Here is a 68,515-nt window from a genome sequence, read left to right as displayed (position 1 = left end):
AAAGGTAGGGAGAAAAATGGACCGAGGAGAAAAGGCTCATGGAAAAGTGCATAAAACAGCAGGAAATACTGCCCACATTTACTTCTGAGCTCAAGACTGAACACCAGGAGCAGGGTTGCTGGCACAAGCCTACAGCCGCAGCTTTAGTTCCCCCCGGATCCCACCTTCTCTACCACTGAAGTAGGGAAACACAGGTGTGCTGTGTCAATGGGTTGCTCTGCAGGACAAGCCAAGCTTCTCTGCAATGGAAGGCACTTCTTTATTAGTTCAAAAAGCAAGCCCGACACAGCCTGAGCTGGATCGCAACAGAGTGGTACAACACTTGGCTCCTAACACTAATGCAGTTGTGGGTCCTTCTGCTGTGTAAGGACCTTTGTGTCCTACAGGTCTGTTTCCTCTTCTGTATAGGAAGGGGACGCAACTACTTAAATCTCTTCTTAAAACCTTCTGGCATTTGACAAATCTTCTACACTATTCAGGCAGAAAGCTGTCCCCAGATATAACAGACCCATCTTGAGTGCTCTAAAGTCTAGATTTCGTTTAGGGCAATACTAATGTCAACTGCATCCCATCTAAGAGGAGACAGGCTACTTGTTTCCTATTTCCTAAGATGGCCTAACTACTTCCTTCCCAACCTCAGCCTGTATACTTCAATGTGTCCCCTGGCTGTGATCTGGCAATCTCACATCACAGGGCTGCCTGTGTTTTCAAGGCAGTAATCAGTCATGTGAGGTGCAGCTATCCACAGAGGACTCAATTGAGAGAACAATACATTATTGGGTTCTAAATACTTTCTATACAGAGTTTAAACATGTTTAATATGTCAGCAATGTGACCATATCATAAAGATCAAAAATCATGACTTGTAAAAGAATGATTGAAATAACTAAAGATATTTAATCTAGAGAAAAAAATGACTTGGGAAACACATGATAGCTACTGTGAAGTACTAAAAAGGGCAGCCGCAGGGAAGAACGACTATTTCCTAACACCCATCAGTTAAAATTAATAGAGGTATACTCTGACTTGATATAAAGGAAGATCTTTTTTTTTCTTTTTTCTTTTCTTTTCTTTTTTTTTTTTTTTAACTTTTTGGTTTTATGAGATAGCCCAGACTGAACGCAAACTTGTGATCCTCCTGTCTTGGCCTCCCACGAGCTGGGATTACAGGTATGCACCACTATACCCAGCTTCAAGAATTTTAAAAACACTATCTAGGAGTGTTCAAGTAGTGTCCCATGTCAGTGATTGGGAACAAGTTAAGAGCTAGCTGCTGTCCTACTGGCAGGTGCTTATGGTCTCCTCGGTTACAGTTAAGTTATGAGCAGCTTCAGTCCAATAAATTACTGTCCCCACCACTGGGCCTGTGTGTTGGTTATTCTAAAGAGGAAGATTGGAAGGCAATAATATCAAATCCTGGAAATAGACAGGAGCCTTCATGAAGATGTCCTTTCCGACTCTCCAAACACCCACTCACAAGTGCTCTCAAAAACACCCAGTGCCTTTACTTAGCTTTACCTCCTTCACATATGCTCAATATGAGCAATTTGACTCCCAAGCCTAGGTTTGGCCTGAGTGTTTCTTGTGAGCCACGGTTTTAGGCATAGGAATTGTTGTGGAGGGGGAGCCCCCCTACCTGCAGGGAGCTATGACTATAAGTCTGTAGAAGGAGAGGGATTTAAGGAGTTTGGGGCATGTAGGCCTCAAGATGTAGGCCTGGCACCATCACTGTCCAGGAAGGGCCCAGGTCCTATGCTCTGTGCATAGGGGCCATTTGTTCTTGGCAGACTTCAATCCAAGAGTTTGTGTGGACCAGACTAGGGATTAGGGAGAAGGCAATGGCTGCTTGGAGAGAAACCAGGCCCTTCAGTTGGAAAGGATGGTTGGAACATAGCATTGAAGTTGGCTCGGCTTTCAAGCTGTACACGGTGGGCCAGCGGGGAGGTGAGTCCACGGACAAAATGGATCCGAACCAGCCCTGACTGCCCCCCAGATACCAGCCATCCATAGGAGTCCAGGTTTGGGCTGAAACGTACCTGTGAAGAGAAGAGAAAACCGTAAGAACCTCAGGGGTTGTGTCTTTGGGCAAACCCCTGCCTGCATGAGCTTTAAAAACAGATCACTGCACCTTTAACTTCAGCCCTCAGAAGGCAGAAGCAAGCAGATCTCCGTGAGTTTGAGGCCAACCTAGTCTACGAGGTGACCAGGATAGCCACTGACCCTGTATCAAAACCACCCAACCACCCAACCACCCAACCAAATAAAGTCACAATCAGGATAACTGGACCATGTGAGACAGTCAGTGAATGAGGTCTGTATACCATGACCCAGGAGAGAGACTCAAGGCTGCTTCCCCTCCCGCCATCTCCACTGCCTTTGAACCTCTCATTTCACTGATCACAGACAGAGTGGGGGAGGAGAGATGGAAGACAAGCTCTCACCTTGTGAATAGCTTCAAGTTGCAGCCTGTCCAGGCAAAGCTGAGAATGCCCTTCTCCTTCCTGCATGCGAAGCATCGGTTCTCTACGAAGCAGATTGTGGAAGGAGCTCTGGGAAACATAGGTGGAGTTTCTTAGGACTCCCTGTTACCTAAGGTTTCTATCTCTCCTAATGTCACAATGACTTGTAGTCATGACTTACCAGATCTGTGTCTTGAAAGAGCAGGTAGTGGTGGTTGATGGTCTCAGTGTAGGTTCTCGCCTTGGGAGGGTTGGGGGTCTCAGAGGAGGTCGAGGAATAGTCTTGGTCTTCGGGGCTGTCCTGGTATGGTATCAGATCTGCTTTATATATAGGCTAAAGAGAAAACCGTAAGGTTAGCATCTGAAATTTTTTTTATTTATAACTGCATGCACTCGCACATACTATGGGATGCATGGGAGTCAATTCTTTCTTCTATCCTGAGGACCCTGGGGAACAAACTCAGCTCAGAGAGGCTTAGCAGCTGGTGTCTCTACATGCTAAGCCAACTCTCAAAACAGACTTTAAATACTCAACACAAAAGCAGGAAGGAAACCGGCTCACTGTGGCCAAGTCTCAAGAACAGAAAGAACACCCTGAGGCTGGCACAGGGCTGTGAGCCTGATGACCTGAGGCAGAGACAGAGAACGGACTCTCCAAGGTCACCCTCTGGCTACACCAAACCTCATACACATGAAATAAGTATAATGACAGTAACAATTTTTAGGAAACATGCTCAGTTCTAACAGGGTAGAGGAGGTTATACATAAGTCCTCGCTACAACAGGACAGTGTCAGAGGCTGGCACGAGCACTAGCTTGTACTCTACCTTGAGCTGGCCAGACTATGATCTAATAGACAAATGTTCATAGACTTACAAATCTTCTTTCTGCAGGTTTCTTGACATTGATTGGGTTTGACGCCATGTCAGGTAAAATAGCTGCAATGAGCTCCCCAGATATATCTCCTGCAGCTACTGTCCCAAGCCAGTCTGAACCTGAAAGACTCTAATAGGAAGAGACATATTGATTTCACCCATCCACTCATTCACTCCTGTGATAATGACTAAATAGTCTGAGGTTGAGGTGAGACACACACAAAAAAACACTCTTGTCCCTAACCACACAGTTACCATACACCTGCTCCTCCTGTGCCCTGAATGGTGTCCTGTTACTGTCTGCTCCTCACTACAGTGAGCAAATGACCATTTCCTGCTACTGAAACTTGGAAAAAGGAGAGGCTCACCCAGACAGTGCCTTTCCGTGGAGCAGTAAAGTAGGCCTTAAAACCAAGGTAACCCGCATCAATGTAATGAATTCCACAGAGCCCGTAACTAGAAGAGAAAGAAAATAAACCTTCCTTTTTCTAAGAGCATTGTTTCTTCCAGAATTCTGATACCTCAGCCAACAAACTCAACCCTCCTTGTCCCACAATCTGACATGCTCCGCGCCCCAACCCGCAGGGCCTGTCCCCAGAACTCATATCTTCATCTTGTCGTACGAGGCATAACAGTTGTCTTGAGCCACTGTGACACCATTGTAGGGGAGCAGCCAGGAAAGCTCTGTACTCAAGAAGCGCTTGATACAATTTATTGGTTCATAAGGTCGTCGAAGATCCCAGAACTTGATTTTCCGGTCACTCCCTGCAGACACCAGGAAATGACTGAAAAAATGGGAGGTGAGATCAGAGCCTGTATGGAAGAGTGGGCCTGCTACAGTTCCCCGCTCCACAGCCCTCGTACTCTGTACCTGTTAGCTTTGCACCACTGAATTGTACGAACAGCCTGGTCATGGGCTAGGAAACACTGGAAGGGGTACAGCTTTAAGGAGCCATCAGAGAGTCGTATCCTTTGGAGGGGCGAGTTAGTAGGAAGATTCCAGAAAACTACCATGCCTAAAGTAGAGATAGAATGTGGAGACATCAGAGCAGCAGTTCTTGACCCATGGGTTATCTATCTCCAAAAGAATTTACATTACAATTCATAACTGTAGCAAAATTAGTTTCGAAGTGGCAACGAAATGTCATGGCTGGGGTCAGACCACGTGAGGGACTGCACTAAAGCACCCTGACACTAGGAGGGTTGAGTTCTGCTACACTAGGAAGGCTCTTGGTTCTGTGGTCTTATTTCTTCCTTTGAGATCCCAGACTGCCTCCTACTCTCAAATCCACACTGCAGTGAAAGCGCAGGACAATGATGACGGGCTCAGTTCTCCCTCCCAGCTCAGCTCAAATACCCAACCTGACACTAACTAAAAAATGGCGGTGGAATCCTAGACCCACATTTGAAAGGTTTCACTCTGAGTGTATCTGATGGCTGCTACATAGAGATTTTTTTAAATTATGTGTGGGAGTATGTACATATGTAAATGTAGGTACAGATGGATGCCAGAAGGTGGCTCTGGATCTCCTAGAGCAGGATTTTAAAACAGTGCATATCTGCTGATATGGGGGGACATATTTATAATCTCCGAATTTGGGCTGAGGCAGGAGGATCTGCCTGGGGCACTCTGAAGCCAAACCTCAACAAAACAAAACAGAACTCCTTTAGAATAGCAGCTGTCAAACTATAACCAACAAATCAGACAGATAGAGTACTGCCTTCTTTATTTAGTACTCATGCATGCCAGGCAAGTGCTCCATTTCACAGGGATGGAGTTAGACCCTCACTGCATAATGCTCCTTTGAGCCAGCTTCTGAGTATGCAGGCTGGTCTCAAACTCACCGCATGCTTCTGCTCTGCCCCCACTGTGTTGGGATGATAATTATAAGCCCCAAAACTTGGCTTAGGTGCCTGCCTCAGTAAATTCCACTGAAACAAACAATCACACTTACTCAGTCAGGGTTGACTGCATATCCAAATAGCAGAATTTAATACCAACAATGGCAAAATAGCTCATAAAGTCTAAAATCCTTTCTATTTGGTGCATTATCTAATTCTTCTGTACAAGAATAATAAAAGTAACAAAGTATAGAGGAAAAGACAACAAATGGCAAACAAAAAAATTTGATTGACAAGGCTGGCAAAGGAGAGGTGCTCAAATGTAATTCAGATAAAAATAAAGGATAAAGGATATTAAAAATCTTATAATAAGGGGTTGGGGATTTAGCTCAGTGGTAGAGTGCTTGCCTAGCAAGCACAAGGTCCTGGGTTCGGTCCCCAGCTCAAAAAATAGAAAAAAAAAAAAAATCTTATAATAAAAAAAATCCATAATAGGAACATATCTGTAGCTAAAACCCCTTGTATACATAAACTTAGGGAGTGAAGCATTTATAAATCTTTCTTGGAAAACAAAACCAAAAAAGAATATAGTGACTTGTAGGTAAGCAATGAAAACAACCCAGCAACGAGCCAAAGGGGCCTGGGGAAGAGAATCATCAGAGCACTTAAAACCACAGCAATTATCTCACACAGGACTGAGTTCCATCACCAGTCCTGGGAGGATGTAAAGACAGAAGAAGCATGTATCCTGACCAGGAAATACCACCAAGAATAACAGAAGACACAAGTGTGATAGAGGAAGGTTAAAAAGGTGCTAATGGCCTGAACTTTCTGACAGAAAGTCTACTGTTATGATAATTATGAAACCGTCACTTAAAAACAATAAAGGCAGGGCTGGTGAGACGGCTCAGCAGTAAAGGCACTTGTTGCCAAACTTGGCAACCCGAGTTTGAACACTAGGGGTTAGCTACATGGTAAAAAAAAGAACCAACTTCCACAAGTAATCTTCAAAACTCCACCCATCACCCTCCCCCCAAATAAATGTAAAAGATATGTAATTAAATATCTTTAAATTATACTTATTTGAGGAACTGGGAGATTATACCCAGGACCTTATGAATATTACAAAGCACTTGCTAACCTTTTACTTTTGAGATATGGTCTAAGATGCCTGGGCATTCCTTGAACTTGGTGCTCCTGCCTCAGGCTTCACAGCAGATGAGATTATAGTCCTGCACCACTAGGCCCCAACACTTTTTTTTTTTTTTTTTTTCCGGAGCTGGGACCGAACCCAGGGCCTTGCGCCTTTGGGCCAGGCAAGCGCCTACCACTGAGCTAAATCCCCAACCCCCCCCAACACCTTTAGAGAGCACTGATCCCTAGCACTGGAGTCACCATGTGAGCTGCCATGTGGATGCTGGGACTCAAACCCACGTCCTCTGAAAGAGCTGCCAGTGTTCTTAACTGCTAAGCTATTTCTCCAGCTCTCTACACTTTTAAACAGCTTATATAGTATGATCTGTTTTCTATAAACTTGTCTTTCTTTAAACTCCTGTGTGCTTATTTTCAGAGAATTTTTCTCTTTTCTATTTTATAATGGAAGCATTTATCTGAAGCATATTAATTTCAAGCACACAATTCCATGAGTTTGCTAGCTACTTGTATAGTGAGATAACCCCACCAACAAGAACCCAAGTGTTTCCATAAATGTTAACATTCCTATGACTCTTTGCATCTATTTTGAGCGAGACAAACAACTTTCTAAATACCATACCAGTAATCAGCAGGCATTGTGACTGTAGGTAGTTTCTTCCAGTGATTGTCTTAGATGTTTCCATGTGTCAGGAGATGTGTCAGGAGACCATCACTTTTTTATTGCTGAATAGTCTGTTGTATTTATCAGTTTTGTCCATCTATCTTTCAAACTTCCTGTCTCAGTTAGGGTTCTATCACTGCGAAGAGACACCATGACCAAGGCAACTCTTATAAAGGCAAATAAAGGCACACTTGGTGCTGGAAGAGCTGAGAGTTCTACATCTTGATCTGAAGGCAGCCAAGACTGTTCCACACTGAGTGGAGTATAGGAAACCTCAATATCTACTCACAGTAACACACTTCCTCCAATAAGGCCACACCTCCTCCAATAATGCCACACCTCCTCCAATAATGCCACACCTAATAGTGCCGCTCCATATGGCCAAGCATTCAAACACATGAATCTATGGGGGCCAAACCTATTCAAACCACATTCCACTCCCTGGCCTCTGCAGGCTTTTAGCTATAACATAATGCTAAATGCATTTAGTCCAACTTTGAAAGTCCCCATAATCTATCACAATATTTAAAATTCCAAAGTTCAAAGTCTCTTCCGAGCGTCATGCAGTCTCTTAACTATAATCCTCTACAAAGTCAAAAATCAAAAAGCAGATCGTGTATCTCCAACATCACAGGATATACATTACCATTCCAAAATGTCAGAGTGAGGAAGTAATGGACCAAAGCCAAGACCAAAACCAGCCGGGCAAACTCCAAACTCTGCATCTCATGTCTGATGACCAACTCCTTTTCAGGTTTGTTGACTACAATTCTTTCTCTTGGCTGGTCAACTCCATTAGTAGCTTTCCCCAGCAGGTGGCCCCCCGGCTCTGGCATCTCTAATATCTTGGGGTCGCCAAGGCAACTTTAATTTTATAGCTCTTGTTCCAATGTCTGGGATCCACATGATATTCTAGGCTCCTCCAAAGGGCTTGCATCACTTCTCCAGCTCTGCCCTCTGTAGCACTCCAGGGTCTGGTTGACCCCACTCTACTGCTGCTGCTGTTCTTGCTGGTAATCTCATAGTACTGCACCCCCAAATTTTACACTGGGGTCTTCCACTACAACTAGGGTGCACTTTCACAATCCCTCATAGGTTCTCTTCATGGCGCTCAGCTTCAACTTCTCTGCATGACAGGGCCTTCAACTGCCACTGAGACTGCACATTTACCAATGACCTTTCTTGGCCTCTCACAGTGCCAAAACTCAGCTACTTGTCATGACCCCTCATGCTTTCAAAACCAGTACCACCTGGGTGATTCTTATACATCAAGTTCAACTGCCACCATGATTTCTATCTCTGGACCAGAGCTTCTTTGTGCTCTGAGAACACATCACAGATTCCACCTCAGTAACGCTATCTTCTTAATCACTTCTAATTTCTTAGCTCCAGCAAACCAGCATCAATTGTCTCAGTAACCCTGTCTACTATTGACTCTAAAGCCAGAACCCTGGCAGAAGCTGTCGATTTCTGTTGCTTTGCTGGGACTGGTACATGGTCCTCTTGTTCAATTACATCTTCACCAGCTTTCTGTTCAATGATTTTCCTTCACTGCCTAAACTTGGTTCTCCTGAAACTTGTTCTGTAGACTAACCTTGACCTCAAGAGAGCTGCATGCCTCTGTCTCATGAGTGCTGGGATTATGCCTGGTCCTAGGCTTTTCTGTAATTCCTTTTCACAAGAGACATGACTACTATGCCTCAAGATCTGGATCACAAGCCTGTATCTCCCAGCATTAAGATCTGGATCATATGTATGCCCTCCACTCTGGGTTGTAGTTTGTTCCAGATAGTCAAGCTGAGAACTGAGACTAGCCCTCATAATCCACCCCTTGTCAACCAGACTCACAATCACATCTCCTTCTGACTGAATGAAAACAATAACCAGGTAATAACAATGCCTAACATGATAAAACTCTCCCTTGTTAACTGCAAACTTATAAACAATAAGCTTAGCTGGGTGGGATCTTGCCCTGAGGTCACCACTTCCTTAATTCCATTTAATATTTGAATACAGGATTTAGCTCCATTCTACTTCCTGGTGCCCTTTTAATCTTTAAAGCATATACACTGTGTATTTTTCCTTTCTCAGTTTTCTATGTCTGATCAAAAGGTTCTCCACAGAGTGACCCACAGGACAAAGTCTATGCGAGGCTATTCTGAGATTCCCTTTGTCAATGCAATTAATCTAAATCTCTTCACTTTAGCCTCAGGCAGACTCTTCAGACAAGGGCAAAAAGCAACTACATTCTTCACCAAAATATCAAAAGAATAGTCTCTAGGACACAAACTAAAATTTTCTTCTGAAATCTCTTCAGTCAACCTCCCACAGTTCCAATCACCCTCAACACCACTGTCTTCCATGCTTCTGCTAGTATGGCCCACTAAACCCCACTTAAAGCATTTCACTGCTTTCCAAAAAGTCCCTAAATCCACATTTCTCCCAACAAAAGCATGGTTAGGCCTATCACAAGAATACTCTAGTCCCTGGTACCAACTATTGCTGTGCAGAGACACCATGACCACAGCAACTCGAACCATGGCTGGTTTACAGTCCGTTATCATCATGGTGGGAAGCGTATGTAGCACTGTGCATGCAGACATGGTGCTGGTGGAGCCCAGAGCTCTACATCTTGATCTGAACTGTTCCACACTGGGTGGAGTTTGAGCACAGGAAACCTCAAAGCCCACCCAGAGTGACTGCACTTTTTCCAACAAGGACACACCTTCTAGTCATGCCATTATCTGTGGCCAAGCATTCCAACATAGGAATCTACAAGGGGCCGAACCTATTCAAACGACCACAATTACATTTATTTATTTTGTATGTGTGTAGTGTAGCCTGTGTACGAAGAAGTACATCTTGACTTGAAGGAATTAGTTCTCCTCTTTGACCATGTGGGTCTTAAGAATTGAACTCAGGTTTTCAGGCTTGACAGCAAGTACCAATATATTCTGGACTATTTATTTAGCCATCCAACTCTTTAAAAAAGTGTGTGTGTGTGTGTGTGTGTGTGTGTGTGTGTGTGTGTGTGTGGCTTGTTTGCTTATTTGCAAGACAGGGTTTCTCTGTATAATCCTGACTGTTGCTAGAACTTGCTCTGTAAACCAAGTTGGCCACCAACTCAGAGAACCATCTGCCTGTGCCTCTCAAGTGCTGGGATTAAAGGTGTGTGTCACTGTCAGCCAGTTTAAAAAAAGAAACAAAAATGTTAAATGTGTATGTCATGGGTGCCCTGACCTGGAGCTGGAGTTACAAGAGAGTGAGCTGCCTGACACTGGTGCTATGGTCCTCTGACAGAGCATATACTCTTAACCACTGAGCTCTCTTCACATTCCCTGCTTAATTTTATTAATTAATAAAATCATACTTATTTTGTGTGTCTGTGATATGTATGGTACATGCATGTCCTAGCTGGCATGTGGAGGTCAGAGGACACCTAGGAGTTGCTTCTCTCCCTTCTATGTGGGATCAGGGATCACTCTCAGGTCAGCGCCTCAATGGCAGACATCTTCATCTGTGCCATCCATCTTGCCAGCACCTCCATTTAATTCTGAGTTGACTTTCTTTAAACTAGCAAATATTCAGTTATCTCATCTTCATAAAGGACTGCACTAAATTATGTTCACATCACTCTTTCCTTTTCTTTGAGAAGAAGTCAAAGATAGCTGGCCTAAAATAGCTATTTTCAAGGATGACCACCAAATGCTCCACTACGTAGCTATACCCTCAACTATGAACTTCTGCTCATCCTGCCTCTACCTCCCAAGAATGAAGACTCCAGGCATGTAACACTATGCCTAATTCACGTAGTGCTAGGGACTGAACATGAAAAGGCTTAAGCCATGCAAAGTAAGCACCATCCAAACCCAAGCACATGTAACGCTTAAAGAGCAACAGGTCTTCGTTCTGTTTTTACCATTATAGTATCCAGCAGCCAGGTGGTGGTGAGGCCTGGTAGGCATCCAAGCCAGGCTAAGGCACTGACCACACTCAGAGGGGTCTGAAGCTTGTACAGACCCCACCTGAAGAGTTGCCAAACACTGGACCTGCAAGGACAGAAGAGATAACTTTAGGGTTAAGAAGTCCTTATTGTTTGAAATAAAACTTTAATCAGTTTGTTTTTGTTTTTTGTTTTATTTTGTTTTAGACAGGGTTTCTGTTCCTTCATGTAGCCTTAGTGGTCCTGGAACTCTGTAGACCAGGCTGGCCTTGAACTCAGAGATCCACTTGTCTCTGCCTCCACCCCACCCAGTTTCCAATCAGTTCTTAATCCAAAAAGGGACCCATTCCAAAGGGAAAGACTCACTGTAGAATCTGTAAAAAGAGGCTCTTGGAGGACGGTGCCTCAAGTATGGTAACAGGTTCCTCACTCACCTTGTAGATGGCAGGTTTCATAGCATCTGTAGGGAAGGAAGATCGGCGGTAAACATGATGCTCTGCATCCAGAGGGCTGAGCTCTTACTCAGGCCTTGCTTTGAGTTCAGGATCTCATGTTTGAGCAATGACTTCTTCATCCTTTTTCTCAGCATATAATTTCTGACCCTATCTCTTCCTGCCTTCACCTTCTTCCCCAACACTAGCTTTCCTTCTGTGGGAACTGCTGCCTCCTCCACCCTGATATCTTCTTTCTTTGTCTCTACAACTTTGCTCATTTACCTAAAACTTTGGTTTTGGTTTTTTGGTTTTTTGCATTCTCTACTTGTTCTTTCCTTATTGACTTGATCCTGCATTCCTATGTAAACATGCCCTATTGCCTCCTCTATGGGATTAAATACATAAAGTCAGGGGTAGCAACCCCAGAACATGGGAGATGAAAAGAGGAGACGTTCAAAATCATTCTCAGCTGCAGGGCAAGTTCAAAGCCAGCCTGGGCAACATGAGACCCTGCCTCAAAACACAATAAAAGAAATACACAAGTACCTCCCTTTGGCCCACATCTACCAGGTCACCTCCCTTTATAATCAACCTTTTTTCTTTTTATGTTTTTGAGACAGGGTCTACCTACATAGCCTTGAACTTACAGAGCTCTGCCTGCCTGCCTCCTAAGTGATCTGCTATAACTAAACTTTCTAAAGAAGTTATCTAAGGTATATCCAGTCCCTACGCCACATGCAGTCAAGAACAGCTAAGAATGTGTCTCAACACATTAGCGGATTGTTCTTTTTCTTTTTCTTTTGGTATTTAACTGTGAGGTTCCTGGGACTGAACTTTGTAGATGACATCATACATAATGTCAAAGGGCTGGTCATGCCTGATTTCCTGTTTCCACCTCAACCTAGTCCTTTGGTCAGACCACCAAATACAAAACCTCCTAGGGCTTATACCCAGATGCCCTCTTCTTAAATACTCAGTACTGGGGAGGCGAGGGCGGACAGGGGTGGGGGATGGGACAGAATCTACCTTTCTTGACTCTTCCTAAAAGATATTGTATGGGGGAGGACATAGATCTCTGGGGGGTCCTGAAATCAGCACTGGGGAAAAAAAAAACCAGCTAGAGGTAAGTACCACCTGTCAGCCTCAACCCTTAGCAATGCTTTACAGTCAATTTCCAAGGGCACAGAATATGGAAGAGGGAGAAATGACTGGTAAAATGCTGAAAGGGTGCAGTTAGTCTGCAAAAGAGAGAGAATTTGAACTCAAAAATGACCAATGGAAGTCATAGTCTTATCATAAAGGCTTAACTGAACATGCTTTCATGCTAGAGACTACACTAGTGGAGGTCACGGGAGGCAGACAGGCCTGTGAGCTCTGGCTACTACCATGGCAGCTATGCAACTTGCCTGGGGGCTGCTGAGCCAGGAGGGCCTCAGGATGCGGCAGACTGAACAGCAGTACCTTCCCATCAGAGCAGGCCAGAGCCAAGAGACCCAGGCGAGGCAGGAGAGGAGCCTGGGGGGTGAGAGCAGATCTGTGCTGAGGCTTGCTGCTTTCAGGTGCCTCTCAGAAAAAAGGCTCTGGTCCCTTAAAACATGACATGGGGTTGCTGGAAAAACCCACCCGCCACACTCTAACCTTCCTTCCTCCAACCCTAAGAACTCCCAAGGCTAGCTCAGTCAATTAGAAGTACCTTCCGAAGGGTTTCTGGATGTTCCCATGCCCCGCTGGGGCAGAACTTGAGGTCCCAGATACAGCCACTGTCACAAGCAATCCCATAGACAAAGTGGGCCCTGTTGCCAGGACTGGAGAAAGAAACACAGGGAGACAGTGGGTAGGAAGAGCTTATAACTAATGGAGCTCCACTTCCTTGTCTTGTCTCAGCCCAATACAAGCCCTGCCCGTTTCTCCCTCACCCACCTGCCTGTGGCAGTGTCCCAGCCCCACCTCACCAGCTTTCTTGCTGCAATGTCCCAAGGCCCCAGAGCTGCAGCAGCCCAGGGCCTGAATGAAGCTGGCTCAGTGGGTGTGTCTCATTCATGTCAGGGCTGGAGAAAAGGGCCACATACTGTGAGGCTGCTGACCCTTCAGGCACTGGGCACCAGTCCAGAGCCCAGAGCGGTCCCCCTGTGAAGAAGGACACATCCCAGCGCTCTGGATGTGCTGTGATTGAGCTAAATCTAGAGAAAAGTCAGAGCAACAAAAAAATGTTAGGACAAAATGGAGAAGTTCCATTGGAACAAGTTATGTCTGGCTTAGGCAAAGGTCTAAAGGGCTGGAGAGATGGCTCAGTGGTTAAGAGCACCCGACTACTCTTCCAGAGGTCCTGAGTTCAATTCCCAGCAACCACATGGTGGCTCACAACCATCTGTAAAGAGATCTGATGCCCTCTTCTGGTGTATCTGAAGACAGCTACAGTGTACTTACATATAATAAATGAATAAATCTTTATAAAAAAATTAAAAATTAAAAAAAAAAAAGGTCTAAAAATCAGAGTCTGGTTGAAGCGGGACTCTGCCACAACTCCTGCTCACCTCCCCCACTTCCTGCTCAGAAAGGAACCCCTCAAATCTTTCAAGACTTGGTTTCATGCTAAGTGAACTGGCCTCCCAAGGCCCCCAAGCCTCCCTGGGTCCAGCTTGCAGAGAAAGCTGACCACTGTATTAGAGAGGATCAGCCTGCTCCAGCCAGGACTTCATCCTGAGCATTACAGAGCTCAGCACTCAGGAGAGGAAAGGGCTAATTGCCAGCCCCTGAAACATGAGTGTTTCTTACTTCTCTCTTCCAGTGTCAGGGAAGAAGAGAAAGGCTAAGCTGCTGCTGTCTTTTACCTGTTTATTCGGTAGATTGTGCCGTCCTCAGGAATCCCTTCACGCTGTACAGAAAACAGGGGAGACTTCTCCTCCTGGGGCAGGTAGGGAGCCGCTTCACTGTGGGAATCAAAAATGTCAGTCTGAACCGAAAAGATCGCTGTCCCAGGATTCCCATCATGCACCTTAGAGTTCTATCACTTGTCTGTCATCTCCTTCAAGCCTTATGGTGACTAATGCTGTCAGCCTGACAAGACTCAAGTCACCCGCTAGGCAAGCCTGTGGGCACACTTGTGAAGGGTCACCTAGATTAGGCTGGTCTCTGGGCATATTTGTGAGCAATTTTCTTTATTCAGTTAATTGAAATAAGACAATTCACCCTAAATGTGGGCAGCACCATCTCATAGGCTTGGGTCCGTCTCAGACTACATAAAATTAAAGCTAGCTGAGTACACGCACCCACTCTTCTCTCCTTCCTAACTGTAAATAAAGTGTAACTAGCTGTCTTAGGTCTGCCTCACCATGATGGACGGCAGCCTTGTCCTGTGAGACAAAATACATGCTCTCTCCTTAAGTTGCTTTTGCCAGGCCAGGGCATTTTTATCACAGCAAAGGGAGGTGATACAGCGTCAGAGACGTCAACTCAACTTACAGTTCAGATAACAACTGCCACTTCCAGGCTACTGGAATCCACTCAGCAAACTCCCAGAATGAATGCTGCTGCTCTCGGCTAGAGAAAGAGAAGCGTCGTCAACGGAAAAGGAGAGGAACTCTTCAATAGCACTGTCTAAGCCCATTTTCCAGAGGGTGGGAATGATTTGTGGTTTAGAGGGAAGTAGCTACCAGCACTTGAAATGTGGTTAAGAATTAAGAGATTGTGCCCTTTTAACACTGTCCCTTAGTAATGAACACCACCACCACTCCACACATAAGCAAGGGCTTCTCTTTCTAGGTCCTTATACTTCCCCTTCCCCCGCCCTGTCTTTATTCCCAATCTCACAGGTCCTTGGTGAGGTGGAGGCACTTCCAAACAGGAGCCATGATGTAATTGGGTAAGCCATTGGGAGCCATGCCCCGGCAGTGTGGTTTCTGTTTCTAAGGATCAAAGTAAAGAAAATATAAAGAAAAGAACATTCTAGGTTAGAGAAAAGTCCCAGAAGAGAGCTTTCTTTCTCAGTGTTTGAATTTTCCTTGGCATTACATATCCTACCAACTATCCTATCAGCCTCTAAAGAGATCTGTGCTCCAGTTACTCTATATCTATTAAAAACATTCTCTGCTCGCCTTTCTCCAGTCTCCACAACATTTGGCTCAGAGGTCTCTCCTACATGTCCTCAAACTCCCACCCTGTGGGACAGCGTCACCTATTCCTCCCACACTCAGTATTCCTTTCTAGATCCCCTTCCTCTGACAGGTCATGTTGAGGAGGACACCGCCCTGGAATCTCACCCATGGCCCAGGGATGATTACCACTTTTTTTTTTTTTAAGATTTATTCATTTATTATATATAAGTACACTGTAGCTGTCTTCAGATACACCAGGAGAGGGTATCGGATCTCTTTACAGGTGGTTGTGAGCCACCATGTGGTTGCTGGGAATTGAACTCAGGACCTCTGGAAGAGTAGTCGGGTGCTCTTAACTGCTGAGCCATCTCTCCAGCCCTGATTACCACTTTTAAGCCCCATTATAAAGTCACATCATTATAAACTTGACTCAGTCACAACTTTTTTTTTTTTTTTTACAAATTGTAGGCTACAGAGTTATATTTAGGAGTAACGCAAAAAAGGAAACTAAAAAATTCAATTAAATTAAGAAATAAATAGGTCAGACATGGTGTTGTGTGCCTTTAATCCCACTACTTAGGAGGCAGAGACTGGCAGATCTCTGTGAGATTTATACAGAGAAAACCTATCTTGAAAAACAAAAATCAAAAAACAAACAAAAAGAAAGAAACAAAAAACCCAAAAAACAAACAATCAAACAAACAAAAGAAAAGGCCAAGTATGCCTCTAAGCCCAGCATTTAGGGAGGAAAGAGACCCAATCTTTAAAAAAAAAAACAAACCACACACACAATGGAGAACAATAGAGGAGAGATTCAAGGTCTAGTCCACACCTTAGCAGAGATGGCCACATGCTTGCTTGTACATGTATACATGGGCAAGGACACATGTGTGTGCAGCCTTGTCTGTCTACCCAACCAAGTTCCTGTTTAAGCAGGGTGTAGTGTCCACACTGGTAATGCTAGGACTAAGAAAACTGAGGTAGGAGATGAGTCTGAACTAAACAGTACAGATACTTTTAAAGCCACAGAATTGCACATTTTTAAATGTTAAGTTTATGTTACCGATACTAATCACAGTCAAACAAACAAAACTAGTGTGTGTCGGCACCTAGCTACCTAAGTCCTTTTGTCCTCTCCATCAATCACTGTACATTATCCCAGACTCCATCTTCTGCTGTCGTCGCCTTCTGTGAAATCTGAACAGTTAGTACCCCCCTCACCCCCCCATGTCCAAGTCACTTTGTGGCATTCAGTACACTGAAAACTTTAAGAAGCAGGATCCTTGGGGTTGGGGCTGTAGCTCAGTGGTAGAGCGCTTGCCTAGGAAGCGCAAGGCCCTGGGTTTGGTCCCCAGCTCCGAAAAAAAAGATCAAAAAAAAAAAAAAAAAAAGCAGGATCCTTGTTCTCACATGTGGTCTTCAGTAGAGAATACTCCAGGATGAGCAATCTATTCACTACACTCTTCCCTGTATAGCCTCTCCAGTGCCTCACATTTTTGAAGTTTTTCCTTTTGTTGTTACTATTTTTGGCTAGCCATGGGTACTCAGAATGCTAAAGTTCCCATTTTCCCATCTTTTTGTTGTTAATTCACGTTACCCCTGCAGCAGGTCCCCGTGGGGTGCTTCGGGGTGCGACAGGCTCAGGATCAGATGAGTTCTCACTCGGGGCTTCACTCTCTTCCTCATCCTCACCCTCGACCTGGAGAACAAAGTCTTCATCCCGAGCACGTCCATCTTCTTCACCCTGAGAGGCTGCTTGCCGGGTCTTCTTCGGCTTCGTGGGGCTGCTCACCTTGGGACTCTTAGGCCCAGACAGCGGTGCAGGCAGGGCCGTGGAGAGTTCTTCAGCTAGTTCCTGAAGATACAGAAGTGCCCTGTGGGACAGGGTGGAGTCAGAGCCATCCTCACAAGCATTCAACAGAGCCCACATTTCTAGACTTTATTACTGTTTTATTGATCTCAGTAATGCTGTGAAGCAGCTACCAGTCTCCCCTTCCCTCCAATAGATGCAGAAATAGAAATCCACGGAAATTAAGTGACTTGGCACAGGCAAGCCAGACACCAAGGAAAATGAAAGGCTTTCTAACACTAGGCTAGTGCATCTTTACCCTACCACATAGAACATAAAGGGCAAGGGAAAGAAGGAAAGGCACAGAAACACTGAAATAAATTGAGTGGTAAAAGCAATGAAGACCTGGGGGAAGTCTGTGAAAAATGTGATGGAGAGCCAGGTGTGGTGGCGCACGCCTGCAATCCCAGCACTCGGGAGGCTGAGTTGGGAGGATCGCAAGTTCGAGGCCAACCTGGGTTGGGCAGCGACACCCTGTCTCAAAACAAAAACAAAACAAACAAAATGTGATGGAGTATGAAGTACAGAAAGAAATTACTTAGATACAAGTTAGCAACACATACCACAGAAGTGGCTCTTACGAGCTAATGGGTTGCCCCCACCCAGAACCCAGATACCACCCTACTTACCTGATACCTCACCAATCTTCCCATCTCTCCAACCTTCCCACCTCCCCACCACCCCTCCACCAGGCAGTGCGCCACAATCCTTACACTTGGGCAGCCCTTCGGCGGGGTCGTTCCCCAGAAGGGGTCTCAAAGTCCTCGGGGGGCCTCTTTGGATGTGGAGACTCTGGCTGATCTAGGCCTTTGGACAACTTCAATAGTAGCAGGTCTCCCTTGGACTTTTGACTTCGTTTCTTAGGCATGGGGGTGGACAGAGGGTTGGACTGATCTAAAAGACCAGGAACCAGAGGGGCGGATGGAGGTTTACGTTGCTGAGGCCTTTTAGCGCCTCTTGGTGTCCTACCACCTCTCCTCCCGGAAGGCTTTGAGGCCCTAGGGTTTGAGACCTTTGCCATCTCTGAAGAAAGATCTGTAGAGAAGAATATGGTCTGTGAGATGGGGTCAGAGCTCAAGTTCTTTGGACTACAGTATACTGCACCAAGTTTTTAAGAACCTATGAGCTCAATCTGCTCTCTCATTTTAAGTTAAGCAAAGAGAGAGAGAGAGATCAAGGCACATACCTTGCTGTTCCAACCTGGTGAGGCTCTCCTGATCTGGAGGAAGCCTCCTCTTGTCAGAAGAATCCTCAAATCCAGGCAGAGGAGGAGGTAGTGACATCTCGATGGAGGCCTCCACACTGGACGTTTCTGAGGAAGCCTTGACATCCAGCTGGTTTAGTTCTTCTTGTCCAGGAGAGTCTACCACAATCATGCTCCCCACGGGGTCGGCCTCCCCCAGGGCAACATAGCCGACCCCGCAGGTATCCATCAGCACCCCCCAAAATGGCTGCCCTGCATACAGAGATATAGCAATGAGTGTAACACAGAAGCTATTTGTAGAGGCTCAGATTTTTCTCTATTACCCCTTCATCTCATAACCAGAGACCCAAGCATCCTGATCATTCATTCATTCATTCAAATAACTACTGATGTAGCAAGATGGCCTCCTAGGTTAGGATGCTTGCTGCCAAGACTCATGACTAGAATTCAGTCCCCCTGATCTGCATGGCATGTGTAAGGAGAAAACCAATTTCTACAGTTGTACTCTGACTTCCATATGGTCCGCTACATGTGTGCCCGCTCAAAAAACAAATAAACGTACCCCCAACACACAAACTTATGTTAAGCCCTGTTCTAGGATCTAGTAAAGACAAAAAAGGAGTGGGGCATAGTAGTGTACACCTGTAATCCCAGCTCCTGGGAAGCTGAGGCAGGAGAGGCTATGAGTTTGAAACCAGCCTGGGGTACACACAAGCCCCTGTTTCAGAAAACAAAAGAAAAAAACAGGTAAGATACTAAGTTCTTGAGATTTTACATTCTCATGTAGCAAATAAACAATAAGTAAGCAGATAATAACAAACTATCTTAAATGTTTACTACATGCCAAGCATAATATTAAATGCTCTATGAATGTTACTTATACCTCTCATATGTTGTAAAGACATGGAAGTCAGTATTATATAAGTAAGATAATAAATCATATTCAGATTCCCCCCACCACAATGGAAAAGGAGTAAAAAGTATGTACCTCTGGGTAAGAATCATAACTTCCTAAAAAACAGACTAAATAATGGGCCAAGCAGTTATGAATGTATGGTGCCAAGTCCCAGCAACTATGGAAGCTGAGGCAAAAAGATAATTTGAGCCCAAGAATTTGGAGCCAGTGTGGGGTATAATACAGCAAGACTCTATTAAACGTGAAAAGCTGCCAGATGCTATAAACAGACCAAGCTAAAGTAGGGTACCCAGAGGTGACATTCATTTCTGTGAGCATTACTAAAGGAACAGATTTCTGTAAGAATTAAGAGCTGTACTGAGCTAGGTGGGGTAGAGCAATTTGAAATCTCAGCACTTTAAAGTTGGAAGAAGGTCAAGGCTAGCCTTGGCTATATGAGATCATGCCTTAAAAACAGAAAAAGAAATAAAACAAGAGTAAGGGTTTTCTGGAACCTAGCCGTCAATGTTACATTTGAATTGGGGATAGTGGATGCCTATAGTCTATGACATAAGTAAAGATTATCCTATCACATTAAGAGAACTTTCTCACACCAAATAACAGACTAAAGTATTTTCTATCTTTATGAATCCAAAGATATCAGATATATAATCACAGGCCAAGGAGATTGGCAGAAGCAAAACATTGACCACAAACCAAAAATTCGAGCAAATACAACTCTGTAAGGGTCCAGTTTTGGGTCAGGACAACCTGTTTGCCTATGACAAAAGGGAAAGAAATAGTTCAAGTCCCAGGAGGGACACCTCCATAAGTTGAGACATAACTAAAAGATAAATAATTCACCAGTCTCATTGGTAAGGTGTGCTCATAAAAATACTAAAAGAAACATGTAAGTTAAAGCCCCTACCTATCCTGTAGCTATAGTTAGATTATAAAATGACAGCAGTGGGCTGAAGAGATGGCTCAGTGGTTAAGAGCACTGAATACTCATCCAGAGGTCCTGAGTTTAAATCCCAGCAACCACGTGGTGGTTCACAACCATTTGTAATAAGATCTGATGCCCTCCTCTGGTATGTCTAAAGACAGCTACAGTGTACTTATACATAATAATAAATAAAATCTTTTTAAAAAATAAATAAATGACAGCAGTAAACCTTCTAACTCAACTGATGAGGATACAATGCAGACTCATATGCTAACGATACTGTATATGGTGTTCATTGTTCTTCGGTAAATAGAAGACCTGTCTGTATCCCTTAATATGCAAAAAAAAAATCCAATGTGAGACTATGCACAGGCAGGACAGAAAGAAAAAAAGTTGAAAAGTACCTTTCAAAAGAACTATTCCAGAAAACAGAAGAAAGTTTTCAGCAAACACAAACACTACAGGATCTAGGAAACAAAAGAAAACAATGGCAGGGGGCCTGAGTAAACTGGACACCACAGGGAAAGGAATCAAGTAAAAACTAAAGTCCAAGAGAAGGGAAAGAACATGTTAAAACCACACTGCAACAGTGAGATGAAGAGGCTGAGAAAAGCCCTGGACTGACGAGTTAGCTGTAAGGACATGACAGACATGGCATTAATGACACAAGAGAAGGAAAGACACTAGCTAACAAGGAATAAATCTAGAGGCTCTGCTGTTGTTTGTGGGGCAGGTTCAAACTAGGCTGCCCTAGCTGCCTTTGACCAGACAAGAATTTTAATCCCTGCCTCTGCTGGGATTAGAGGTGTGCTCCATCATCCCTGATTTAAGAAATTTGTGTTTTAAAAAAGAAGACAAGTATGATGACTGAGAAATATTGTGCTGAGATCAGGAGTCCAAGAACAGTCTGGAAAACATGAGAGCCCCCGCTTCACAAATAAAGAAATGAGATTGGGGGGGGGGAGCAAGGTGATGAGAGAGAGCTCAGTGTTTAAGAGGAAAAAAAAAACTTAGAAGAGGTTGGGGCTGTTGACACATGCTTTAAATTTCTTGAGATTAAGGCCAGCTTAGTCTACATTAGGAGTACTGGAAAAGGCAGAGGTACATAGCTAAGACCCTGTTTTAAACAAAACAAAAAAATTTAATAGAAGAGAGGGATTACAGCACACCTGCAATCCCAGCAGTGGAAAGTATCACAGGCAGAGGGACGAAGACTTCCAGGCCAGCAGGGACACAGTGAGACCCATCTCCTCTCAAACTCTCACCCTCCAAAATACTGAAATAAGCAAGACCTGGATTTATAAATCAAGACTATTTACTGGGGTGCTGCAGAGGTAGCTCCACTGTTAGGAGCCTCGAGAAGACTTAGGTGGTCCCCAGCACCCACGTGGTGGCTCACAACCAACCACAACTCCAATTCCAAAGGGTCTGATGCCTTCTGAGCTCCGAGAGCACCAGGCACATAAAAGGTGCACATGCATACAATTCATGCAGGTAAACATCCATAAACATTAAATAAAGAAATGGCTTATTGTACAAAAGAAAAAGAAAGAAAATCAATAAACAATTATTACAGCAAACTATCTGAGTGAAAACACTAAATTTCAAAAGGGAACATCTCTGTTCATCTCAGTGCTTTTGAGATGAGTCGCCTACAGAGGAAAAGGCAACAGACCTGCTTCAAAGTTCTCACAAATGCTTGAAATCAGAAAAGAATTACAGCCTTGGGAAATCCTTCACTAAGCTGATACATCATTCAGTAAAGGCAGCAGTATGGCATCCTGGATATGTAAGTTTAAGATCCACATACTTTTTTTCTTTTCTATGAGCTAGAGAAATAGTTCAGGAGTAGAGCACTTGCTTAGCATTTCCCAAAATCCTAGATTCAATCTCCAGTACAGAGAGGGAGGGAGGGAGGGAGGGAGGGAAGGAGGAAGACTTTCTAATAGAGAAACTGTATATCAAAGACTAGCATCATTTACAACAGTGGAACATTAAATTGAAATTAAGTAACTATGGCAACTGTAGCTATGAAACAGGTTCTAACTTCAAATTTTTAAAGCTTCAGTTGGCCATGATCTCAGCCCTTAGGAGTTGAAGCTAAAGGATCTGGAAGTCCAGGTCAACCAGGAATATAAAGCTGTCTCAAAGAAAGTAGTCTTGCAAAACAAAACTCAAGAGTGTAGCAAAGACAAAACCAAGACAAAAATCTATCTTCTTTGAAAGTTTGTAAGAATTTGCCTATCTGGTTTATTTACTACATGCATCGAACTCGATGCACGAATTAGCATGTAACTTTTTTTCAGACTCAACATACCAAAAAACCCTTTTAAAGATTCACCTCTTGTGAAAGGCAGTGGCAGTGCGTGGTAGAATTCCTGTTTAGGATCTTACAATACAAATTTTAAACAGTAAAGGAAGAAATGTTCAGTAAATTCTAATTGGAGTTTTTACTATCTGCTTTCCTTGCTGCATCAGGCTGCTAACCTGACTACTTTGGCAAAAGAAAAACAATTAGATAATACTACATCTTAAACACAGGCTCACTTCACATACACTGTTTAATAACCGGTCCCCAGAGTATTCCTATCATGCAACGGTGATATGTCCGATAATTTTACTGGTACAAAAACGAACATGTTATTTTGCACAAAAACCTGCAACTCACATTTTCAGTTGATACTGCGAGAAACTAAGGAATGTAAATTTGAATAGTAGAACTCGAATTTATTAGGAAAATGGCACTACAGTTGATAACGGTAAAACGTAACGTTAGCAAAGGTTAATTTAAATTTATGTGACAATATGCCTCCAAGGACAAAAAGATCTGGTTATATCCTAAACCTCTCCAGAAAAGTGAATTACCTCCTGTGGAGGTAAAGTCGCCATCTCTGTCTTGTCCAAAAGACGGCCAACTTGCCGCGGGATAAAAGAACCAGACAAGGAAACATAACTGGCCCTTGGCTGCGCCAATGGGGTTGCAGCGCGCGGGGCACAACCCCCGGGGTAAGAGCCATTTGGAGGAAAAGGCTAGGACACAGTAAGTAGGAATGAGCACAACAGGACTGACTGCAATCAGTCGAGACACCGCCACCTGCCATTCCCCAATGCTGGCCGTGGGGGCAGCTTTCGAGCAGCAGACGAGCCCTGATTTCCCTAAGCCTGAGGACAACAGCAGGTTCAAGAGTCCAAAGGCTCAACGTAACGAGTTCAACGTAAGCAGCGCGGAAGCCTGGCCCCAGATTGCCGCGCTACATACGCCGAGTGGGGTAAGAAGGTAAGACCGGCTGGCAGAGATGGGGGATGCTCAGTGGCCCCAGTGGAGACGGAGGTGAGAGCTCGGCGGTTTTGGGGAGAAGCGCAAAGGCTAGAAGGCGCGCTGCCTTGCGCGGGGGTAAGAGAGGAATCGGGAATCTGTTCCCATTGCCTTAGCGCTACGGCAAAAGAATGGGAGGAGTAATTCTGGGTCCCCCGCACACCCCGTTGCGGTACACTCACCCGCGCCAAAGTCCTTCCGGAAGTCCAAGTTCGAAGATGGCGCCGCCTGTCGGGTCGCGGTTTTATGACGAAATCTTGATCGGCTCTTCCTTGCCCCGCCCCCGAGACAAGGTAAACGCAATCTTGGTCTGGAATGCGTTCCCTGCCGAGCTTTCTATTAAACTCTGTGTTCCATAATGCAGCGCGGCGCGGTGTAGCGCTGAGCCCTCCGACTCCCTCAAGCTGTGGCGTGGCTTCCGCGGCCCTAGGACACTGCAGGGCCTTCTGGGAATTTCAGCGACCGGAAGGGGAGGTCGGCGCCTGCGCGGCACTGTGGCTTCACCAGCAACCTTGCCGAAAAGCTTTGAAGAGGAAAGTGTCGCGCTTTAGCTGTCGCCGAGCGTTCGGACCTACCCTTCCACCCAGGTTTCTGGCTTTATGGAGAAAAGAGCCAGACCACACCGATTCTTAACTGCAGTCCCGAGTTTCGACGGACTAGGAGACAATCCTTCGCCGCCAGCTGCCAGAGATCTACTGATTTTCTGCTGCCAGTGAATGAGCCAAGACAGGAAGAAAATGAAGAGGGGGGCTTGGAAATAGGCCAAGGGAAGAAACAAGCGGGAGGGAGCCTAGCTTAGGCTGCGCTTTGAAAGGAGCGAGTCAGCCCAGGACTCAAGCCACTCCCTCACTGGGAGGTGGCCTCCGATGGAGAAAACTAGAGCAACAAGTTTTCCAGAGCCTTTTAAAAACCATGTGAATTTCACAGGTCTGCTCTTACACAGGAGAGGGGTGACTAAAGTGAACAAGAAGAGGTGGAATAACCTAGGTTTTCCCTTTCTAAATAGTCTTGTCCATTAATTCCCTTGGTTAAATATTTACGAAAAGTGTGGAAGTTGGGCATATTGGTGCACACGTACAATCCCAACACTCCGGAGATGGAGTCAGGAGAATCAACAGTTCAAAGTCATCCTTGACTACTTGGAAGTTGGAAATCAGCCTGTTCTATATTAGACCTTGTTTCAAAAAATAAATAAATAAAATAAAATAAAGAAGGGAGAAAATGGGCTCGTCGGCTCCCACCAGTAGTCTTTAGATACTCAAGGCTGAACCAGGAAGATCTCTTGTGCTCAGGACTTCAGGTCCTACCTGGGTAATCCTGTATCCGCCCCCCGCCCAAAAAAAAAAAAAAAAGAGGAGGAAGAAGAAAAAGAGAGATTTAGCCAAAATTTGAAAGGAAAGAAAGAGAACACCCAGTTCTCCAACATCCCCTTATGCCCAAATGACAGCATTTTCCTTTTTTAGATAATTTTTCCTCTTTTAGATATTGGCTCCTAAACATTTTGTAGGGAGTAACAGATTTACTGCTCTGATGAGCAAAATCTCTTAAAATCCTGCTGCCTCTGGTTAAGTTCTCTTTGGTTTTATCACAATTTTTTTAAAAGATTTATTTATGTATGTGAGTACATTGTCACTTGTCTTCAGACACACCAGAAGAGGGCATCAGATCCCATTACAGATGGTTGTGATCCACCATGTGGTTGCTGGGAGTTGAACTCAGGACCTCTGGAAGAGCAGTCAGTGCTCTTAACCACTGAGCCATCTCTCCAGCCCACAAAATTTTTAAGTAACTTTAATTTTGGAAAAAAAAAATTCTCGTAGATCAAAGTTTAAGATACACTGGGCGAAAGCTATTTTCAAACTTCATAGAGCCCACAGGCAATTAATCTTTTCTCATTGTTGGTCCAACACACTTTATGTATTTATACTGAGATTCCCTTCTTTATGGACCTCATCCCTTACCACAGATGGTATGAAGCTCACCACTGCTGCGGCAACCTGTGAAGTGTGCTCATCACAAGCACAAACCTCCATGTCTAGTTTGTCTTAAAAAAAGGAATCAGTTCTTACTTGTGTGCACGTGTGAGAAAGAGTATTCACACATTCATGTGGCTGTGTTAGGTCACCTGATGCTGGAGGTAACAGCTGTAAGCCACCAAACATGGGTGCTGGGAAACTCTGGTCCTCTGGAAGAGCAGCACACCCGTTTAAACACGAGATCTTTCTTTTCTTCAGCTCCTGCCTGGCTATGTTTAACTGAACATATTCCTATATACTGTTCTATTTCTAGTCTTCTGCTTGCCTGCTTAGTTAATTAGTATGTAACTTTGTAGTTAATTACTTAGTATGTAACTCTATGCAGTTAACTACTTAGTCATTCACTGATACTACTGACTGTGTGGTTTCTGGGCTTCTGCTGTTACTGCATTGCTGTGGCAGGATATTTACTCATACTATGACCTCTGAGATTGTTATTTACTGGAAAAAAACTATTTTTAATTGTGGTGTGGCTCAGCCTTAGCACACACTTTTAATCTAAGACATTTCTGTTTGAATATTATAAACAAGATTAAATAAAGTCAACCATAGACCAAGAGGTGGAGCAAGCAACCAGTTGACAGGAAGCAGACATAGGATTATTAAGAAAAAAAACCCTGCCTAGGAAGCGCAAGGCCCTGGGTTCGGTCCCCAGCTCCGAAAAAAAGAAAAGAAAAAGAAAGAAAGAAAAAAAAACCCATCTAGTTTAAGAGGGAGTCAGGAGGACAGATAGGCGAACAGGAAGTTGAGGGAGGGACATTCGGTTTGAAGGAGGGACTTAAGAAATGTCAGCTGAGGAGGAAGGTCAACTGGGTGCTTTCTCTGCATCTCTGAGCTAGCATCTGATTCCTGACGAGTCTTCATTGATAAAAATCAAACAATTGAGATGTTGTTAAAAGAAGAATTGCTGCTATAATTAGTCTAATGTAAGTTCCTTCAGACATGCTACTGCATGGCTAGGATGGATGCCTTGAAGTTGAATTACTGGGCCAGTGTTTAGGTAAGCACAGTTTTAGTCAATAAACATTCTCTTAGGTGTTCTGTCTCGTTCTCTAATTTCTTGACAGTTACCTTTCTAAAGCATGAACCTGACCATGTTGATTTGCTCTAATGTGATGACTGAGTGGTCCATTCATTATACAAATCCCACAAACTCATACTGGCCTAAAATAAAAAAGATGCCACCAGGTGTGGTGGTCCAAAACCTGGAGACCCAGCATGTAGAGACATTCGGAAAGTCGGGACAAAACCTGGAGACCCAGCATGTAGAGACATTCGGAAGGCCCAGCATGTAGGAACATTCGGAAGGCCCAGCATGTAGGAGCATTCGGAAGGTCGAGACAAATCGAAGGACAGCCTGGCCTGTGAGATAAGACCCCGTCTGAAAAGCAAAAGCCAGAGAGAATAAGAGAATAAGTATGTATCCTGCCTTCCCAGTATGACTTACAGTTTAGAAAAACAAAGTGGTGTGGGGAACTTACTCTCTCACCCTCCCTTTCTCATTTGAGTTATGTAGCAGCCTATGCTGGCTACAAGTACATGATTCTTCTGCCTCAGCCTTCCCTGTACTGGCAATCTTGCAGGCACGTGCCATCGTACCCTATAAAATGATCACCATTACTAAATATGGAAAGAATGAGAGGGAAAAGAAAAACGCTTCTATACGCCAGTATATTCTTCAGATAGCCACTAAGCAGTTGGATAAAACCACTAGATGAAAAGTTCAGGACACACTCATTACTAAAAGGAAAGTCGCACGCCATTGTTTGCTTCCTGATACAATGCAATATGAAGTACTTTGACCCATCTAGGTATCCCTACCAAAAAGGTAAATAGGAAATTATAGGGCTTAGAGAAGTGAGTTTATACCAAAAAAAAAAGTCGGGGTTGGGATTTAGCTCAGTGGTGGTGCTTGCCCTAGCAAGCAAAGGCCCTGGGTTCGGTCCCCAACTCAAAAAAATAGAAAAAAAGAAAAAAAAAAAAGTCATACCCCCCCCCAAAAAAAACCATGTTTCAGGAGCTGAAGAGATATCTCAGCGGTTCAGTTGTGGTTCAGTTCCCAGCAACCACATGGTGACTCACAACCATCTGTAATGGGATCCGATACCCTCTTCTGGTGTGCCTGAAGACAGCAACTGTGTATGTGCTCACATAATAAACTAAATCTTTTTTTTTTTTTTTCGGAGCTGGGGACCGAACCCAGGGCCTTGCACTTGCAAGGCAAGCACTCTACCACTGAGCTAAATCCCCAAACCCCATAAACTAAATCTTAAGAAAAAAAAAAAAGAAAGAAAGAAAAAGAAAAAGGAGCATGTTTCTTTTGAGTGCCAGCGATGGAAACACAAGATCTACAGACAAGGCCAGTGAGATACTCTGCCATGAGCCATAGCTCAGCCTGCTTTTTGAAATACAACAGTTAGTTGTATGTATTTGTTTCAACTCTGATTCAAAGCGACCTGCTATAAAAAGCCAATATTGAGACAACCATGGACGTTTATTTATGGGTTAGATAATACTAAGGAAGCATTGTTTGGTATGTGTGGTCTTCCATAGTTTTAAAAGACACATCCAAGTTTGCAAGATTGAAAATGATCAGTGTCTGGGATTTGCCACACAGTTAACTTCAGCAAGGAAAAAAACTAAGGGGCTGGAGAGATAAAGTTGTCACCTGACTGTCACCCTCGTGTGCCCTACCCCACAAGTAAATGTAATGAAAACAAAGGCCAGTTCATGGCATAGTTCATTCAGCACTTGGGAGTGGAGGAACCTGAGCTCAAGGCTAGCAACAGCTACAGAGTTCAAGGCTGGGAGACCTTGCCTCAAAGGAAGCAGTAAGTGGCAAGTTTTGGTAATTGTTGTATCTATGATGAGAATTCTGGGACTGGAGAGATGGCTCAGCCGTCAAGAGCACTGACTGCTCTTCCAGAGGTCCTGCGTTCAATTCCCAGCACCCACATGGTGGCTCACAGCCATCTGTAATGAGATTTGTTGCCCTCTTTGTGTGTGTCTGAAGACAGCCACAGTAATGAATAAATCTTAAAAAAGAGGGAGAGAGAGAATTCTGTGCACAGTTCCCTCTCCCTTTGTCCTACATGAAAATTTAAAAACACAACAAAATACACTTCTGGTTCTTTTTTTTTTTTTTTTTTTCGGAGGGGGGGACCGAACCCAGGGCCTTGCCCTTCTTAGGGAAGCGCCCTACCACTGAGCTAAGTCCCCAGCCCCTAAAATACACTTCTTTTTTTTTTTTTTTTTTTTTTTTTTTTTTTTTGAGTTGGTCTCTCAGTCAACCCAGGGCCTTGCGCTTCAGCTATCAGGCAAGCGCCTACCACTGAGCTAAATTCCCAACCCCTAAAATACATCCTTCTATAGACACAAAGATGATTTCTGTTCCATAGGTTACTGGTAGTTGGTCTCTCAGTCAAGCCCCAGTCTACCTTTGCAGCTTCAGCTATCAACATTAAGCTTCCTTTCTGGCGTCACCATTCTTGACTCTGAAACTGGCCATCCCCTAAGGACCATGTTTTGAGTGTCTATGCTGGGATTTTTTTTTTTTTTTTTTTTTTCCTGATGCTTTGCTTGCCAAGAAAAACTATTTTTTTTTTTTGGTTCTTTTTTTTCGGAGCTGGGGACCGAACCCAGGGCCTTGCACTTCCTAGGCAAGCGCTCTACCACTGAGCTAAATCCCCAACCCCAAGAAAACTATTTTTTAAGGACTTGGTCAGGTGTTACTCAGTGAGGACACACAACTATGCTAGATTCAGTCACATCATTCTAAAACCATTCTTTTTTTAAGATTTATTTATTTTATATATATGAGTACACTGCAGCTGTCTTCAGACACACCAGAAGAGGGCATCAGATCCCATTACAGGTGGCTGTGAGCCACCATGTGGTTGCTGGGATTTGAACTCAGGACCTCTGGAAGAGCAGGCAGTGCTCTTAACCGCTGAGCCATCTCTCCAGCCCCAGTCACATCATTCTATGATCCTGCTTGTGCTGCCCAGAGTTTAGCTCACACTGAAGAAACTTTGTCTTCCTACACTGTATGGTAACCTGAAGCCCCGTAAAAGAAAGCAAGGCACTGTGGCTCGTACCTGCAATCCCCAGCACTTGGAGGATATGAGGAAAACCAACACCACTAAAAAAAAACCCAAACTATGTGTGGGTCCATTTGCATCACATGTATGCAGGTGCCACTGAAGACCCGAGGGTATCAGATACTTTGGAACTGGAAGTAGAAGAGGCACTGGAATATGCGTTCTGGAATCTGAAACCAAGGCCTCTGCAAGAATAGCAAGCCACTTTCCTCAGCCCCCATTTTGTTTAAGGCAGGTTCCCTTGTAATCCAGGCTGGCCTCAAGTTCACTGTGGCCTTGAAATCTGACTCCTTTGTCACTGCCTGAGCCATCATCCCTAGCATTTTAGCCAACAACTTGTCTCAGAAGACAACTTCCCTCCCAAAGGACTAGGAACATAGCTGAGCCTGTCATACACGCATGAAGTTTTGGGCTCAGTCTCCAGTGTCTCATATACCACAGGTGTTTGTGCACATCTGTAACCTCAGTACTTGAAAAGTTGAAGCCAGGGGATAGTTAAATTAAGATTTATTTATTCATGTATGTGAGTACACTGCCACCGTCTTCAGACACACCAGAAGAGGGCATCAGATCCCATTACAGATGGTTGTGAGCCACCATGTGGTTGCTAGGAATTGAACTCAGGACCTCTGGAAGAGCAGTCAGTGCTCTTAACCACTGAGCCATCTCCCCAGCCCAGGGTCATCCTTTTTTTTTTTTTGCTGGGGGGTGAGGGTTAGGGGAGGTTTCTCTGTGTAACCCTGGGTGTCCTTCACTTGTTCTGTTGACCAGGCTGGCCTTGAACTCTGAGATCTGCCTGCCTCTCACTCCTTAGTGTTGGGATTAAACCAAAGGCTTAGCAAGCACAAGGCCCTGGGTTGGGTCCCCAGCTCCACAAAAAAAAAAAAAAAAAAAAAAAAAAAAAAAAGCCAAAGGCTTGTGTCAGCTCACTGGTGATTTCAGACAGGGATTCACTATGTAGTTTAGGCTGGCCTCAGACTGCAGAGATCCACCCCTGCTTCCTGATGGAAGGTGTGTTATCACTTTACCTCAAGGTCATCCTTGATCACAGTTCTAGGTTACATAAAACCCTGCCCAAAAACTGAAAATCCTTTTTAGATTTATTATTTTATGTGTGTACGTACAATGTAACTGTCTTCAGACACACCAGAAGAGGGCATCAGACCCCATTACAGAGGCTTGTTGGGAATTGAACTCAAATCTCTGGAAGAACAGTCAGTTCTCTTAAGGTCTGAGCCATCTCTCCAGCCCCAAATGAAAATCTTCAGGATGATTTGGATTCAGAATTCTTGTGACCACATCCTGACTTAAGTTCTGATGAACTGTTGTCTTAAGTAAATGACTTCTTATGCCTCAGCTGTGTTCCCTTGACTAAGTAACTCAACCTCTCTGTGACTTCCTTTACTCGTGTGTAAGATTTCATATAGATATATTAATCTCTGTAACATTAGAAAAGGGCACAGCAGGGTTGGGGATTTAGCTCAGTGGTAGAGCACTTGCCTAGCAAGCACAAGGCCCTGGGTTCGGTCCCAAGCTCTGAAAAAAAAAAAAAAAAAAAAAAAAAAAGGGGGGTTGGGGTTTTTGCTCAGGGGTAGAGCACTTGCCCAGAAAGGGCAAGGCCCTGGGTTCGGTCCCCAGCTCCGAAAAAAAGAAAAAAAAAAAAAAAAGGGCACAGCTATTTCTGACATAAATGCCAATTGAGAGAGCTGGGTGTGGTGGCGCATGCCTTAATTCCAGCATTCAGGAAGCAGAGACAGGTCATCCTGGTCTTCAGAGTTTTATGACAGCCAGAGATACACACAGAAACCCTGTCTCAAAAAACCAATAAATAGACAAATTACTAAGTGCCAACATATTATTAAGGATGGGACTTGTGCTGTAGATGGCCTCAAAGCCTTGTTCAAGGTAATCATGCGTTCTAAGACTAAGTTATAGCTCCAGCTTTCCACTTGGTCTTTCTGTACCTGCATCTGAGTGTTGGGGATAAAGACCTACTATTTATAGCTATGACTTACATTTTATTCCTTCTTGTTCCTGCCTTGGGTACTACACAAAATAGTAGCACTAATGACTCAAGACATGATTAACTTTTTGTTAAAAAATGTTTTTATTTCCAATTATGTTCACTTAGGTTTTTACTTTATGTAATCCTGGAACTGTAGTATAGACCAGGCTGGCCTCAAACTTGGGAAAATCTAATTGCCTTTGCCTACCGAGTGCTGGGATTAAAGGCAAGGGCTAGCATGCCCAGCTATCGTGTGTGTGTATTTTGTCTGTGTGTATATGTACCACAAGCATGCCTGGTGCCTGAGGTCACAAGACGGCAATGGATATCCTGAAACTAGTGTTCCAGATGGGCCTGAGCCACCATTGGGGTGCTGGGTATCTAACACAAGTCCTCTGGAAAAATAGCCAGTGCTCTTTTTTTTTACCCAATTGGTAAGATATAATTACCCACTTAAACATACAATGTCCGGTACCATCCATCCCTTAAGAACATTGATAACAACCTGTAAATACACAGAGCAGAATCTTTACATCAGTCTCCATTGTCCTGCCACACTTTCCCTTAGCCAGTGCTCTTAACCACTGAGCCACCTCTCCAACTCCAACTCAAAAGTAATTGCTTTTAAAACAAAGTCTCACTCTATAACCCTAGCTGTCTTGGAACTCACATGGAGACCAGGCTGGCCTTTAAGTTTAAAAGACTGGCTACCCCTGCTGGGATTAAAGGAGAATTCTGGGAATGCTACCATGCTTGGCCTATGAATAGGTCTGATGCCTACCCAAACCATCTTGCTCCAAGCACTGTCCTGGAGCTAACCATTTCAGAAGGGTTTCTATAGACAGATTCAAGTAGGTGATGAAGGTCGCAGAGTGTGGGTTCCTGACTTAACGAGGTACAAAGGCAGCAGAGTTATGGCAGTAAGGAATAAGTTTTTTATTGACCCTTGTTGCCTTTCATTGGTCACTGCTCTTGACTCGGAGGACAACAGGCACAGAACTGCAAGGGATCATGCCCAACTCTGTGATCACCAGATCCACAAGCTCGGGGGGAGTCACGTCATAGACCAGATTCAACAACCGGAGTGATGAGTTGTTCTGCCAGTTCGCCAGGGTCACCTGGTCTCCCCGCTTACACTGGAGATCGTCAGGGTCATCTGCAAAGAGAAGTGGGCGTCAAAGTCCTTCTAGAGAAGAAGGTGTGGTTAACCTCCCCTCCCCGTGTCAAGTTTCCTCAGGTCCCCGAAAGCCTCCATTCTCTTCTGCTTACCTAGCTCGTTGGAGACAAAGGCATCGGTCTGCACGCGTTCACAGAACTTGTATGTTTCACAGCAGACCAGTACTGGAACATTATGAGCTCGGGCCACCAGGGCCAACTGTGCTGTCCCTACCCGCGACATCACAGATCCATTGGCCAGGAGTGCATGAGCTCCCAATAGCACCTTAGAAACCTGTTTATTTTAGACAATGTGGAAATGGGGGGAAAATGTCCTGTTATATCAGTATATAATAAAGTTCCCCACTCCTGCCCAGAACAGCAACAGTAAGCAACAATGTGGTTACATTGGCTGCTCTTAGAAAATACCTTGCTGTCTTATATCATCTCAGAACAGTGAAACTGTCCATTCCTACTAATGGCTGCTACTTTAATATAATGTTCTTGTAACAGCTAACCTGTACTACCGCACTGCATGTAGCAGATGCTTTTGCCTTTTCTTCCTTTTTTTAATATTTATTTGTTGTATGAGTGATCTGCTGCATATACACCCAAATGCCAGAAGAGGGCATCGGATCACCTTACAGATGGTCATGAGCTACCATGTGTCTGCTGGGAATTGAACTCCCGACCTCTAGAAGAGCAGCCAGTGCTCTTCACTAGTTGAGCAACTTCACCAACCATTTCTGTTGGCTTTTTGAGACAGCGTTTCTCTGGGTAGCCCTGGCTGTCCTGGAACTCACTCTGTAGACCAGGCTGGCCTCAAACTCAGAGATCACCTGTCTAGGGCTCCCGAATGCCACACCCAGAAGCTGCTTTTTCCTATTAAGGATAAAGTGTTGGGTATGGTGCACACCTTTGATCCCACGACTTGGGAAGCAAAGACAAGCAGAACTCTGTGAGTTCCAGGCCAGCCAGGACTACACAATGAGACCTTGATTCTCTTCCTCCCCTCCAAAAAAAGCTACAGAGAACCCTTTCTCCCCAAAATATAAACAAACAAACAAATACATGAATGAATATGAGGTAAGGGCCACTGAGGTGGCTCACTGGGTAAAGTCACTGTGAAGCCTGGATTTCTGAGTTCTAGCTTCAGGACATAAATGGTGGAAAGAAAGATCTGCCTCAGCCTGGTATGGTGGCAGGTGAATCTCTGTGAGTTCAAGGCCGGCCTGGTCTACAAATTGAGCTCCAGAACAGCCAGGACTACAGAGAAACCTTGTCTCTAAAAACCAATAAAAAAACAAACAAAAAAAAAAAAAAAGAAAGAGAAGAAAGAACTGACTTCTGATGGTGTCCTGACTTCCACATGGGAACTGGGGCACACTGCCAAGGAGGGCCAAAAAGTCAAGGCCCCGGGGTTCGCCCCCCACCCAAAAAAAAAAAAAAAAAAAAAAAAAAAAAAAAAAAAAAAGGAACAAAGGTAAGACTATTAAGACTATTAAGCTGGTGTTACTATATCCGTCTCTTTTATGTCTGGAGTTGCTTTCCTGTGAGAATGCTCACCTCTGGGAGCACATAGGAGGCCGCGGGAATCAGCAGATAGGAGGTAGGGACCCCAGCACGGACCAGAGAGTGGAGCATATGCCTTCCCTCCAGCCGGGGCCGGCTGTCCACCACCACCACCCGGAAGCGCCTGCCCTCAACCCAGGCCTCCTGGAGAATTCTCGACACCAGAGATGAGCTTGATATGGAGGGAGAAGAGGTGTTTGTTATAAAGCAGCCTGTTTGCAAAGGCAAGGGCAGACCTTTCTTCTGCCGTCCCCCTCCCTAGTTTTCTCAGTCAGGGGTTGACCGTACCATCCATATACCAGGATCACGTCCCCATCACTGATCTTCTTAGAAGCAAATCGTGAAATTGCCTGAGATGCAAGCACAATCTTCTCTTGCACATACCGACCGATGGCTTCTCGAAGTTCTGACTTGGCCTAAATGTTGAGAGGACACGGATGCGGTTCACCCTCTGGTTGGCATGCCATAAGTCCCAAGCACGGTGGCACGCACCCTTGATCCCAGCACTCAGGCAGGAGGATCTCTGAATCAAGAGGCCAACTTGGCTTATCTATTGAGCTCTAGGTCAGCCAAGACTACACAGACTGTCTTAAAACGAAAATCCCCATGCCAATGGGTCTAAGTACAAGTGCCTAAGTGCTCCCCTAAGCAATGACGAGGGCCCTGTGGCATGTCTATACACATCTTCTGTAAACCTTTTTTTTTTTTTTCCGGAGCTGGGAACCGAACCCAGGGCCTTGCGCTTGCTAGGCAAGCGCTCTACCACTGAGCTAAATCCCCAACCCCATATACACATCTTCTGGGAGCTCAGAGGATGCTGCTTATCCTAACCACAGCTGCATGCCTCTCCCATTCCCAGAATCCTTCCTTCCTCACCTCTTCTTCCCGCTTGGAGCTGCTCATACCAGTGACTTCCTTGTTAAAGAACTTGATGGCGTTACACATGCTGGCCGACATGGGGCGGCACTGGGTCAGGAAGCTGCAACAACAATACCTCAGGTTTGTGCAACTGGTTAGGACTTAAAGGGAGAGCAAGATGAAGGTCGAGAAGGGCATCAGAAAGGACCAGTACGGTGCAGATGGACCCACATGGCTGTGCTCACCTGATGTAGGGTTTTAGTTTATTTACAAGATCCCTGGAGAGTTCCTCATTGGGAGGTGTTGTGTAATCCTGAATCACCTATAGAATACAAAATGCCCCTTAAAGGAAGGTCTCTAATATGGGACCGGGGCAAGCTACACTAGGGAAGTATTCAGATTGTGAGTCATTCCTTCTTTGACCCAGAGAGGACCCTGGAGGAGTCGTGCTGGGGCAGTCTTAGGGGAATGGGGCAGAGTCATAGAGAAAAGAACTGGACGTACCTGCTGCAGGGCGTGGAGCAGCGCTATGCACCGGGCATTGGAGCCACTGACAAGGCCCTGGGAGTACTGCAGACCGAGTCGCACCATGGCTGGGTGGATCACAGAGGATGGGATGCTGACGGGACGGTGGTGTCACAGACTTTTTAAAGGAACTTGAGTACCTCTTGGCCCCTGCCCCTCATGAGAAGGAACTGCCTTCACTAGCAGGGGCTTCCTCATTTCTTGCAGTTTTACCTTGAGTTTTTACCACACCCGCCCACACATCCCACCTCAAATTTCCAGTTATTTTTTTTTTTTTTTTCTTTTTTTCGGAGCTGGGGACCGAACCCAGGGCCTTGTGCTTCCTAGGCAAGCGCTCTACCACTGAGCTAAATCCCCAACCCCGTTTCCAGTTACTTTTAACACTGAGTTCCTCAATCTCCTCAGACTTCAAAGTTATGACACCAAGATCCTACCTCATGTACTGGGTTAAGGAGCTTTGTCTGCTGTACTGGGGTAGGTGGGAGAAGAGACTGACTTTGGATCCATAATCCTTTCTTGTAGGAACCTTGACAAAACAAAGGAATGTAAGTAATCAAACGAGACAAGTGGAGAAATAAAGTAAACTCATTTCTTTGACCCCAATACCCTTGTGCTTTTCCACACCTTTTCTTTGCCTAAGGCAATTCTCCAGGCCAACCCACATCCTACCTGTTGTCGATCTGGCTTTCTAAGGAGCCTCCTCAGAAGTGTGGGGTCATCAGCCTGGGTGTGCTCAGGGATACGCTTCACTCCTGAAAGTTAAGGAGATGCTTTCAAGACTCAATACCTCTTTAAATGGGTGACATGTTCAGTGTGTGTGGAACAGCATGGCACACAGGGAGTTGGGAAGATGGAGTTGGGGTAGTCACAACAGGGGCAGGGATGGAGTTCACAGAAAAACTTTAAACTATGTCTCCCACGTTGGCAGGAGAATTGGGGCAACTGGATCGTGAACATGAAGAGGAGATTGATACCTGAGGTGGCTTCTCCAGCTGGGCTGGGGCAGGCCTGAGGAGGGGGTCCTCCTTGTTCCCCTTTTCTGGCCTGTTTCAGGGCCCGCTCTGCCTCCTGCTTGGCTCTCCTTTCTGCGCGAAGTTCTGCCTTACTCCGGCCAGCTGGAAGTTTCTCCCCAGTAGTGCCTCCCAACTGACTACCAGTTCCTTGAAGTTCTCTGACTGGGTCTATTAAAGACAGACGGAAGAGGTGCCCAAGTCCTAGGATGGTGATCTCTTTGCCCCAACCAAAGTTTACCTTTTACCGTATCTAGTTTTTTATCTTCCCCTTTTTTGACTGAGGCTGGAATTCACCAGAGATCCACCTGCCTCTGCCTCCTTAGTTCTAGGATTAAAGGTGTGCTGTGAGCCACCACCACCTGGTTCTGCCTTTCAAGTAACCTCTTTTGTATTTGCTCAAATCAACTTCGTTCTATCTCCCTTTGCAAATTCCTCAACCAGCATCCTACCCCAGCCTTTTAAAGAGTCCCCGCACCTTGACGTTGAGCTGCAGATACAGCAGAGCCAATTTCTTGGTCTGCCCCCTTTTCCTCCTTCCGTTTCTTCTTCTGCTGTTTCTTTTCTTTCCGAAGCTGAAGCTTCTCTTCTTGGGTCAACTCCCGCCCCGCTGCCTGAGACACAGACACGGGAACTGCTCTACCCCAGGCAATTCCAAAAGAGTATCAACAGTACTGGACGCTTACTAGAGAGTCCCACAAGGTTAAGTTCCTAACTATCTGACTTGTTACAAGTCTACATAAATAAGAGAGAAACTTATTCAGAACCGTAGTCAGACAACGTTAAGCTCTGTAAAATCTCCTAGTTCTACCAAGAAATGAACTGAAAAGGGTGGGAGTCGGGACCGAATGAGGGTGACACAGCTTTCTGTGTAGCTCTTGACAGGCGACTTGGGAGGTCTCTCCCTCACTTACCCCGGGCCGAGGTGAAAGTTCTGTCTTCATCTCGGATCTCGATTCTGCATCAGAAAACAGGACACAGAGTGAGCCAGAGAGGCTCCGGGAGGACTTAGGGAGATTCGTCGGCGCAGCTGGCTGCTGGGTTGGCATGACCACAGCTCGGCTGCCGGGCGCGAGGCGTTCCAGGATCCGCGTGGGGACGCACTGCGCGGCAGGATCAAAGGACAGGCGGGGGAGGAAAAGGGTCAGTCACCCTTCTGGGAACAGCGGGCAAGCAGCACCAGGCTGCGCCCTAGATCGTGTAAACCAGCGTCCCGCGATGCGAAGAAACCTGGCGGCAAGGCCCAGAGGCCCTTGGTACCCCGCATCATCGATCCAGTGCTCATCTGCTCTTCTACCACTTGGTGCATCTAGCCCTTTACTCACCTTCGCGAACAGCCACCGCCACCGCAGCCATGACTGTGGGTCCTAGGCTCCTCCCGCCGAGGTCACTCACGCTACAGCGCCACCTGGGCTGCAGGCTCCCCTGACGCCTCCCGCGGAGTCAGTGCCCAGAGGACTACAACTTCCGGCGTGCACTGGGTCTCACCCCGGACTACGGGTCGCGACGACGACCAAGAGATGTTGAGTTCCCAACTAGGATAGTCTCCGGCCCACGACTACAGCTCCCAGCATGCCGAGGTTGCTGCTCGCAGAGCCGACGTCTTACAGCTTTCCCACCTCGGAGTTCAGGCCCCCCAAAATGGCGAACTGGGCTGCGGAGACGCGCTGAGTGGCGGAGGCAAGCGAGCAGAGCCGCTGAGGCCCTGGTAGTACGGAGCTCTGCCTTAGGGAACATGCACTTTTCCATTCCTGAAACCGAGTCCCGCAGCGGGGACAGCGGCGGCTCCACCTACGTGGTGAGGAGCTGCTAGAGCTGGGCCGGGGCGGGGATAACGGGCCGGAGCTCTCTCCGAGCGGCCTCCAGCCTTTGAACCTCACTGGAAGCTAGCCATCTCATGTCTCAGCTTCCAACTGAAGTTACCCCAAGCTCCAATAGGTTCTTTGGGCGATTGCTCCTCCCGGCCAGGCCGCGACTGCTCTGGTGGTGGGCATTGCTGTCATCTCTGGGAGGGAGACTGCCGCACAAGCGCCCGAGTTTCCTCTTGACTGGGTCTTCTGTTTGGAACCCGGACCTGGGGGAAAAAACAGACTCAATCCCGGGAAGTCTCGGAGCGTTGCTCAGACGGATTGTCTGGCAGCTTCTGGCCAGGTTTCAGTGGGCAAAAGGTGGTTTGGACTTCGACCCTTAAGTGTTTGCCTGTTTTTGTGTCCTCAGGCCTATAACATTCACGTGAATGGAGTCCTGCACTGTCGGGTGCGCTACAGCCAGCTCCTGGGGCTGCACGAGCAGGTGGGACTAGCACCCCGGTATAGACGCAGCTTCAAGCCCTTCCATTCTCATGGGCAATAATCCTCCCCTTTCATTACATTACCCTTTAATCACGGCTACAGTGGAAGGTGGACTTTGTTAGCGTGACATTTCCGGAAACTGAGCGGCTTGTCTCGCACAATTCCCTCTTCCCTTCTCACATCCTTCCTTCTTTTCTGAGCTGTCTGTTTTTTCACCCTTTGCCACTGCATGGAAAAACTGAACCCTGTCTGTCACCTAGGCTATAACTTGGAAACTTATTTCCCTGCTTAATACAAACCATTCATTTATTTCCTTGTATGTTCTTGGTCCCTTTCAGTGTATAAGATATCCAGTGGCAATTTCCACTGATGCAATGTTTCCCTTCCTCACCAGATAGTGAGCTCTGTATTTAAGTCTGTAGAGAGCCATGGCTCTACTAGCTGTCAGTCCTGAGCAAGTTACCTAATTTCTTCGGGCCTCTAGTTTCTCCAGATGAAAAGTAGATTCTTTGATCAGCAAAGTCCCTTCAACACACTGAGCATACTTTGACTTTGTTATTTGTGTACCTATGTGTTCCCTATAAATGTTCTCTACTGAACAGTCTTGCTAGATAAATCAAAGGGCTCTCGGACCCCATGAAAATCCACCCTACAATGTAAAGGTGCTCGTACACATTAATATGTCCAAGAATTTATTCCTAAGATCCTTGGGGTCCTGGCTCTGCCAAAGTCATCTTTTGTCACATGACTTAGAGTTGTTACAGGAACCCAAGAGGACTTGGGTTAATCTCGTTTGTCACCTCTCAGTTCCTGTGTTTATGTGAAGAATTGTATCTCTTTGTCTACATAGCTTCGGAAGGAGTATGGGGCCAATGTGCTTCCTGCATTCCCCCCAAAGAAGCTTTTCTCCTTGACGCCTGCAGAGGTAGAACAGAGGAGGGAACAGTTAGAGAAGTACATGCAAGCTGGTGAGTGTGTGGATGAACTCTAGGCCGTTTTGAGAGATTGAAATCAGGTGGCTCTGCAAATGCCCCATCTTAATGGTTAGATTTAGGAAGTCTCTTGTCTGATGTTAATCAGCAAAGCTGCCTCGGGCTTTAAACTTTCCATATTAGTAAAGCAGCGCGGAAACTGATCTCTATAGAAAATAGAGAAATACTAGTATAATACTAAGAGTAATTTGTGGGGAGGACTTTGTATCTGATATGCTTTAGATTAACATCATTGTTATTTCCCTAGTTCTGTAGACTGGACTCAACTAGATGGCAACCAAGGGTGGGGCAGGTGAAGAATTTATGCAAACAGTGTGTGAGGTGAGGCCAGCTGGGAATGTGGCAGGCCACCATCAGCCCAGGAAATGGGGTTGGGGGACCTACTAAGAGGAGGACTCGGGGAAGCCAGGAGTGAATTTTAAGTCACTAGAATGTTGTTCCCTTGACCCCACAGTTCGGCAAGATCCATTGCTTGGGAGCAGTGAGACCTTTAATAGCTTTCTACGTCGGGCCCAACAGGTAAGGCTTTGGGTAGAGCCTATATTTAAGAGAAAGACCTGATGGGGAACCATGTCATTTTAATTACATGGTTACTTCCTGGTATTTAAAAAAAAAAAAAAAAAAAAAAGGAACAAAGCTTCTGCTGTACCACCAAAGTGAAGGGAAGGCCAGCCTTTATTTAAGGGTGATACTGGAGGGAGTTAGGAGAGTGGGGTGCATCTGAGCTGCACCCTAGAGCTACAGTAACAAGGCAGTGCCCCATCTCACTTGCTCACACAGGAGACACAACAGGTCCCCACAGAGGAGGTTTCCTTGGAAGTGTTGCTCAGTGACGGACAGAAAGTTCTGGTCAATGTGCTAACTTCTGACCAGACGGAAGACGTCCTGGAGGTAAGATGTCTGTTGAAGACAGCCCAAGTGCCCAGGGCACACTAGGTTCTGCACTAAAACAGCTGGTTGGATAAGTTGTACTTCCTGTTCCTAGGCCGTGGCTGCAAAGCTGGATCTTCCAGATGACTTGATCGGATATTTTAGTCTCTTCCTTGTTCGAGAAAAAGAAGATGGCGCCTTTTCTTGTGAGTGTCGCTGGCCTTTGCTGCTTACGCTTCAGGCAATGAGTTCCTGAGGTCAGAGTGGGATTTCTCCAAGCATGCCCATGGCTTCCCCTTCCTCTTTAGTCTGATCACACTTTGCTTTTTTAATCTGTAGTTGTACGGAAGCTTCAGGAGTTTGAGCTGCCTTACGTATCTGTCACCAGTCTTCGGAGTCAAGAGTATAAGATTGTGCTCAGAAAGAGGTCAGGGCTGAGCCTTAACACAGAAGAGGGCATGGGTTGGATGGCTGGGCCGCACACTGAAGTAGCTTTATCTGGCCAAGGGAACAGCGGTGGATGTTGTACCCACACCTCCCACCTTTCTCCCACGGGCCCACCATTAATGACCCCATAGGTGCAATAGTTTGCTTGCTTGTTTTCCATTCTGCCTTTGCTTAGCCCCCCATTTACCCATTTCCACCTCTTGGCCTCACAGTTACTGGGACTCTGCCTATGACGACGATGTCATGGAGAACCGGGTTGGCCTGAACCTGCTTTATGCCCAGGTGAGTTTGGAGCTGCCTCAGAACCCTTGGCCTGAAGTGACTGTGGTCTTCTACAGAAAGCCCCATGACTGGTCCTCAGTTCATGGGGGAAGTTCCTAGCACACAGTCAGAGCTCCTGACTCTAACTGGTGAGGTCCAGGCCTCACTGCAGTTAGCTCTCAGTTCATGCTGCGGGGCTCACTTGGATCACTGGAAGTGCTGACTGGGCGCCCTCATTTCCCATTCATTGTCTCCACTGTGTGTAGACGGTGTCAGACATCGAGCATGGCTGGATCCTGGTCACCAAGGAGCAGCACCGACAGCTCAAATCTCTGCAAGAGAAGGTCTCCAAAAAGGAGGTGAGCCGCTTTTGCCTTGTCACCCTGCAAGCTCTGAGCTACCCTCTGTCTCGTAACTAACCGAACCTGGTTACCATTTTTCAGTTCTTGCGGCTGGCCCAGACTCTGCGGCACTATGGCTATCTGCGCTTTGATGCCTGTGTGGCTGACTTTCCGGAGAAGGACTGCCCTGTAGTGGTCAGTGCAGGCAACAGTGAGCTCAGTCTCCAGCTGCGACTCCCAGGCCAGCAGCTCCGTGAAGGCTCTTTCCGGGTCACCCGAATGCGGTGCTGGCGGGTCACCTCCTCTGTGAGTTTCTCTCTCTCTCTCTCTCTCTTTTTTTTTTTTTTTTGAGACAACTTATAGTTATGTTCCTATTTACTGGCTTGGAACTGTGTAGCCCAGTTATTCTTAAACTCATGACCCTCCTGCCTCAGCTTTCCAATGGCCGGGATTAGCAGACTTGGCTTTCTTCTGTGAATGGGTATGAGACTGGAGGCATTCTGGCAAGCCGTAAGCTTCCAGGATGCAGAGGTCCACAACTTGTCAGAGAAGAATTCAGCCTGAGCCCTATTCCTCTTCTAGGTGCCACTCCCCAGTGGGGGTACAAGCACTCCAAGCCGGGGTCGGGGTGAGGTGCGCCTGGAACTGGCTTTTGAATACCTCATGAGCAAGGACCGGCTACAGTGGGTCACCATCACCAGCCCACAGGTATGAACCCAATCTCAGAGTTCTTATGGATAGAACCCTCAGGTCCCCAAGTCTAGGACTCCATGTGAGCGGCGTCCGAGCTGTAGACGTGGGTGGGAATGGCCTCTCTAGTCAGACTGAGCCCTCTTCTTCCCCTCAGGCTATCATGATGAGCATCTGCCTGCAGTCCATGGTAGATGAGCTGATGGTGAAGAAGTCTGGGGGCAGTATCAGGAAGGTAAGCGGCAGGGGCTGAACAGCTGAGGGGCTGTGCTCTCCTGTTTTGTCCTAGGACTAGGGTTTCTCTTGGGTGGGAGGGGAAGTGGTTGGGCTCTGAGATGAATTTTCCTGTCTATATCAGCACTTTGGGTCTGTCCTCAGATGCTGCGTCGGAGAGTGGGGGGCAACCTGAGACGTTCAGACAGCCAGCAAGCAGTGAAGTCCCCACCATTGCTCGTAAGTTAATGTCAGTTAACGCCTTGGCTCCCAACTCAGCCTTGCCTTCCCTCTGCTCCTAAATCTAACTGTTCTGCTCCTTTCTCCCAGGAGTCACCAGATGCCAGCCGGGAATCCATGGTCAAACTCTCAGTGAGTTACAGGGTTGGTGAGGTTGACTGCAGGGGCCTCACAGGCTGCCACCCTCTGACCTGCTTCCCACCTCTATTACAGAGTAAACTGAGTGCGGTGAGCTTGCGGGGAATTGGCAGTCCCAGCACAGATGCCAGTGCCAGTGCCGTCCACGGCAATTTCGCCTTCGAGGGCATTGGAGATGAGGATCTGTAATCTCGGCTGCCTGGATGTCTGCCCTCTACCCAAGAGGAGATTTATACAAACTTACCCTGTGCCTATGCTCCCAAGTTGGAGTCTTTTCCTACTCCCTTCCTACTTGTCCTGTTCCCTCTTGGCCAGGGGCCTCCTAACGTACCTTCCCTTTCTTGGGCTGGCTGCACAAAAGATCACCGTCTCTGTGTCAGAGCTGGCCCTTGATGCCAAATTAGCATTTAGTATTTTGCACAAAGTCCAAGGGACTGTGGCTGCCTGCCTTGGAGAGGAGCTAGAGCTCTCTGTGGATTGCTTCTGGCTTTTTAGGGCCAGGCTATGGGCAAAGGGTGGACAGAGGTCTCTGAATGCTCTGAGCAGCTCCCCATCATTAAACACAGCCTGATTGCCGCCTACCTTTGGTTCCCTCTCACTGCCCCTGTCACAACAAGGGGTAAGGCCTAAATATTTGCCATTGCCAATTCATCATATAGACATGGCTCTGTTAGTGTTTCCTTTATTATAAAGCACTGAAATAAGTTAAAACAGTAAAAGGCTGGGCAGTTCCCAACCAGTTCATCCGTGGCCCCTGGGAGCAGTGGCGGTGAATCCAAGGTCCTAATCACTTAGCTCATCAGGTACATGAGCCAAGACAAGGCCCCCTGGTTTATATGGCCCCGACCATGGGATTCAGGCTGGTCCATATAGTGCCTAGGTTACTCTGTGTGGAGCCCCTGACCAGCGGGGGAGAAAGGGAAAGGTGGCTTTCTAGTCCATTTGTATAAAATGCAGGAGGCGTAGGGCTAATTCCTAGGGCCCCAGGTAAAAAGAACCTAACTCAAGGTGAGTCTGTGTGAAGAGCCCTGCTACCAGTAGCACCCAGGGCAGCTGAACCCCGAGTGCTCAAGACGGAGGGTGGGCTATGAGGTGGGGCCCAACCCTCAGGGGCAGAGAGACCAGGCCCTCCTGCTCCACCATGGCCATGCACCTTCTGATGACGCTTGTAGTTGTCCCAGTGGCCTGTGGTGTAAGCACAGGTGGCACAGCGGAAGGGCTTCTCGCCCGTGTGTCGCAGCATATGACGTTTGAGGTTCATGCTCTGGTTGCAGCTGTAGTTGCAAAGGCTACACCGAAAAGGTTTGTCACCAGAGTGGATACGACCGTGACGCTTGAGGTTGGCCAGGTTGCCACAGGCATACGGACAGAGAGGGCACTTGTAGGGCTTTTCTCCTGTGTGGACGCGCTGGTGCCGTTTCAGGTTGTCCAGATGAGCAGAGGCGTATGGACAGCGGGCACAGCGGAAGGGTTTCTCACCACTGTGAGTCTTCATGTGCCGAGCCAGGTGGTTGGGGTAGTGAGTAGCAAAGGGGCATAGACTACAGGCAAAGCCTTTGTCACTAGGGCCCTGGGGTCCCCCACTGGCACCCCCTCCAGACTCTCCTCGCATGCAGCGCCCACACATGGCAGTTCCCAACCTGCTGCCCTCACCCTCCTCCAGTTCTTGTCCACAGCCCCGGCAGGTCCAAGGGAACAGTAGCTCTGGCAGTGGTTCTGATCCAGTTCCACACAAACCCTCCCCTTCACCTCGCAGCTGCCCACAATCTGGCAGGAAACTGGTACCACCTGGTGGCACATGGAGACTCAAGTCTGGAAGGATCAGAGCATCTGTGGGAACAATGAGATATGGGCCATTAATCCAAGTATCCCTACTGCTACCTACCAGTGTCCCGAGATCTCTGGTGCTCTTTTTACCTTCTGATCGCCGGGGCATTGTCCCTTCCTGCTCTGTGGGACTGGGAGGCCGGGTTGGTCGTGGAGCACAGCATCGGAAACCACAGGTTGGGCAGGGAGGAGTGGGAGGCCCTGTGTGGGTGCGCTGATGCCGCCTCAGGTTGCCCAGGCTGCTGCAGGCAAAGGGGCAGTGGGGACAGCGGTAGGGCTTCTCGCCAGTATGGGTACGGGTATGTCGCGTCAGGTTGACGAGCTGGGCTGAGGCGTAGGGGCAGCGGCCACAGCGGAACGGCTTCTCCCCGCTGTGTGTCTGCATGTGCCGCTTCAGGTGGCTCGAGTAGTGGGACACGAAGGCGCAGAGGCGGCATGAGTACAGTAGCCGTGGGGGCAGCGGGGGCCCCCCACCCGGCCCTCCTGCCCCACAACACGGCCCCTCACCTGTCGGCCCCCCACACAGCTGACAGGCTGGGCCTGGCCTCTCACCCCTGGCCTCCCCTGGACCCCTCGCTGGCTCCTCAACTTCACTCTCCGCACTTAGTGCCCGGCCGCCCCCAGACTCATCGTCACTCAGCCCATAGGGAAGTCCAGGTCTGGCTCCTGAGAGTCTCCTGGTGAAACAGAAAAAGGAAGGAAAAAAAAAAAAAAAAAAAAGAAACCAATCAACATGGCTCAAGACCGAGTTCCAAATTCTCATTTCTCACAAAAAGCCCCACTTATATTCTGCCTCACCCTTGATTTCGTTCTATCTGAGCCTGATTACTAACACTAGGGGTGACTTATCATTTCCAACAAATGGAAAATATCACAGGCTTGAAGTGGGGTACAGGCTGATGTAAAGCAACATTATTGAGATAAGTAAAAATATAAAGACCCCAAGATCTTTTTTGTAAACCCTGGTTTAGTAAGGCTCCTTTTTATATAAGGCTGATTATGAAATGAAAGCCATCTCAAGTAGGCACAATTTGGAGAAAGTGGGAGCAATGTAGTGCAAATTACACAGAAAGGGCAGATTCTTTTATATGGTTTCCTCTGACTTTAAAAAATACCCAAGAAATAAACGAGGAGAGACTTAGGGCAGAAACTGAAACCTCAGAACAAAAAGAATCTACTGCTACTAGCCAGAGTTTTAAGAGTAGCTTATTTACATAATTCCCTTCCATGAACCTCTTGAGGGGCACATTAGAAATGGGGCTACCCACCCTTGTATTCACACCACCTTTAGCCCGGACCCAGAACTTCAACTCAGCAAAATGCTGCTGCTAGGTTGTAAAAAGAAGTGGTGTTTTGGTCGCTAACACCGCCTTCTAAAGGGCTTGAGTTACCAAAAGCCACTTATCCTTAACCACGACCCTTAAACACACCTTCAGAGTCTCTCTCAAAGCCCATGAGCTGGTCGTTGTGGCCGTCACCTTCCTCCTCTTCCTCTTCCTCTTCAAACTCCAGATCTTGGCCTAGTAGCAAATCACTCTCCAACACCAGAGCCCCAGGTCCTTCGTCGAAGGAATCTTCAGTATCCACTAAAGAGGGGAGGGTGCTTGTGGAATCTCCCTCACAAGCCGTACCCATAATTCGAACCAGGGAGCCAGCTGTTGTGAACTGCACTTCCCGTACTCGATGACCCTCAGGTTCCTTTAATACTTTGGTAGGGAGCTAAGATCCCAGATCATCCGCCCCTAACCCTCAGGAGTACCCCTTCACCCTGACCTGAGCCCACTCTACTGACCCCACCCCAGTTCCTCCCCGCTCAAGGCCCCTGACCCCTGACCTTTGACCCCCTCGCATTTCACGGGCTGTGGATGGCTTTGCTTCCTTCGGGGCATCGTGACCGGCTCCAGCCCGACGCGCCTCCGGCCCGAGGCCGCCCGGCCCCGCCCCTCCCAGATCGGCCCAGCCGTCGGTCCTTGCTCTTAGGGTCCACGAGCCGCCCCCATACACCGGTGCGGGCCCTGGGCAGCCCCTGGCCCTGGCCCCAGAGCCCAGCTCAGGTCGCTCCCGCCGCCGCCGCCGCTTCCATTCATGGAGCCCCCTACCCCCCTCCGAAGACCAGCTGGTACCTCCGTACCCGCTTCCGCTTCCGCCACCGCAGAGCAACTCGGGAAGTGTAGTTTATGGAATATAGACGGGAGCGCAGCCGCAGCATGACCAGGAAGTGATTGTGATGCGCTGCTAGCCGGCCAATAAGAAGCTGAATAAGTAAGCCGACCAGCCAACCAGGCAAAAGGTACCCTGCCCCCTCCGCATTACGAACTAGGAAGTCATGCCTGAAGGCGAACAGCGCCAGGATGGCCTCCTTCGGGCTGCTTGCTCAAGAGTTAACTACTACTTCCAGCTCCTGATCCACACTGCTCCCCTCCAGAAGCTCAGGACTCACACACAGGCATACACCAACAGCTACCCCATATGGGGCCAGGGTAGGAGAGGAAAAAAGGACACTACGAGCACGATTAGCTTTTGTTTGGCCTTTAGTCTGAAAAAGTGTTGCTTGAAAGTGTACAACAGAGAGCGGGTGCAAGCGGCTAGGGGTCACAGAGCCGCCAATAAAAAAGAATGTCCTTAAATAAAGTGTTCACAGAGTAAAAATCAGAACTACCAGTCCTTCCCTCCAACACAACAGAGCACAGGCACAGAACCGATAGTCGATGAGCCCAAGGAGTAAGGAGGAGGCTGGAGAGGACAGCAGAGGCTCCCAGGCTGCCGCGTCCAGAGGGAGAGCCCTCTTTGGAATGCGCTGAGGAAAGCCGCCCAGCCCCCTACACACCTCATACCCACTGCTAAGGCTAAAAGAAAAGGACAAAACTCAGTCTCGGGTCCAAGGGCTCAGTACAGTCCAGGTGGGTAGGGTCTGGTTGACTGCTAGTCCCGCTTGGCCTTCTTCTTGTCACTGTTGCCATTCTCTTCAGCCCCCTCCGTGGAGAGTTCCTCCTCCAGTTTCCTCTTGCCACTCTCTGGCTGAAGCTCTACTGTGTTTCGGGGCTTGAAGCAAATGATGATGCACGTCATGTTGTCACACCCTGTACCATCCCCAGAAGTGTCTGGGGCCAGACACTGATCCAGCAGCTACAAAAAGGTTGAGGTAGTTTAGCCACAGGTTTGAACACCTTCCCGGGAACCAAGAGTACCATAAGAAGGCTTATCCTTGCTGATACATGGTGGCAGGAGAGAAGGAATGGGCAACAATTATCACAAAACAGAAATTTTTGTGAATTTCTGAGGCCTAAGACTGTATCAGGGAAACGAGGAAAGATTCATCTTTTTAATCAGGTCTTCTAGTGTGTCTCCTAATTAACACTATTCCCAGCCTCTGGTCTCATCAAGAGAAGATGTGACTGTCTGTGTAAACCAGGCACCCTCCTCCAATTTAGACTTACCTCTTCCACAATGGATGACAATAACCGAAGCTCCCCATTTTCATCACGTTGGCTGATCTTTGATTGAATAAAGTCTACAACTTCCTGGCTGCTCATCACATTCCTGGGTCAAAAAACGACAGTCAGAATCCTTAATCCTACCAAAGGCATGTAGGCAGCAGTACTGATGCAGGAAACATCAACACCCATGTAATGTTCCTCAGCTGCCTTAGGCTTGGTGGGCGTTTAATATTTTTTAAATAATTATTTTATGCATATGAGTACACTGTAGCTGTCTTCAGACACACCAAAGGAGGGTGTCAAATCCCATTACAGAGGGTTGTGAGCCACCAAGTGATTGCTGGGAATTGAACTCAGGACCTCTGGAAGAATAGTCCGTGTTCTTAACCACTGAGCCATCTGTCCAGCCCAGGATTGGTGGTTTTAACTCACCAAGAAGCCAGCCTTGAAGCTACCCTACTGTAGTTCCAAGCCTTAGTAAGGTTGCATAAGGGTGTTTAAGGGTATTTCTTCCACCAGTGCTCACCAGATGCCGTCACAAGCAATGACCATGAATTCATGGTCATCAGTGAGAGTCAGCACCTTGATGTCAGGAAGGGCAGAAATCATCTGTTCCTGGGGGGGCAAGTTTTTGTTTCTCTTGTAGAAGTGGTCTCCTGAAAGGTAAGAGCAGTGATCAGTTTGAATAACTCCCAGACTTGTATTAGAGGTAGGTCAAATCTTTAAGGTCCACCCTCCCTTTCTAGTTTCAGATCTGCTCTCAGAATAAAGAGCTCATCTGCCTTTATCATCCAGAATACAGGAAGTATAACCTTACCATTCACAAAGATGTTTAAGAACAAAGAAGGCATGAGATTATTCTGAAGGGCACAGGGCTTAAATTTTGCTATTGGTAGTTTGGGGACACAGGACAAGACTCCAAGACTTCCCTAGTTTCTTAATCCTTACCAATGGCCCTGGAGAGGTTGAGGCCTCCATTGACTCGTCCATCCATGGTGACCTTGCCACCAGCATTCTTGATCCGTGCCAGCTCCACTTCATCCTCTGGTTTGTGGTCATAGGACATATCTAAAGCTTTGCCAGCCTCAGACACCACACAGCGAGAGTCTCCTGCATTGGCCACAATCAACTGCTTCCCTCGTATGAGAGCCACCACTGCTGTTGTGCCACTGTCAGAGCCAGGCTGAAAAGGAACAGAGCCGTGCAGAAGCTTCTAGGCATGAGTGCTCTCCTCTGACACAGTTCTCTATCTGAGAGCTTTAACAAACAGGAAGAGCAGTCCAGAAGCAGCAGCATGCTCTCTCGCCCACTTCAAAGCATTCTTGTCCATACTACCCTTAAGAGTGTCTGCTGCAGAATTAATCCTCCTGATCATGAATTAAAGACTAAAACACCGAGAGGATATACTGACTAACATCAAACTCAGGAGGCTTATACTTGTTCTTTGTCCTTTCCAAAGTCCCTCCCTCCCTTCCCACACACCTCCTCTTTGCCTTCCATTCCAGGGACCATCATCTCTTCATCATCATCCTCTTCAGCCTCCTCAGTGTCATCCTCGTCTTCCTCGTTCTCTGCCTCCTCACTGCTGTAGCCATCCTCGTCCTCACTACATTCCTACCAGGAAGATTCCAAGCTACTGAGACTGGGATATTGAGACTTCCCCATACCCACCTTCCCCAACTTACTACCAATCTCAATATCATGGAAATCTGAGGCAGGGGACAGAATAGCAAAAGCATGACAAACTGGCATTCTGAACTGGGGTCGGATGGCCTCAGCACAGGTGTGTGGGCAGTTTTCCCCGGGGAAGGCCAAGCCAGCCAGTTGAAAAACCTTCCAGAGAATAAATTGTTGGAAAAAGGAGAAACCCAAATACCTAAAATAATAAAAACACCTTTCTGTTCTCTAGGAGTCAGATCCTGAAAGGCCAGAATAAATCACTCTGTTGTGCTAGAGGGTAGAGGGTAGAGGCTGGTGACCTATTATCTGAGGTTCAATCCTCAGAACTTCCATGGTAGAGGAGAAAGCTATCCCTCTCAAGTTGTCCCCTAACCTCCAAAAGCATGCCCTAGTACTCAGGTACACACACGGACAACACAAAATCAAATGAATGTTTATTTTTAAAGAAAAGCTATTTTTTCTGAATATAAGATTAATAAAAGAAAAAGTAAGAGGGTTAGAGGAACTTGTACTGGTGGAGACAATGTATTCAAAGGCTAAAATGTAGAATACATGAGTATTGGAAAATGATGTAAAGTATAAGGAAGAAGGGGTGAGAGAGCCAATTAGGCACTTGCTGTCAAGCCCAATAACCCAGAACTCATGTGAGAGAAGTAGAGAACTGACTCATGCAATTTATATATTCTCTGACCTCAACAAACAAGCCATGAAACTATACAGGAACACACACACACACACACACACACACACACACACACACACACACACACTCACTCTCTCTCTCTCTCATGAAATAGTAAAAAAAACAACCTTAAAGTACCAAAGAGGCCCTCACAGCAACCTCAGTAGAGTCTGCCCTCACAGGCCCTTACCTCACTGTCATCCTCTTCCTCCTCCACCTCATCTGATTCATCCTCACTGTCCTCAAAGAACTTGGACTTAGCAACTCGAGGCAGCTTGTCAGAGGCTGAAGAGCAGGAAGGTCCAGCCTCACCAGTAGCAGTACCGGGCTCACCAATTTGGCCTGCCTCAGTCCCATGGTCTGAGTTGGAGGAAGGGCCTGTGTGGCCTTTGGCTGTGGGGCCATTTTCCTGGGAAAGAGTTTCCCTAGATGGGTCCTCAGGTCCAGCCTCACCATTGAGGCCCTGGGGCTCTGGTTCATCGCCTATCCCAGTTCCAGATTTGGTGTGGGGAGGGCCCTTCTGACAGTTCTGCCCATATCGTGTCAGCAACTCTTCAATAGTCATGGTAGCCTCTTCATGCAGCAATGCAGCCTCCTCATTGTCCACTGCAGGAAAAGGCTAAGTCAGAGCCCCATACTAAACTCCTCATAGGAAGGAGATCAGTGCCTTTCACTAACTTTTGTAACCTGAGGACACACTTCCTCATTACCTTCCCCCTCTAAGGCTCTACTCACTATTCGAGTTGCAGAAGAACAAACCCTCAAGTTTTCCTCCGTAGGCTTTTTCTGATCTTTTACTCCTTTCTTAGTTGGAAGAACATCAGTTATATTTCCCCATTTGTACCCGTCCTTTGTATTAGGTTGAAACCTTTACTCTGACCGAGGCCCAGAAAGCCCACATAATAGCTTAGAAGGGCTAAGTTGTAATATATGGCTATCAAGGCTAACAACTGCCTCAATCTTGAAAAAAAAGCACATACATGACAACAGGAACCAGGAAAACCTCATTAGAGTAACAAAATATAATACATGTAAACATGCTTAGAGCTATGTACTGAACAAAGGTCACTTCTCTTTATCATGACATATACATATAAAGTGTAGGTTTAGGGGCTTTTTTTTTAAGTTTTTCAAGATAGGATTTCTCTGTGTAGCCTAGCTATCCTGGAACTCACTCTGTAGATCAGTCTGGCTTTGAACTTACAGAGATCTGCTTGCCTCTGCTACCCAAGTGCTGGGATTGAGGGCATTCCACCACCATCTACACCATCTAGCCCATATAGGGTTCTTTTCTTTTCTTTTCTTTTTAAATAATGACTTTCATTTATTCAAGGTATGATCTAGTCTTTTTTTTTTTTTTTCTTCTTCTTTTCTTTTCTTTTTTTCCGGAGCTGGGGACCGGAAACCACTGAGCTAAATCCCCAACCCCAGGGTTCTTCTTATTTTACTTTTTATACCCTGACTGAAGTGTCCCCTCCCTCCTTTCCTCCCAGTGCCTCCACTGATATCCATTCCTTCTGTTTCTCTTCAGAAAAGGGCAGGCACCCCAAGGCTATCAAACAAACATAAACATGACATATCAAGCTGCAACTAGACTAGGCACCTCCCCTCTTATAAAGGCTGGAAAAGGCAACCTGGAATGAGGAAAAGGGTCTCCAGGGCCAGCAGGAGTCAGAGACAGCCGCTGGTCCCAGTGTTAGAAATCTCACAAGTCCAAGGTGCTCAACTGTAACATTTATGCGGGGGCCTAGGTCAGTCCTATGCAGGCTCCCTGATTGTTGGTTCAGCCTCTGTGAGCCCCCATAAGCCAGCTTAGTTGATTCTTGTGTATCCTTTCATGGGACAATTCCCCAGGTCCCTGGGAAGCCATCATTTCTCAGAACTGATAATCAACTGCTCATTTCCTTCTAACACAGATGCCACACTCACCATCATCCTCATCTGCTACTTTTTCTTTATCATCCTCATCTTCAGTGGGTCTCCCTGCAATCTGCGCCAGTTCCTTAATGACTTCATCTGTAGTCAGCTTGGCATCGATAGCCAAGAAGGCATCTTGTAAAGCCTGAATAAGCAAAGTAGTATAAGAAACTCCAGTGGATACAAATCAACTGCCCAATACACACAGTTGTAGGCATATCATGGGGATCCATATTCACAGGGGGCAGGTGTGTGTGTTTGTGTGTGTGTGTCTGTGTGTGTGTGTGTGTGTGTCACTCACCCAGTACACACAGCTGTAGGTACACAATGGGAATGCACACTGGGGGGTGTGTGTGTGTGTCAATCACACCAAGACACACAGATAAAGTGGTTTAAAGACTTGAGAGAATAATGTAAGTCTAAAAATATCCAAGTGGGAAGCAGTCTGTTTGGGGCATAGAACACTTGAAGAAATGCAATAGATAAGCAGGAGCTAGAGTGCAAAAGGAAGCCAGAGTTGGAAAATACGAGAGAACCCTTCAAGTGGAGAATTGACAGTATAGAAAGACAGACCTTCTGAAGCTTGCCTTCCTTGTAGGCCTTCTGATCTTTGATAATATCAGGAAGATATTTGGCACAGTACAAGGCGACCTCTTCCCCTAAAAGAAAGGTTTTATTAACAAAACAGTGTGTCCCCACACAAGTACATAGGTGATGAACACCTTAGCACACCTGAGACCTAGCTATAGAACAACGGCAAAGGGTTGGGGATTTAGCTCAGTGGTAGAGCGTTTGCCTAGCAAGCACAAGGCCCTGGGTTCAGTCCCAGCTCGAAAAAAAAAAAAAAAAAAAAAAAAAAAAAAAAAAAAGAACAACGGCAAAGTGTGACCCTGAAAACATTGGGTCAGAGATAAAACATTGATGGTCATGAAAACATTGACAGCTCAGAGATAAGGTGCCTCCTCTGAGTACAGTAATAAAATCCTCGACATTTTCTTATCCACGATACTTAGTTCAATCCTGGAAAGTGGAAGCACAAAGAATCCCTTTCTTGTCCATCAGTAAGCCTGAGAGTGGGGTCTTAGACAGTCACCAATATGATCGGCTAAAGTTACCTCCATGTCCGTCGTAGACAGAAAACATAGCTGTCTCATTGTCCAGCTCAGGAATACAGTTGTGAGCATCCTAGAAGAAATAACATAATCGAGTTCAAACACAATTTCTCCTATATCTCAGGTACAAGGTACTTTCATATCTTTGTAACATAACCCTTCTCTGGCTGGCCAAACATGGACTAGAAATGAGAAAGGAAAGTAGGAGATTATAATAATACAGGAGAACAAGGCAGAGAAGGGCACAAGAAAGGACTGTGAAAAGCAGAAGCAGACCACGACCTCTGTCCATCTTCCTCTCCAGGAGATCTCGGTCCACAGACTATTTGGCTATTAGCTGCTTAGTAAGCCTAGACCTGACCCTTTGGAGCTATAGAAAGACTCAGAATGCAGGCTCTTTTGTTTTCTTGGTTGTTTTTTTTCCCCCTTTGGTTTTTGCTGTTGTTGTTGTCATTGTCATCGTCGTCGTCATCATCATCTTCCTCCTCCTCTTCCTCCCCCTCTTCTTCCTCCTCCCCTCTTCTTTTTTTAAAGACAGGGTTTCTCTGTGTAGCCCTAGCTCTCCTGGAACTTACTCTGTAGACCAACCAGGCTGACCTTGCATGTACAGAGATTTGCCTGCCTCTGCCTACTGAGTGCTGGGATTAAAAGTGTGTACCACCACCACTCAGTCTAGAATTCAGGCTCTTTAAAGTTACTTCTGAGTCCATGTGATGATGGCTCAGAGATAAGGTGCCTGCTGACAAGCCTACCTACTTAAGTCTGGCTATCCCCAATAGAAGGAAAGAACACATCCCCACAAGTTGTCCTCTGAACACACATATTATGGCACATGAACACCCTTCCTGCAAACTATGTAAATGTATGTGATAAAAAGATAGGGGTTGGGGATTTAGCTCAGTGGTAGAGCGCTTGCCTAGGAAGCACAAGGCCCTGGGTTCGGTCCCCAGCTCCAAAAAAAGAACCAAAAAAAAAAAAAAAAAAAGATAAAGCTACTTCAGGGCTGGAGAGATGGCTCAGTGGTTAAGAGCAATGACTGTTCTCCTAGAGGTACTGAGTTCGATTCCCAGCAACTACACAGAGGCTCACAACCATCTGTAATGGGATCTGATGCCCTCTTCTGGTGTGTCTGAAGTCAGCGACAGTGTACTCGCATAAAACAAATAAAATAAATAAAAACAATAAATCTTTTTTAAAAAGATAAAACTATTTTAGAATAAATAGTGATAATAAACTATTTATTGAATAAATAGTGATATTCAAGGAAGAAAATGTCAAAGAAAACCTCCTTAGGACCTCACAAACCTGAAACATAAAGAGACCCCTACAGAAGAATTTAACAGCACCAGACAACAGTGCACCAGACATACTTTTTTAAAAAGCACTGCGACATCTTAACAAATTCTTCCCAAAGCTTAAGAAGCTATCTTTAGCTTAGAGAAATTAGATTTACAAAGGAATTCTTACAACAAATTCAATTCCAATGGCACAGCACATCTAAAAGGAAGTTAGAAAAGGCCCTGGCCACATTAACATTATTCATTAAAAAGTCTGACTGTATTCTAACAATTTTCTAATGTCTCAAACTAATATTGTGAAGTAGGACAAAGTTCAAGAAGCCTGTCAGGTCTTTGGTGGATGTGTTACAGCTTATTCACCATACCCTGGAGACAATCCAAACTCTCTTCAGATACTCTCTTCAGACAGAGGGTTAAATACTAATCAACACTGTACTTTGGTTACTTACCTTGCATGAGTTAATGTCAACCATAATTTTCCTTTCTCTTTCAGGTACCGGTATTTAAAATTTTATATCAAAATTTAGAAAATCTGAATGTAGTAATTCTTCTATTGGAGCTGAACTAAGACTATGGCATAGTTTTGAGGTAAGAAAATAAATCATAAGGCAGGGAATAAAGATATAACAAAAGGATCCCCCTGCCCCCTTTTCAGGTCAAAGTGTCCCAGAAACAAGTAAGAGTACCTTTTCGTTTCATCTCCAGGACCTAGGTAAGTACCACAGACCAAAGATCACATTCTCCTTCTTCTAACTCCTCCACTGTGAGCCATGCTAGCCAGCCTCCCTTCATCTAAGCTGGTGTTTATCTTCCTAGACCTTCCTACTGTTTGTTTTGGCTTTTCCATACAAGGTTTCCCTATGTAGCCCTGGCTGTCCTGCAATGCCACTCTGTACACCAGGCTGTCCTCATGCTCAGAGAGCTACCCACCTCTGCCGAGTTTTAGGATTAAAGGTATGTACCCCCATACTTGGCCTGCTTTGTTCTGTGTTTGAGAGAGGATCCCATTATGTGGCTATCCTCAATGATTCTCCTGCCTCATCCTCGAAAGTGCTGGGATCACAGGATAAGTCACTGTATTTTTATAGAGGTCCCTAATATTTCTGATATGCAGTTGATAGAATTAACTGATAGAGAAGAGAGGGTATACGGTACTACATGATCTTCTGGCAACTACCTTGTAGTGTGTGTGTGTGGGGGGGGTGTGTATGTGTCAATTTTATCATCTTTTATAATATGGAGTAACAATAGTTTAACCACTTTATCTCAGGGCGGTCACTAGGATAACACAAAATAGGTAAAAGTCCACTGTATACTGTCATTTGCTATATACTCTGCTCTAAAGGTTGGCACACGGTCCACACTTTTCTTGTTTGTCCTTTTTATTGAGGAGAAATGCCCATAATAGATTCCTCTCACACCCAGGTCTTAGTTCCCAGAATGATTCCACACTACTTTCATTTTTCAGTGAGATTATCAATGGGCGTCAGTATTTGGAATTGCCCCACTTTCTCTAAGAACTTTAATTTACTTACATCTTTACTCAGAATCTTTATTCTTGGCTTTTTTGTCCTTTTCTGAGCCACAGACAAGTATTCTGACACTACCTCTAGCAATCAAGAAAAACTCATCCAAATTTGTATAACTGCCAACTTCTTTCCTTAGCCATGTACCAGAAACGCTGAGCACTGTTGGACACAAAATATATGAGGTCATGTTGACTGCAGCCACTACTTCCATTCAGCATTTGTGTGTGTGCCTATACATGCTCTGCACACAGCCAGTCTCAATCTTTCCTACACTGTTCCAGTTCTCAGTGCTATTGCTCTCTCACTCTTAGCTGACAGGCTAACTAACCTCTTACATATTCCTTACCAGAAATACCCATCTTCAATATTCCACTCCAAGGTTCTCTCTTTCTCTCTATCTTTATCTAAATTTCCTTTACCTCCAGTTCTCTGTCTAGATTAACATTTCCTCTTCAAGCCTGATCAAACACTTCTGTCAATAAGAGCAATCCAAACAGTTCTCTCATGTTCTCGTGTTCTCTCTCTCTCTCTCTCTCTCTCTCTCTCTCTCTCTCTCTCTCCCCCCTCCCTCTCTCCCCTCTCTCCCTCTCCCCCCCCACCTCCCTCTCTACTCTCAAGTACTTCTTTGAACTTCTACACTTTTAACTGCTTGTTCCTATAGGCTGTCTCTTCCACTTAAATACTCCCATAAATAGGAACACAGAAGACTCCATTAAAAGATAACAATTGAGCTTCCCCCCACCTTACATCTATCTTCTTTAACAATATTAGGTTTATTCATTTTACTTTTTGTGTGTTTTATCTGCATGTTTGTATGTATACCATACGTATGCTTGATGCTCAGAGGTCAGAAGAAGGCACTGGATCCCCTGGAAGGAGGGTTACAGATGGTTGTGAGTCATCATGTGAATACTGGGAATTGAACCCAAATTCAACAAGTGTACTTAACCTCTTAAATCATCTCTTTAACCCTGGTCTTATTTCTTGCTGTGGAATTTTAACTGCCCTAGCAACACCTCATAGCAGTCCGTCCTCACCTTCCTAGCTGCCATTCATCACAGAGGGTAGCTTTCATCACATTGTTCCTTACTCTGCTTTAATCCCCCTTACACGAGTATAACCCAATGTCCTAATCCCAAGGCTACTTTCCAACTACTCCACTTGTAACACAAATGCTCCTTCTACTACCCAGCAAAGAATGGATACACTCGGTCTTTTCTCCTATCCTTCCTCCTACCACTACCTCCCTGTACATTACACTCTACATCCCAGTGACTCTAAGGGGCCTTTCCCAACTATACCTGTGCTCTAAACCTGCAGTATTTCTTTTCTTTACCAATAACTGGACACTGAACAAATACTACCTCATATTGTTATACAATGTTCCATGAGAAAGAGGAGTCCTATGTCCAAAGCCAGATTTTAAACCAGCATGCAAAAGCAAAGATTGTCTTAAATTTCCTTAGTACTCTGGGGTCAAATGCTACCACAATATAGCAGATCCTTCATGTCTGCTCGGGATGATGCTATGGTTATATATGGTTTGCTATCCAGAAGTGTATGTATATGCTCTATAGAGGCCCGGCCCCCAGTGTGGTAGTTTTAAAATAACAGAACCTTAAAGTAAGACCCAGTAGAAGGGATTTAGGCAGAGGCCCCAACCTCATGAACAGAGTAATGTTGGCTTTCAGGAATGGGTCAAGTCTGGTAGGGTGTATTAGTCCCACAAGATTGCTTATCATGAAGAGAGAGACAAAAAGAGCCTGAGTCATCTCTAGTCTCTTGCTTCCTTTGTCTTAACAACAAATGATTTCCTCTACATGTACTCCTAACATTTGCCACATGGCTCTCAACAGAGTGGAGCAAATCATGCTTTAACCTCCAAATTTTGATCTGAGACTTTTCTTTAATAAAGGTATTTTGTCACAGCAATGCAAAACAGATTAACAAAGATGAAGTGTTCCCATATGTCTCAGGACAACTACCTTAAAGATATACTCTTCACTTGCTGCATGACACCCAGAAATATAATAATTACTATGATGTCTAAAAGAGATGACTCAGAATACACCCAGCATGAAGTCACCTGAGTAAGGCTACTAGACCTTGGTTTTACTAAGTCATATATCCCATAGCCCTTTTGACATTCTAAACAATGGGTTCATCCACATTAATAAAGGGTTAGTTAATTCTCTTCTCTGATGCCAATCTTCTGACAACTGTTCTGTTTTCAAATCAACCACGTAATAAAGATTTATGCTATACACATTTATCTAAATCCTTGTTAAGTCAAAAGATTCAATAGCAGTTAGGAAGGAAATTAATTATCTTTTTAATTAAAAAAAAAAAAAAAAGCCAGTTGGGGCTGGAGAGATGGCTCAATGGTTAAGAGCACTGACTGCTCTTCCAAAGGTCCTGAGTTCAATTCCCAGCAACCACATGATGGCTCACATCCATCTGTAATGGGATCTGATGCCCTCTTCTGGTGTGTCTAAAAACAGTTACAGTGTGCTAATATAAATATAATAACTTTTTTTTTTAAAATAAGCCAGTTGTAGTGGCATACACCTATAATTCCAGAATACGGGAGGTAAAATCTGGAGAATCAACAAATAAAAAGATTAGTTGGGCATTGGTGGTACATGCCTTTAATTCTAGCACTTGGGAGGCAGAGCCAGGCATGTGAATGAGGCCAGCCTGGTCTACAGAGTGAGTTCCAGGACAGCCAGAGCCACACAGAGTAATCCTGTCTGGAAAAACCAAAAACCAAACCAAACCAAACCAAACCAAACCAAACCAAAGAAATATTAAATATCCTCAACTATACAATGAGTTTGAGACCAGCCTAGACAACACCAGACCCTGCCTTAAATAACCAAACAAAAGGACCAGTGATAGGGCTCTGCAGGTAAAGTTACCTGCCATCAAACCTGATGTGCAGTCCATGGGTCCCACACAGGAGGAAGGAGAGGACACCCACAGGCTATCCTCTGACCTTCACATGTGTACTATGGCATGGGAATGGCTCCCCCCCCACACACACACATAAGAAATACATGTAATAATAATAAACAAATCAAACAGCCCTAAAGGATAATATAATATCATATAACTTTAAAAATTAGGCTTGTTCATGCCGGAGAGATGGGTCAGTTGGTAAAATGCCTACCATGCAATTGAGTTCTGATTCCCAGCACTCAGAGAGCGCAGGGTTCCATAATTAGACCCTGTCTCAGAAACAAAGCAAAGCAGCCGGGCAGCAGCACACATCTGTGACAGGCAGATCTCTGGAGCTCTTCAGTGTCATCTCATAAAATATGATGACAGAGCTTCAAGAAGACACAAGAAATCACCTGATGCCAATTTCTGGCCGTTACTTAAGCACATGCACCCATGCACACAACCACATAAGTAGGTATGACACACACACAATACATCATTATATGCATGTATTTGTTGAAGAATAAAAACTAAGTCAGGCATGGTTAGTACATACCTGTAATCTTAGCAGTTGGGAGGCAGAGACACAGAGAGCCCAACACAAGTAGATCATTCTAGGCCATTTAGGGCTACATAATGAGATCCTGCTTCAATCCCTCTACCATCAAAAGAAGGAAGAAGGAGAAGGAAGAGAAGGAGGAGGAAGAGGAAGAAGAAAAAGCAGCAGCAGGGGCAGAAGGGGCAGCAGCAACAGCAGTCCTCGTACAGACCATAGAATAGTGGTTCTCAGGGACTGAAGAACTGTCCTGTGAGTAGAGTTCTAGTTTTCCAAAATGAAGAGTGCTGAAAATGAGCTACAGTGAATCTGCTGAACACTACAAAACTGCACTTTCATTGTGAAATAGGGCTTTGTGTGCAGAGGGAATCCTTGAACTCCTTCCTGCTTACCTCCCAAATTCTGGGATTAGACAAGTACTATCACATTCAGCTTTAAGTTGTACACAAGTGGTTAACATGTAAACTTTATGTGTAACAATTAAAATCTTAGCCAGGAGTAGTAGCATACACTATTACAATCCCAGTATTTGGGAGGCATGGGGAGCATGAGTACTGCAGTGACTTAGAGGCCAACTTGGGCCAACCAGTGAGGACTGTCTCAAAAAGACCCGAACACAATTAAAAACAAACAAACAAACAAACAATTCACAACTCACTTTCCCCACCAAAAAGTCCAAGATAATATGGTTTCATTGGTGAATTCTACTAATAGAAACATTAATAAAATTGGTCCTATTAGGTAACATAAGTAATCGAGACACAATTTAAATAGTATGGTTAGGTTTAAGTGAACTATATGTAATATAACACTATTAATAATAATAATTTGGTTTTTGAGACAGGGTCTTACTATATAGCCTTGGCTAGCCTAGAACTCACTATAAAAATCAGGCTGGCCTGAGATACGACTGCCTCTACTTCCAGAATGCTGGTATTAAAGGCATGCAATATCATACCTTCTTCATTTCATCTAAGGTACTTGACAATCTTATCAACAGGCTAACAGGGTCTTTGTGGATTCCAAGAAATACTTGTATCAATTCTCCACATATTCTCCAAAACATAGATTAAGTGGCAATATTTCTAACTTATTCTATGAGGCCCTATTATCCTCATACTAACACCAAACAAACCAGTTACTTGGTGGTGGCACATGCTGTTAATCTTGGCACTCAGGAGGCAGAGGCAGGTGGAGTTCAAAGCTGGCCTGATCTACAAATTGATTTCCAAGACTGCCAGGCTCTGTTAAAAAAAAAAAAGGGGTTGGGGATTTGGGCTCAGTGGTAGGCGTGCCTAGGAAGCACAAGGCCCTGGGTTCGATCCCCAGGGAACCAAAAAAAAAAAAAAAAAAAAAAAAAAAAAAAAAAAAAAAAAAAGGGGGGGGGGCTGGAGAGATGGCTCAGTGGTTAAGAGCACCGACTGCTCTTTCAGAGATCCTGAGTTCAAATCCCAGCAACCACATGGTGGCTCACAACCATCTGTAATGGGATCCGATGCCCTCTTCTGGTGTGTCTGAAGACAGCGACAGTGTACTCCCATACAAAAGTAATAAATAAAATCTTAAAAAAAAAAAAAAAAAGGCACCAAAACACCCTGTCTCAAAAAAACAGCACCAAAGAAACAAAACAAGGGCTGGAGAGATGGCTCAGAGGTTAAGAGCACTGACTGCTCTTCCAGAGGTTCTGAGTTCAATTCCCAGCAACCACATGGTGGCTCACAACCATCTTCAATGCAACTTTATGCCCTCTTCTGGTGTTTCTGAAGTGTGACAATGTACTCACATACATAAAATAGCCTTCAAAAAACAAAACAAAACAAACAAAACAAACCTCAACAAAATAGTAGCCAACCAAATCCAGCAACACTTCAAAAGGGTTATTCATACTTAACGACCAAAAAAATTCATATGCTGAATACAGCTAGGCTTAGCATTTAAAATTAATGCAGTACACCAAAGCCACATGGTTAGCTTAATAGATTTTAAAACATAAATAAAAGCACTTGACAGGTGGAGAGAAAACTCAGCCATTAAGATCACTTACTGCTTTATCAGGACCAGAGTTCAAATCCTATCACCCACACACATTAGGGAGCTTACAAACACCTGAAACTCTACCTCCAAGTGATTCTATGATCCCTCCTGGACTCTGTGGGCAACTGCACATACACATAAACAGACAAAATAAAATCCTTATTTAAAAAAAGGAAAAGAAAAAAGGCAGCATTTAACAAAGTCTAGGACTTAACCAAACTAGGGGGAAAAAGAACCTCCTCACACTGGTAAGAGCTTATCTGTGAGGGATTAACATACCTTGAAAGTATTCTCAAAATACATAAAAAATTCAGTGGTCAGTTTTTTCCTTATACACCAGGCAGTGGACAGAAGTTCCTGAAACTCCTTCCCATGTTCAATCAGTTTGCTAGGACAAATCACTGAATTCAGGAAAGTATTTAGTGAGTCCAGGCTTGGGCATCGAACTTTCTCAACAGACTGAGGCTCAGCTTTCATGCCCTTTGGTAATCACATTTTTCAAGAATCTTTATACATTCTGTTGTAAGCCCCCTGAACTCCTTTGGTGTTAATCAAATTATTGGCCATTAATCAATCAGCCCCTCTACTGTCCCTGGAGGCTAAGGATGTGTGCGGAAAAGCCCTAACTATCTACTGCATATCACTTTTTCTTGTGACAAGTCCTCATCCTAGAGATACAAAGGAGCTACCAGCTATCATGCAGTTCATTAGCATACAAAAGACACTACTTTGATGAATTCAAGGATTTTAATGTGACAGAAAATATGGGGAAAGGGCAAATATACATTTCCTAATATCACTCATAGCAATTCCATTCTTAGGTATATACCCAAGATTTCTTTCCACACAAAAAGTTGTATACATATGTAGGGAAATGTGCAAATTTTAACATTGTATGTAGGGAAATGTGCAAATTTTAACATCTATCAGCAATGAAGAAACAGAATTAGGAGAAACATTATTCAGCTATTAAAAAAGGATGGAATGAGTCAGAATACATCAATGACACTTTAAAATGTCATACCTAGGAGGATGGAGGAAATAGTTCATTGGCTAAAAGCATTGGTTATTCTTGCCGAACCAAAACCTGGATTTGGTTCCCAGCACCAACATGGTGACTCAACTATATGTAACTCCAGTTCCAGAGGATCCAACACCCTCTTCTGACTTCTATAGGAACCAGAGAGACACTCCTGTGAGGAGCTCAAGGTCAACTTCAGTAAGTTTCAGGTTATGTAAGACCATTTCAATCAAAACAAATAAATCGTGCAACGCATCTTGAGAGTTTTCTATTCAGAATGATATTCAATTCAAGATGTTCTTTAAAAAAAAATTATTGGGGTTGGGGATTTAGCTCAGTGGTAGAGCGCTTGCCTAGCAAGCGCAAGACCCTGGGTTCGGTCCCCAGCTCCGAAAAAAAGAAAAAAAAACCAAATAAATAAATAAAAAATTATTATCTTGGGGTTGGGGATTTGGGTCAGTGGTAGAGTGCTTGCCTAGGAAGCGCAAGGCCCTGGGTTCGGTCCCCAGCTCCGAAAAAAAGAATTAAAAAAAAAAAATATTATCTTTATGTGTATGGGCATTCTGCCTGAATTATCTGTGCATCACATGTGCACCTGGTACCCAAGAAGGCCTGGAGAAGGTGTAAGATACTCTGGAACTGAGCTACAGAAGGCTGTTGTTAGCCTCCATACCAGGGTCCTTTGGAAGAGCATCAAGTTGCTCTTTTTTTTTTTCTTTTCTTTTTTTCGGAGCTGGGGACCGGAGCTGGGGACCGAACCCAGGGCCTTGCACTTGCTAGGCAAGTGCTCTACCACTGAGCTAAATCCCCAACCCCCATCAAGTTGCTCTTATCTGCTGAGATAACATCTATTCAACCCTTCAATAATCTTTTATGATGACCACTCAAAATTAAGACTCAAAACATACCAATACCGTATAGGTTACCGTGATCCAAACCTGTAATCCTAGCACTCAGGAGGTGGACGGGATACCTGAAAGTTCCAGCACAGACAGGGCTACATAATAAATCCCTGTCTCCTCTCCTCAGCTTCTCAAAAAGGCTACAGAAGTAACAGTAGGTAAAGGCACTTGCCACCAAGTCTGGGCAACCTGAGTTCAATCCTTAGGACCTCCAAGGTAGAAACAGAAATAAAATTTCCACAAGCTGTCCTTTGAACTCCACATGTGTGCTATAATACATGCATACCCACACCCAAACAATGCTTAAAAAAAAAAAAAAAAAAAAAAAAGACACAGACAGAGTTTTTTTAAAAGGGGGAAAGTAGTGGGCTGGAGAGATGGCTCAGCAGTTAAGAGCACTGGCTGCTCTTCTAGAGGTCCTGAGTTCAATTCCTAGCAACCACACAGAGGCTCACAACCATCTGTAATGGGATCTGATGCCCTCTTCTGGCATCCAGGTATACATGCAGAAAGAACACTCATTAAATAAATAATTTAAAAGGGAAGTGTTTATTGAATTTTATAAAAGCCCAACTCTCCACAAAACTGTTTTGCTCCTGTCAGAGGAGCCTCGACATTCTTTTTCCTTTTAACAGTACACTGTGTTTAAACTGAACTTCTCGAAAGTCACCAAAACCTCACAATTTTTTGTTTCTCAGCACCTCTCCCCCCTTCTCTTAACCCCACAGGATACCTCAAGTTGGAGGATCCCTCCAAACCACAAAGAAGGGGAACATCATTACAGTACTGACACCCCCCCCCACAGCAAGAGGGTTGCAAAGAGGCAGAAGGTATAAAATGCCAGCTTTTGATGACTACCACCACCCTTGCTTCAAGAGAGGGAGTAAAACAGGTCTAAGGCTGTGTCAAAATTTTAGTAACTTTTGTAGGGTACACTAATATAACCTTACCTGAACCCAGTCTTTAGAATCAAGGCGACAATGTAAATTGGTGGAATCAAACCTGTTCCTCAGGAAAAGAGGAACCAAGACATAGCATAACGCTTCCCTACCTTTTTGGCCTATTGAGGGATATATACTCTTAGGTCAAGATCTTATTGTCTGATTCTTTGAGACTAGAAACTATAGTATCTTTGTAACTTCCTTATAATAGCAAAGATACTATGTAATACTTTCAGGGAAGAAACAAACCTACAAAGAAAGTATCCATGAAGCAGAAAAGGATCTGAAATGAAATAGTACTTCAAGATTAGACATATTTACTCAAACAAAAGTCAGTCCAGGGAAAGCACAGCAGGAAGGCTTTAATGCTCAGATTGACTTTTAGAATGAAGATTATGGTCTCAAGAACAGTTGAGCAAAATTCTACACACTAAACAGCTCTACACTCAAAATGAAGTACATCTCCAATCACCAATGGAGGAACCAAAAAACAAAGGGAAAGGCTTGGCAGAGAAGTGAAATCACAGAATTCCTAGATCTAAAAACACTCAAGTAACAATTCATAAAGAAAACTAGAAAGAGTTCCCCCCCAAAATGGAAAACCATTTCATTCCACATAAATATAAATTAAGAAACAAGAAACTTGGACTGGAGAGATGGCTCAGCGGTTAAGAGCACTGACTGCTCTTCCAGAGATCCTGAGTTCAAATCCCAGCAACCACATGGTGGCTCACAACCATCTGTAATGGGATCCCACGTCCTCTTCTGGTGCGTCTGAAGACAGCGACAGTGTACTCATATATAATAAATAAATAAATCTTTAAAAAAAAAAAAAACTTGAAAAGTCTATGAGATGAGAGTAAAAGAACACCATAGCCAATGCAAACACTAGCCAGACTAACATGGCTTTCCTGCTAAGCCCCTCCCCACCCCCACCCCCACCCCCACCATCATCCCCACCCCCCACTCCCGAGAGAATGCGGTTTCAGCAGAGGCCAGAGGAGGGCACTGGATTCGGTGGAGCTGGAATCACAGGTAGTTGTGACCTCCTTGACATGGACACTGAAAATCATACTCTGGTCCCCTGTAAGAACAGCAAGTGCTCGTAGCCACTGGGCCATCCCCATGGCCTTCCTTCTGAAGCTATATTCAGTTATCTCTAACTTTACCCAGTCAGTGCCGCTGAGAAATAGGAAAGCTGTACTTTAGTTCCACACCTATAGGAACAGCACCTACTGTCTTGAACAACTTAATAAAATTCTTTGTATCAAGGTACAAGTAGGGGGTTGAGGATTTGACTCAGTGGTAGAGCGCTTGCCTAGGAAGCGCAAAGGTCCTGGGTTCGGTCCCCAGCCCGAAAAAAAAGAAAAAGAAAAAAAAAAAAAAAAAAGAAGGTACAAGTACCCTGATCTTTCTAGGCCTCAATTTCCAAGCTGTCACTTGTGAGTGCTGAGCCAGATGAGTAGGACCCTCTCCTTCCTGAAATTGTTCATCTAGACGCTAGACCTAGATAATGCTAGAGCCATCATCAAAGGCTGGTGAGAATAAATTTTTAGTCTGAGAACAAACCATTTAGGTTCACACTGTCATTCCAGAGCTAACCACAGGGAGGAGTGAGGGAATTTGAGAAAAATCCCCAAGGGAAACTATTTGGCTGTTACCTGTAGCCCACCTACTCAATGGATAAACCCTCGATTCCAGACATAATTACAGCATTTCACTAGTCCCTCTACCTAGACTTCACACAAAATTTCTCAAAGACACACTGTCCATCTTTCCACTTCCATCCTACCACCCAGTTTTCCCTGTTCAATGTAGTTTCACATCTGCTCAACATTATTAATCCAAACGGGTTTTTTCCCCTTTCATCCAAAGTGGATTCTTCTTTAAAAAAAAAAAAAAAAAGTTATTCGTAAATGGTGACGAAAAAGATTGACGAAAAAGCTGAAAATCGAGTAAACTAAATTATAGGCACAGAAAAACGACAACTCGGTAAGTTTTAAAGAAATCGAGTAAGAAAAAATATCGCAAGCATATTTAAAAAATAAAATAAAAGCAAGCCTAATGACGGACACAATTCTTTTCCCAAAGGTCGGAAAAGGTTTCGAAAAGAATACTAACGAATGACAATTCTCGAAGGTCAAGCGGGGCTTCTGAAATTAACACGAGGTGTCTAAGGCTAAAAGCAACTGAGGGTTAAGAATGGGAAGCACATTATTACCCGGGCTCCTTTTCGCCATCAAGTTTGTAGCCCCAAGAGGCCTGCCACATCACATATTTGAAGAATAAAAACGAACCAGTCATTCACATCCATTCGACCAATAAGCGAACAAATAGCAAGTCTTCCCTCTTCACTCTGACAACTACACCCCATGCCGCCTGTAAACCTGGAGGGCTGGGCTGGCACCAGAGGATGGCGCGAAGGTACGGAGAGACCGCGGCCAGTGGGCGGAAGGTGCCTCTTCTCACATGGCAGGGCTCCCGCAGCCACTAGCCATAAGGCCGCGGTCCCCAAGCTCCAGCCGCTCCTTCTCCGCCCGGATCCCGCGCTCGCCGCCACCTCCCGCACCGTGGCTGCAGGCTCTCGTCAGGGACCCTTGCTTGAGGAGAACCCCATCCCCCTCGCTCCCTTTCTCTGTCAGGTTCCTGCCATGCAGTGACCAGCTTCTGGGGCCCCGTCTCACCTCCATGGAGACGCGCCAGCCTTGCATGGCGGAGAAGCCGTAGGGCAGCGGGAGCCGCGGGGCGCCAACCCCGTCCCCGGAGCACTTCACCGTGTTGGGCTGAGAGAGGTAGGCACCCATGGCGGCGGATGGCTAGCTGCCTGTGGGGCAGGTGAGCGGGACGCGACCCTTGCCGGCGCCGGAGCCGGGGCCCCCGGGGGCGCGCGTGGCAAGGAGCGGGCCCGGCTGCGCAGCCGACGCAAGGTGCCGGCGAAAGGCGCGAGGCCGGCTAGGAGGCGGTAACGGGACGGGAGCGGGGAGAGGGCGGAAGCGGAAACCGCGCTACTACAGGCCCCGCCCTACTGGCGCGGTGAGCCGCTGCGGGCGGTCATTTCCTTAGCAACTCGCCCCGCCCTCGGGGACAACGGCCCGCCCAACCGCCGCTCCCGCGAGACTGATTGCCACGCCCACCAACGGACGAGGCCGGAGGGAGCGGCGACAATGTGCGGCCATCTCCTCTAGCTGTGTATTACTCTAGGGCTGTTCCTTCAGCATTTTTT

General features: G+C 45.6%; 5 protein-coding genes across 11 annotated transcripts; 1 reads left to right on the top strand and 4 right to left on the bottom strand.

Annotated features, from left to right (window-relative positions):
- Positions 1–240: 240 nt before the first annotated feature.
- On the bottom strand, positions 241–24,572 carry Gtf3c2 (general transcription factor IIIC subunit 2). 6 transcript variants are annotated; one of them, XM_032908992.1, is made up of 21 exons: positions 24,296–24,572; positions 23,855–24,195; positions 18,498–18,767; positions 18,025–18,346; positions 17,657–17,785; positions 17,060–17,336; positions 15,179–15,273; positions 14,831–14,908; positions 14,200–14,298; positions 13,321–13,548; positions 13,062–13,173; positions 12,775–12,883; positions 11,369–11,394; positions 10,911–11,040; positions 4,205–4,349; positions 3,957–4,118; positions 3,702–3,789; positions 3,335–3,463; positions 2,641–2,793; positions 2,442–2,549; positions 241–2,036 (listed from the first exon to the last, which is right to left on the bottom strand). In XM_032908992.1, exons 3-21 carry the CDS (start codon positions 18,742–18,744, stop codon positions 1,818–1,820), a joined length of 2,856 nt encoding a protein of 951 aa, XP_032764883.1. In that variant the 5' UTR covers positions 18,745–18,767; positions 23,855–24,195; positions 24,296–24,572; the 3' UTR covers positions 241–1,817. The 6 variants fall into 6 exon arrangements, with proteins under 6 accessions (XP_032764883.1, XP_032764888.1, XP_032764884.1 ...); XM_032908997.1 differs by lacking the exon at positions 24,296–24,572 and adding an exon at positions 20,761–20,823 and having other exon boundaries at positions 23,855–24,003; XM_032908993.1 differs by having other exon boundaries at positions 23,855–24,572.
- Positions 24,573–32,725: 8,153 nt separating this feature from the next.
- On the bottom strand, positions 32,726–38,408 carry Eif2b4 (eukaryotic translation initiation factor 2B subunit delta). 2 transcript variants are annotated; one of them, XM_032908989.1, is made up of 13 exons: positions 38,259–38,408; positions 37,848–37,891; positions 37,412–37,547; positions 36,898–37,104; positions 36,593–36,675; positions 36,358–36,449; positions 35,903–36,017; positions 35,644–35,720; positions 35,417–35,519; positions 34,829–34,956; positions 34,535–34,712; positions 33,083–33,263; positions 32,726–32,969 (listed from the first exon to the last, which is right to left on the bottom strand). In XM_032908989.1, the coding sequence occupies exons 1-13, from the start codon at positions 38,287–38,289 to the stop codon at positions 32,770–32,772; spliced, it is 1,575 nt and encodes a 524-aa protein (XP_032764880.1). In that variant the 5' UTR covers positions 38,290–38,408; the 3' UTR covers positions 32,726–32,769. The 2 variants fall into 2 exon arrangements, with proteins under 2 accessions (XP_032764880.1, XP_032764879.1); XM_032908988.1 differs by having other exon boundaries at positions 37,848–38,036; positions 38,259–38,349.
- Positions 38,409–38,482: 74 nt separating this feature from the next.
- Snx17 (sorting nexin 17) lies at positions 38,483–43,997 on the top strand. Its single transcript, XM_032908990.1, has 15 exons — positions 38,483–38,731; positions 39,151–39,225; positions 40,075–40,192; positions 40,671–40,735; positions 40,997–41,107; positions 41,202–41,292; positions 41,426–41,513; positions 41,746–41,815; positions 42,061–42,153; positions 42,238–42,441; positions 42,718–42,843; positions 42,983–43,060; positions 43,204–43,278; positions 43,369–43,410; positions 43,492–43,997. Exons 1-15 carry the CDS (start codon positions 38,669–38,671, stop codon positions 43,603–43,605), a joined length of 1,413 nt encoding a protein of 470 aa, XP_032764881.1. The 5' UTR covers positions 38,483–38,668; the 3' UTR covers positions 43,606–43,997.
- Positions 43,998–44,082: 85 nt separating this feature from the next.
- Znf513 (zinc finger protein 513) lies at positions 44,083–47,386 on the bottom strand. The gene is made up of 3 exons (XM_032908991.1): positions 47,078–47,386; positions 46,662–46,829; positions 44,083–45,909 (listed from the first exon to the last, which is right to left on the bottom strand). Exons 1-3 carry the CDS (start codon positions 47,130–47,132, stop codon positions 44,420–44,422), a joined length of 1,713 nt encoding a protein of 570 aa, XP_032764882.1. The 5' UTR covers positions 47,133–47,386; the 3' UTR covers positions 44,083–44,419.
- Positions 47,387–47,756: 370 nt separating this feature from the next.
- On the bottom strand, positions 47,757–68,285 carry Ppm1g (protein phosphatase, Mg2+/Mn2+ dependent 1G). Its single transcript, XM_032908987.1, has 10 exons — positions 67,977–68,285; positions 54,075–54,144; positions 53,533–53,618; positions 52,972–53,104; positions 51,233–51,648; positions 50,163–50,294; positions 49,629–49,863; positions 49,207–49,336; positions 48,681–48,783; positions 47,757–48,369 (listed from the first exon to the last, which is right to left on the bottom strand). Exons 1-10 carry the CDS (start codon positions 68,094–68,096, stop codon positions 48,166–48,168), a joined length of 1,629 nt encoding a protein of 542 aa, XP_032764878.1. The 5' UTR covers positions 68,097–68,285; the 3' UTR covers positions 47,757–48,165.
- Positions 68,286–68,515: the final 230 nt, after the last annotated feature.

The sequence above is a fragment of the Rattus rattus genome, chromosome 7, assembly GCF_011064425.1.
Source record: "Rattus rattus isolate New Zealand chromosome 7, Rrattus_CSIRO_v1, whole genome shotgun sequence".
Classification (NCBI taxonomy): Eukaryota; Metazoa; Chordata; class Mammalia; order Rodentia; family Muridae; genus Rattus; species Rattus rattus.
This window is presented reverse-complemented; position numbering and strand designations above follow the sequence as displayed.

Bases quoted from the DNA above. Each gene is read 5' to 3' on its own strand.
- Gtf3c2 (XM_032908993.1), bottom strand. From the start codon at position 18,744: ATGGATACCTGCGGGGTCGGCTATGTTGCCCTGGGGGAGGCCGACCCC. The intron at 17,786-18,024 runs GTAAGGATTGTG...GTTTTGAGACAG, and splicing joins CGCCGAAGGGCTGCCCAAGT to GGTGTCGCTGCCCAACCCAG. The intron at 3,790-3,956 runs GTACGACAAGAT...TTTCTCTTCTAG, and splicing joins CAAGACAACTGTTATGCCTC to TTACGGGCTCTGTGGAATTC.
- Eif2b4 (XM_032908988.1), bottom strand. From the start codon at position 37,982: ATGCCAACCCAGCAGCCAGCTGCGCCGACGAATCTCCCTAAGTCCTCC. The intron at 36,676-36,897 runs GTATCAATCTCC...CTTAACTTTCAG, and splicing joins AGCTGGAGAAGCCACCTCAG to GAGTGAAGCGTATCCCTGAG. The intron at 33,264-34,534 runs GTGAGCATTCTC...TAAAATAAACAG, and splicing joins CCTCCTATGTGCTCCCAGAG to GTTTCTAAGGTGCTATTGGG.
- Snx17 (XM_032908990.1), top strand. From the start codon at position 38,669: ATGCACTTTTCCATTCCTGAAACCGAGTCCCGCAGCGGGGACAGCGGC. The intron at 40,736-40,996 runs GTAAGGCTTTGG...TTGCTCACACAG, and splicing joins TTCTACGTCGGGCCCAACAG to GAGACACAACAGGTCCCCAC. The intron at 41,108-41,201 runs GTAAGATGTCTG...TCCTGTTCCTAG, and splicing joins AGACGGAAGACGTCCTGGAG to GCCGTGGCTGCAAAGCTGGA.
- Znf513 (XM_032908991.1), bottom strand. From the start codon at position 47,132: ATGCCCCGAAGGAAGCAAAGCCATCCACAGCCCGTGAAATGCGAGGGG. The intron at 46,830-47,077 runs GTCAGGGGTCAG...TCCCCTCTTTAG, and splicing joins GAAATGCGAGGGGGTCAAAG to TGGATACTGAAGATTCCTTC. The intron at 45,910-46,661 runs GTCGTGGTTAAG...GGAGACTCTCAG, and splicing joins CTCTGAAGGTGTGTTTAAGG to GAGCCAGACCTGGACTTCCC.
- Ppm1g (XM_032908987.1), bottom strand. From the start codon at position 68,096: ATGGGTGCCTACCTCTCTCAGCCCAACACGGTGAAGTGCTCCGGGGAC. The intron at 49,337-49,628 runs GTAAGGATTAAG...CTTACCTTTCAG, and splicing joins CAACCTCTCCAGGGCCATTG to GAGACCACTTCTACAAGAGA. The intron at 48,784-49,206 runs GTGAGCACTGGT...TTTTTGACCCAG, and splicing joins ATTGCTTGTGACGGCATCTG to GAATGTGATGAGCAGCCAGG.